Source organism: Nicotiana tabacum, chromosome 13 (assembly GCF_000715075.1).
Source record: "Nicotiana tabacum cultivar K326 chromosome 13, ASM71507v2, whole genome shotgun sequence".
Taxonomy (NCBI): Eukaryota; Viridiplantae; Streptophyta; class Magnoliopsida; order Solanales; family Solanaceae; genus Nicotiana; species Nicotiana tabacum.
This window is the reverse complement of record NC_134092.1, coordinates 33710216-33782304: the sequence shown is the minus strand read 5'-3', so window position 1 is coordinate 33782304 and position 72089 is coordinate 33710216. Positions and strand designations below refer to the sequence as shown.

The window sequence follows — 72089 nt, the reverse complement described above, 5'->3', positions numbered from 1 at the left end:
AGTGGAGCATGTCTTATATAGCGACCCGCTGGCCTCGCCAACAGGCGCTATGCATATAGAAAACTGTCAGCTTAATCAATCAGAGCGCCCTATACAAATTGAGTCATCGGCTTTGCCAATCAAAGCCATGTATATAGAAAACTATGTGTTTTTCCAACGGGAGCATTTCGCACAGTTACTCCACCACATCAGAGATTACCAATATATAGCTGCAAACCTTGTCACCAACGTTCTGCCGATTGATGACCGTAATTAATTTCGCAATCAAGAGTATCTCTTGGGCATGCCCCTTATTTCTTTATTGTATCTCGAATGTTTTGACGTTTTGCTTATTTAGCTTACATGCATGGTTACATTTTCAAGTCAGAAACTCCCATCACGTGGAGATACTTTACATTACAATACAACTACTCCCATCACGCGGAGATACATTCTACATTACAAGTCAACTACTCCCATCGCGCAGAGACACTCCCAACCTGAAGAGGCCTAATGCTCCGATAGTTGCGGAACGGTACATAGCCCGGCTAATAATTGAGTCAAATTCAAGTATCCCGCCGTCCCAATCCCAAATAACGACTAGCCAATAACCATGCATCATCATTCATGAATCATTTACATTGCATCTTAACATATCTGCATTATGATATATGGATATGTGTGTATTTCGTTTTTGTAGGATCAATCATCGCGACATGGAACTTACTCTAAGAAGCAAACCAAGGTACAATGCTATGAGGGACAACAAACTCATATGCGGGCCAAGGCTCCGAGCTCAAACTCGAAATACGATCAATGGAACTCTAATTCTTCAAATCTTTCAAATCAAGCCGCAATTCAGAGTTATCGTGGGTACCAAACCTTCCATCTCGCATTATCATCATAATACGATACTGAGGCATTTTCTGCGAGCATCGCCTCATCTTAATCAACATTTGAGAACTACATGAGGCCTAATCCTCGTTAAGCCCAAGGTATGTAAGCAATTCAAAGCTAGAATTCGGCCCCAACTCCCCAAAATTATAGCAGAATCTTCCTTAACTCCTAATTCTACAACTCATAATCTTCCTTAAATCTATATATTTTTTATGCAATGCATACCTGAGATCGGGACAAAATTGGCCTTGGTTCAATTTCTTTGCCCGAAAACTCTTTCATCGTCTCCGGTCAAAGAGGGGCAGCTGTTGACGACTAATTTTGACCCTCCCTCTAAATTAATTTATTTTTACTTAATTATTTTCAATAAATGTGTTGTAAAATATTTTCTAATCAATAATACCTATTTTTATAAGAATTAGTAATTAATAGTATTGAAATTAATAATTTAGTATTATATAATTACAAGATATATCATACTTACTGTTTTGAGACTATTAATATAACCTTTATATATATTACATAGGTTTTATAATTAATTTAATAAGTTATTCCTTAATTTTTAGTTAATGAGCCTACTATTTCAATAATTTAAAATTAATGTCATGATTGGGAAAATAAAGTATTTTTATAGATAATTAATTAATTGCAGTAATTAATAGTGTATTGATGATTATAATTTCTATTAAATTTTATCGAAATCATTTAAGTTCATTTAAATTATTTATAAAAGGGTTAAAACCAAAAAGGCTACAGTTGCAAATACCTAGTTAAATACAAAAGGGCTATATTTTAAATTATTTTTAGCCCAATACCCAAGCCTAAACGGATCTGACGCAATCTAAACAACACCATCTTATCCACCTTGGCAATCTACCTCTATCCCCACGAACCAATCAGAGCTTGCCATGTCGCCCGTTTCATTCCCTCACAAAGCAAACACAGCCCATCCTTGTTGTTGATTAATATCACCAACGGATCTGGGTTAATCTCGTTTTTCCATTTAGTTTAAAATCCCGTCTTGTTCTATCTCCGCCGTTGGATCACAATAATCCAACGGCCATCGATATTTCTCCATAAAATTATTTTGAAATGCCTAACTCTCAAAATAATCGGAGCTATTGATCAAATGATCCAATGGCTCCCATTCTGTCTCCCACTTTTATTCCTAGAGACGACCAACCCCTCCCTCAAACCCTAATTCATTTCTCCTTTGACCCAGCCTCCGCCCTTTCCCATTTCCTCTCTTTTCTCTCCACTCCCATCACCATGACTATCACAAGAACCTTGCACGAATTCATGAAGGGTCTCAAATCACCTACAGAATCATGCCTTCTATCTTTCAAACCCACGATCCCCGCTGAACTCTTTCCCATTTCTGTCTTTAGGATTCAAACGCTCAAATCCAAAAAACCCTAGCTTAACCATAAAATATCAAATCCCCGTATTTCTCTGATGTTATGCTAAATCGAAGCATGCATGGTTTCTTCTCAGTCTCATAATGAAGATTCTATACCCAGAGGTCAAACGTAGTGACCTCTGGGTTATCGAGCTTTGTCCGCTAATTTAGCCTTCAACGGTCAGGCTTCCCCACTCAGGTAAATCTTCTTATGATTTTCCCCAGTGATTTCTTTGATCTTCACTCGTTTGCTTGCATCATCTGAGCTTCGTCACTCTCCACTATTATTTTTGAATCCATTGAATTCATAAGGCATTGAATGCCACTATAAATTAGAGCTTTCAATGCTCTCACCTAACATAAGAGAAATACACCAAAAAATAATATTACACACAACTATTAGTTTACAATTTCAAAGGTCTAGTTTTTAATCAATTTCTTATCCCTCCCCTTTCCGGTTCTGAGTTTGACTACTGTTCAAGCTTGAATTCAGATTCTTAATGGCTAAAAACAAGAAGTTTTGTTTGGTTTGCTGCCCAAAAGAAGGTCATAGAACCTCAATCTTTCTTCTCTTTTGAATGCTTAATTGGAAGCATGTTTGTTCTGTTATCTTTTGTTAAATAGCTTTATCTCTAATATTGTTGGTCATCTCTATGTGTTTGTTGTTAATCAGTAACTAATCACTAAACTCTAGAATTATAAGTTCCTTAATATTCTGAAATTAGAGCCATGTGCTAGTTAGTTATTCTGATAATCCTAATGGACATGTCTTTTGGTGACTTGTATAGCTTTTGAGAATAATAAAGAACTTCCAAACGACCTTAATAGTTGTCTTAATCTTCTGATGTTTTGTTGTAGCTCTCATATGTGCTATGTTAGTTTGTCTTAGTATTGTTGGTATGATTCACTTGATATCTAACCTAAGTGGATATGAATACATGATGTTAAGTATAGGGTTGTCACTTAATCTAAGTATGGTAGTTTACAATGTTTGAGCTGTCTAATTCTTCAATGTGTTCTTATGTGGATCTGTGACTTTAGAAAATCAGTGTAAGAACCTTCTGTCAACTCCCATAACTGTTTTATCACACCTGTGAACTTCACTTTATGAGACAATGTCTCAAAATAATCGAATTAAGCTATAATGAACCTCTGCACTTAGTTTGTCTGTTGCTATCTACTTAGTTCAAGTCATGCCTAGAAATCTGATTGAAATTTTTACCTACTATAGTTGAATACCATCTGATGGAACCATGTGTTGCAGAACTTCATTATGACAGACTAATCTACTTAGCTTACAACTGAAAGATGCTTGCCTAGTATAAACATTCACTATTCAGGACCATTATAATAACAATGTTAGTCTAATTCCATGTGTTTGGTAACCAATCATGTTGTAATTTGGTTAGAATATAATATGTACATGTTTAAATTCCATCTATTGGGAGTTATTTACTCATCCCTGTCTTAGAAGGGAAATGTTGCTTGTATATCATGTTTGTGACTGGATTTTCATATCATTGAAACCTACTGAGTTCACTGCAGTTTATCCATGGGATTAGGAGATCCTCTTAATATTTATCTGCCATGTTTGAATGTGGGATTGTATATCTAACTCTTAACCAACCTAGATGTAATGAAAATCTCTTTAGAGGTCACTAGTTGATGTAATTGCCTACCCTTGCCTTTTAAAGAACTTTGAAGTGGATTGTTAACTCTCATACTTAGTGAGGAGTGAAGTATTATAAGAGTTCCTCTAATTATATACATAACTAAGTACATGATCACGGTAAATGATTTCATAAGCATGAACCTAGTAGTAGGATTATTGAGGTTGACACACCTGATACCTTCTATACTCCTTTGAACTACATGACTTACTTATTTTGAGTTCTTATATTAATGTGTTGTATGCTACCATTTCTTGCCAGCACCTATGTTGATCCAATTGCGTACTCGTAGGCCTGATTAAAGTATAAACAATGTATGCTTGTGTGCAAACTATGATAGATTTGATGATGTTTTGGTGTTATGAGCAGTTATTCGTAAGGAATATACCTCTCCTTGTGTATAGTCACCACTGTGGTGTTGGGGTTACATTGAGGAATAAGAATTTAAATATGCAGAGAAGAATAAGTGTGAGTAGTTAGGGGTATTTGGGAACATAATTTAGTTCTTGGTTGAGTTGCTCTCCCTGACACAAGCACTGCTCGGGGTCCTTAAGACCCTTGTGAACTTTGAAGTGCTAGGGATCCCAAGGGTATCTTGGCTATGAACGGAATTTTACCCTTAGCCTTTAATCTATTGACATTTGTTAATCTCTTTATGTTTAGTGTTCAATGAAAATAAAGGTTTTCACTGTAAATTACTTTACTATATGTGGCTTCATATTAATTTTGCATTCTTTATAATTGTCGATCATTATAATTTATCTTGGGCCTATATTGGTGTTACTCATGTTTGAATAGTATATTGGGCATCATATCTAATGTCTTTCTCTTTCTTTTTGCACATGCGTTTAAATTGGGTCTGCCGAGTTCTCAAGGAACTCAGGCCCAAATTCTTTGCCTGAACCTTGGAGTCATCGGAGCTTCTGTTGTTTGTCTTCGCTATCTGCTGGGCCTAATTTTCTTCAGGCCCAAACCAAGAGTCCATCTCTTTTCTCTATTGCTTTTAATAATTTTTTGTTGTTTGTGGTGTATACAACACCGATGATATTGATTGAATGCTTTTATTTCAAATCTTAGAGTTATATTCACAACGTAGGCAAGCCTTACAGAACATAGTTGGAAAATGAAGAATAGTACCGCAACTTAGTAATAATTAATTCCAATTGTTAATCATTTCTATGATTTAACTTCCGTTATTATTTTCACTAATGATTTTTATGAAATTTTGGAACTAAGACAGATTTGGAAAGTCAACAGCCTTTTCTTTTTAAAACAAGCAAAAACCGAAACGAACCAAAAATGATTTCCAAAAGCTAGCTATTTCTGCAAATCAAACACTGCTGCAATTAAGGACTTTTTAAATGGTTTGAATTCGAGTATAAAATTTGAGAATCAATCTTCAAGGTATACCTAAAGCCTACTTCTTTAAACAACCTTTACTTTACTAAAGCTATACAAGTAGCCATACTCTTTTTAAAGATAAAGTACTTAAACCTAGCCATATTTTACAAAGCTAAACGGATAGATATACTTCCAAAATTCTTTCAATTATGTAGAATTTTCTCAAAGGCTTTTATAAGTGAAACCTACGCCCTCTTTTAAAAGTACATATATTATTTTTTTTCAAAACGACAAGCTCAAAACAAGACATAGAGTAAGCTATAAAACCTTTAAGCTCTAACTAAGTAGAATATAGATATCTAATTCTTTAAACCTAGTCTAAGTCATATGGAGCTGCCTTAGGTAGATTCTAGGGGGTGCCTAAGACCTTCCCTTTAGAAGAACTAGAAACCTTACCCTAATCTCACAAGTTAGCAGACTAATAAGGTAATGATCTTAGTAATTAAATAGGTACTCTAATATACCTTTAAATATTAGGTGGCGACTCTTTTATTATCAATAGGGAAACCACTAGTTGAATATTATTTTGACTCATGCAAAACAGGGTGCAACAATCAAAATGCCATTAGGGTCAACAGGGGGTACGCTGTTGCTGGCACGTTGTTGCTTTCACCGTGGTGGCCTGATTCGGCATCAACACTTAAGCGAGCAGATTGGGAGTTTGATATATTAAATAATTCTGAAATCAAACTTCAAAGAACAAGTGTAAAATAGAGTGTGTTATAAAGATTCATATTAAATCACCACTACTATCCTTAGCCCCACAGTGAGCACCAAACAGTTTACCCTTAAAAAGAATAACAATTAAATTTGTACGCATTTTAAAGGATACGTAGTTTAATTTAACACGAATTATCAAAGAACAGTAGGTAATTGTATTAAAAGGAGACAAAAAAATCAAACAAAATGTGACAAAATAATTAAACATAGTGTTAGATTCGAATGCTAAGGACCGGTCGCAATCGAGCCCTCGGAATGAAGCTTGGTTGCAACTAGATATGCATCCCAACGGTGACCCAAAAAATGAAAATGTTATCCTATTTATATAGTAGGGGAGTTTTAACCACAATACAAGTCTAAATAAGGTAAAAATACTTTTCTTCTTTTTCTCTCATGAAAACACGATCTATAGCCAATATCGAGCGTGATTCGCGCCGTAATATCTGGTTGATGGCGGATATTTCGGCTCATCATTTGTCTTCTTTAACCATTTCTTCCTTTACCCTTGGTTCTTCTTATTGCTCGAGCTGGTATCTCTTCGGGTACGGCCATGATCGATTCCCGATGTATCATCTGTTCGCTCCTGCTTCTGATCTGCAGGCACTTTTGGCCTTACTCGAGCTAGTAACAAGTAACGTTGTTCCTTGCTTCTCAACAGGAAATCGGGGGTAACTTTTATCCCCAATTTTATCCGTACACAAAAAGCAATAGCAAAGAGGAAATAAAGAGTTTTAATTGAGAGCGAAAGTAAAATATGGCATGTGTTTATACAAGAATTTCGTGTATTACAATGGCTGTTGATCCTACTATTTATAGCCATACCTACGGAAACAAGATCCTAAGATCAAGCCCCACTTAAATGATAATAAATGAGTCATTGATGATATGTAACAGCAGGCTATGAATGCAAATATTCTTTGCAAAGGTTGCCCATTTAATGTTAGAGAATATTCTTAATTGAATGTTATCCGATGGCAAATACTCGGTCTACTCCCTTTGACCACGCTCCTCGGGATTTAACCGATATCAATTGCAGATGTTTTTCCCGATACCGATTGTTACTTGATACAACTTTTACCGGTCTTCGGTTCCACATTTCATGCTATCATTCGATCATTTATTATAAACCAATTTTACCCTATACAGATAGTCCCCCTACTTTCCGGTGACATATCTTTGTATTACCAGAAAGTTGGAGAAGATCCCTTTCTTGGCTGAAAATCTCCTAAACAGTCTCTGACGCTTGATAGGACACACGTCTTCTTGCATTTAATATCCCGAACACGTGTTTCCCCACGATTCAACAAATATTTTCGCCCATTTTTGAGGTAATCAAGACCATGATTATTTTCTTCTATAACTTCACCTCTACTCATCATTTTACTTCCAAAATGTTCATAAGTCCTTCTTCTCTGCACTCTTCTGCTTAGAAAATTTTCCATCTCTTCCAATTTCCTCAGCAAAAGTTTTACTAACCCTATACTATCATGGCTTCTTACCCTGCAACCTTGGAAATTCTAGCCTTCTCTTCGGTGGAGGCTCAAGGAAAAACAAGGACGCTGATGTTGATTCTAAACCTCCCATTGTAAACACCATTAAACAAAAAACCTCAGCATTGTTAATGACTTCCAAGAGAAGGCCTTTTCTACGTGTTCACAAACTTGGGTTGTTAGTAGGTATTCCTTCTCTATTTAGGCTTCTAGTATCCCCACCATAAAGGAGGACTGCAACTGCCCCAACGTTGACATCCTTGCTCCGGATATGATAGAGCAGGTCACCTTCACCCAGGATAGTTTTACGTATTTTTATACGTATCCCTTTACCTTGGGTTCTTTTTCTTTGGGGTCGAGTTCAGGGCTCAACCCCGTAATATTGGAGTTTTGCCACTGGTACCGGGTCTTCTTAGCACAAGTAGGCCCATCTATATGGCGAATGGTAGCTTGCCTTCGCCAACTGTGCATGGGGACTGGGAAACTCCTAACCTTTACACACATGATAAATCTCTACTCCCCCAAAAGTTTTTGTGAGGGAGTAATAAACTTCAACAAACGTGGCGAACACGCTCTTCTCACCAGCGTAGATGATGCCAATGATAGTTGGTGGATGGAGCGGTTTCTCATCATGGCTACCAGGAACATCATCTCAGCCATAGCTCCATCTTTTCATGAATCATGGAACTGCTTTCGTAAGTTTACAATTTATTCATTTCCTTCCTTTGTGAAAAGACTAGTTTCCGTTATTGTTGACCTCCTTGTTTTATTTATTCCAGATACCTGGTGGGAACCACCACGGGGTAAGGCCTAAACCACTGGGTTCAGAAGATTCTGAAAATCACAACACCAGAATTCTGCGGATGGAAGGAATTGGCCCTCAAATATGGGTGGAAGGCCAAGAACCATGGTAAATTAAGTTATTTTTCCTTTTATCTTTGAATGAAGATAGGTAACTTTGCTAACTCCATTTTTTGGTTGATTCAGGACTTCTGCAGGGCTCTGTCACCTGCCCCATGATTGACGTTTTGGCTGACCCCGAGGAAGACAACGACTGTACATGACACAATGGTTGTTGTAGATGAAGGGAATTTCAGTGATGAAGCGGCTCCCCTTCAAAGGAGAAAAATATCTTCATCAGCTCAATCAGAAGCTCAGTTGGGAGAACTTCAAAATCCAACTATAGAAGAGGTCCAAGTACTATGGGGTGAGATGGATATAGTAGATAACGCTGATTCTTACTTTCCTGCCCATGTTGTTTTCTCCGATCTAAGGAGTTCGGACCCTGGGCCTCTTTTGCCTTCGACAACTGAGCAAGAAATAATCAACATCGCCTCTGCTACAGCTACTTCTCATCCTTCAACACCAATAACTTCATGCCCATCGTCACTAGTCGCTCCTTCGCTGCCAGCACCAACTGTATCTCCTCTACCAGTAACAGATGACAGAGAAATAGATGCTTCTCCTCCGCGGTCTCCTGACCATTGGAATTTGGGGAACAATTACTCAACCCCTTTCTCAGATCCTCGAGTGAGGAGAAGCACCACTCTCTCAGTTTTGAAAGGGCGTCATCTTTTGTCTAAGTCGGCGTAGCTTGCGAACTATCTGAAGCCTTTGGCTTAGGAGAAAGATTGGAAGAAAATGCACTCCCTTTCCGGGGAATGCTTGTTAAATAATGCTATGGGAATGCTCGAGTGAGGAGAAGCACCACTCTCTTTTCCATTTATCTACTGCAATGGGAATTCTAACCTTGATGTGCTTCTTGTTTTTATAGTCCAAGTTTCTCACTTCCGAAGGCCTGCAGAGATTGATCGTTGATAAGCAAGGACTCGCTTCTGAGGGGGATCAACTGTTGGTTGAACGGAACAAACTTGCTGCGCACCTCCCGGTTCTAGAGGCAAAAGCTGCTGAGATGGATGAGCTCGAGGTTCAGTTGTAGCAGAGTGACTAAGATAAAATGGCCCACAGTCAAGAAGCTGCTCAATTGCACAAAAATCTTCAAGAGGCTAAGGCTTAGTGGGCCGAGCTCTATGATACTGTGCTTGCGGCTGCCCAGCGTGAGTCTACCTTCGAGGAATAAATGAATAATTTGAAGGCAGGCTTAAGCTCCAATACTAAAGAGGCTAATGATGTCGAGGAGACGAGGGCCGGATTGGAGGAGAGGCTAAAGGGGTCGATGGACCAAAAACAGCTTCATTCGGCTACGAATGTTGAGCTTGATGCTTACCTCGGTACCCTAAGATTCGATAGGGATGACCTCCAGTCCAAAGTTGATAGACTTAAGGCAAAGCTCTAGGACCAAGAATATTCCCTCATATTTGAGAAGAGTTATGAAATATACCATATGAGGAGGAAGACCTTGGAAGAGGCCAAAGTGGGCATTCCTAACATAGATAATTTCATTGCCCAGGCCCGAGAACTGGAGTTTTCTGCTCAAGAACGCCTTCCCGCTCGACCCGCTACAACTGACTCCTCGAGTAACGGTTCTAAGTACTCAGGAACCGAAGGATAGATTGAAGAAGATGAGGATGAAGGCCAAGAATTGGCGGCTGATCTGCCTTTCTCCACCAGGGGAGACGCAGATCCCTCTCTCCCTTCAGTCTCCAGTGGCAACGATGCTTAGTTTCTTTTTTTTCTTCTTTTTGTACTTTGTAATTATGTCAAACTTTTTACCGAGTTTGACACTTTTGATGAATAAAGAATATTTTTGCTTAAGTGTTGTGAAAAATATATTCCTTTTGCGTTGGATTAGATAAATCTTCGGGTATGGTTTCATTCGATAGCTTTTGATTCTGGTAATAAATTCTTCCGAAATCAACCCTTAACTTTGAGAGTTTCATAAGAGAGGTCTCTTTTATGTTTACAGTACTCTTGAAGAGGACGTCTCATGTTCATTCTGGCAAAAGAATTTGAAGTTTTTGTTAACTTTCAAACGATAAAATTAACTCATCATTTAGACAAGAAATAAGATAAAAATAAATGGACTTTATTTTATTCCTTCTATCTTTAAGAGTACACAAGTATTCAATTGCTAAGGTAAACAAAAAATGTCAATACATGTGGCTAACTTGTACAACTTATTTCTACAAGGCTGGTCATGTAGTCCCCGGTTCTTATGAGACATTATTGTTCCCGGTTCTAGCAGTCCCCTATTTCTGTGGCATTCTTAGTGTCGTATCTTACAATATCCTCCCCCTAGTGTTCGAATGCGAAATATACGAATTGGAACAAGGGATGTCTTTCTTCATTGGTGGAAACAACTCGTGAATGGTTAAATAGTCGTTGGTTCGATGGCAAGCTTTTTTTCCATCAACGGTTTGCCATCTATCCAAAGACTATTTAACCATCCCATAGTGGTTTATCTTGGACGTGAATATTTCAATGCCTTGTCATTTAAAGGTCTTATTCTTACCGATGATGCTCCCTTCCTAGTATGCTATCCGTTGTTGCCTCCTTAAAAACCTTGCCAGAAAAATCCAATTGGGACAAAAACTAGTCGAAGGAAAAAAGGGTGCAGCACATACTTTCAATGTTAATAGGATCCGTCAACAGTATTACTTTTTGAGGTGAGTCACGTTCCAATTACTGGGCAAGTTGACTCCATCTTGATTCTACAATTCATACGATCCTTTTTAACAGCTAAGACCCGGTAAGTATCTTCCCATGTGGGACCCAGCTTCCCGACGTTGACTTCCCGAGTGCTTTGAGTCACCTTTCTCAAAAATCAAGTTTCCTACTTTGAAGTAGCGGAGATTGGCCCTCCGATTATAATATCTTTCCATCCTTTGCTTTTGGGCCACAATCCTCATGTACGCCAAGTCCCTGTATTCGTCTAGCAAGTCCAGTCTCATTAACAATGCTTCATTCTTTGCTTCTTAGTTTGATCTGAAAAGCCTTAGAGTTGGTTCCCCTACTTCCACCGATATCAGTGTTTCCGTACCGTACACAAGGAAGAAAGGTGTTTCTCCCGTGCTCGACTTCGCCGTTGTCCAGTATGCCCATAGTACACCCAGTAGCTCTTCGGGCCACTTTCCTTTAGCAACTTCTAGATTCTTCTTAAGGTTCAGGATAATCACCTTATTTGTTGATTCCGCTTGTCCGTTAGCACTTGGGTGATATGCTGAAGATGTAATTCTCTTGATTTTCAAATCTTCCAAAACTTTTGTGACATTTGAACCTATGGACTGTGGCCCGTTGTCACAAGTAATTTCCTTTGATATTTTGAATCGCTAGATTATGTGGTCCCATATGAAGTCCATCACTTTTCATTCACCGATCTTTTGGTAAGGACCTACTTCGACCCATTTAGAGAAGTAATCAGTTAAAACTAACAGAAATCTTACCTTTTTGGGGCCCGGTGGCAAAGGACCGACTATGTCTATTCCACATTTCATGAATGGCTACGAAGACAACACCAAATGCAAGAGTTCTTCCGATTGGTGCACCAACTCCACATGGTGTTGACATTTGTCGTAATGCCTTTGTGTCCTGCTCCATCCGAGGCCAATAGTAACCTGCCCTAACCAGCTTTAGAACTAACGAATCTGTACTAAAATGGTTCCCACAGATCCCTTTGTGGACTTCTGTCATCACGTAGTTCGAGGCTCCCAAAAATTGAGCCTATGTCCCTAGGTATGGTCTTCTATATAATTGCCCATCCACGAGGCAGTAGGGGGCTGCTTTGGTTCATAGTGCCTGTGATGCCTTTGAGTTTTCGGGAAATTAGCCATGCCGAAGATATTCGACGAACTCGTTCCTCTAGTCCCAGATGAAGTTTGTTGAGTTAACCTCACAGTAACCGTCCACGTCCAATACCGAGTGCAGAAGTTGTACTACTGTACCGGAATCAGAACCTTTCATCTCTATTGATGACCCCAAATTAGCCAATGCATTTGCTTCCACATTTTCTTCCCTCAGAATGTGGATGATTGACCATTCTCTGAATTGAGCAAGTAATGCTTGAACCTTGTTCAAGTACTGTTGCATACGTCCTCCCTTTGTGTCGAAAATCTCGTACACTTGGTTTACTACCAGCTGGGAATCATATTTGATTTCAATGACCTCAGAGCCAAGTCCCTAGGCAGTTCAAGTCCTGTAACCAAAGCCTCATACTCGGCTTCATTGTTAATTAATGGAACAGTCTTAATGGCCTGCCTCAAGGTTTCTCCTAAGGGTGTGACTAGAACTATCCCGAGACCTTACCCTTTTACATCGGAAGCTCAATCTGTAAAAAAAGGTCCAAATTCCCTATGTCATTTTTGACACCAACACTGCTTCCTTAGCATCCAAGGGCAATAACCCGGGATTGAACTCGGCCACAAAGTCGGCCAAAACTTATGACTTAATCGCAATCCTGGGATTGGACTTAATGTCGAATTTGCTAATTTTGACTGCCCATTTAGCATATTGGCCTCACAACTCAGGCTTGTGAAGGACATTCCTTAAGGGAAAGGTTGTCACAATGGCTATCGGGTGGCACTGAAAATAAGGCCTAGGCTTTCGAGAGGTGACTACGATAGCTAAGGCCTATTTTTCGAGATGTGGATAGCGAGTCTCCGCTCCCGATAATATTTTACTAACATAAGAAATAAGAAATTGCGTACCTTCTTCCTCTAGGACAAAAACGGCACTTACCGCTACCTCCGAGACCGCTAGATATATTAGCAATTGTTCGCCTTCCCCCAGTTTTGACAGTAACAGGTGGATCAATAAGTATCTTTTTAGGTATTTCAATGCTTGTTGGCATTCTAGGGTCCACTAGCAATTTTTCTTCTTTTTGATAAGTGAGAAGAAGTGATGACATTTTTAGAGGATCTTGCAATGAACCTGCTTAAAGCAATCAAACTTTCGGTTAACCTCTGTACCTCCTTTATGCTTGTTAGCTGGTCTGGGATGTCTTAGATAGCTTTGATTTTATCTATATTTACCTCAATCCCTCTTTGCGAGACCAAGAACATCAAGAACTTACCAGAACCAACTCCGAACACACATTTTTCTAGGTTAAGCATCATGTTGAATTTCCTCAGAATGTCAAAGGTCTCTTGGATGTGCTTCAAATGATCTCCTAAATTCAAAGACTTCACTAACATGTCATGGGTATATGCTTCCATATTTTTGCCTATTTGCTTCTCAAACATTTTATTAACGAGACTTTGATAAGTAACTCTGGCGTTCTAAAGCCCAAATGGCATCACATTGTAACAGTATGTGCCAAAATTCATTATGAAAGAAGTTTTTTCATGATCCTTCAGGTTCATTTTGATTTGATTGTATCCGGAGTAAGCATCAAGGAAACTCATTAACCCCTGCCCGTCCGTAGCATCAATCATTTGTTCAATGTTTGGCAATGGGAATGAGTCTTTAGGGAACGCCTTATTTAAATCCTTATAATCTACAAATATTATAAACTTATTATTCTTCTTTGGAACTACAACTACATTAGCTAACCATTCTGGATTATTTACCTTCCAAACCGATGTCGAGTAGTCGAGTTACATCTTCTTTAACAAATATATTTCTGACATTGTCTATTGGGCATTTATTTTGCCTTACTAGTGGGAAGTTCGGATCCAGGCTTAGCTTGTGCACGGCCACCTCTGATGGTATACCTATCATATCTAAGTGTGACTATGCAAAACAGTCGACATTAGATTTAAGGAAATTTATGAATCTTGACCTGAACTCGGGATTTAACCCTATTCCCAAATGGAACTTCCTTTCTAGAAATTACTCAAACAAAGCCACATGCTCGAGTTCTTCTGCGGTTGACTTAGTTGCATCTGTCTCCTCCAGTACCTAAAAGTATCTCAGAACCAAATAGACTTCAGATGACTCCTCACTCTTATCGTCTTCATTCGAAGAGGGAGAAGGCACTAACTCCTATAATTGCTATTTGTTGGACACTTTTCCCTTGCTGCTGGAAACAGTTATTGCGTTCATCTCTCTTATCACCAGTTAGTCTCATCTTATCTATTTAATTCCTTCTAGTTTAGGAATTTCAATAGTTGATGATATGTTGAGGGCACATCCTTCATCTCATGTATCCACGACCTCCCGAGGATTACATTGTATCCCATGTTGACATCTACCACTTCGAATAAAGTGGTCATGGTTACCCCCTCAGCGTTCGTAGGTAGAAGGATCTCACCTCGGGTTGTCACACTTGTCAAGTTGAACCCAGCTAAGAGTTTTGTCGTCGGTATGATGCTTCCGATCAGCTTTGCTTGCTACAACACTCTCATTGGATGATGTTGGATGAGCTTCCTAGGTCAACCAAAACATGCTTAATTTTGAAATCTAAAACATTAAAAGAAATTACCAGAGCGTCATTATGTTGAAGAATGAGTCCATCAATGTTTTCATCCGTGAAGGTGATTTTTATCTCGGTCCCGTACCTTGGTTGATGTCAGGAACCCGAGTTAATCGTCTTCTATTCTTATTTTTGAATCATAACGGTTATAGACATCTGCCCATGTGGTTTCTTGGAATTAGAGTAGGCTTTCCTTCAACTTTTGGGAGGCATCAGAGCTTTGCGGATTCAAATCCTTTGTGAACGCCTTTGCTGCCCACTCATCTGGTATAGCCGGCAGCAATATCCTCTCTTTCTAGAACCGGATCATGAATTCTCGCAACAACTCGGACTCACCTTGCACAATCCGGAATATGTTTGCCTTCCTGGCTTGGACCTTTCGTGCCCCGGCATTGGCCTTGAAAAATGAATCTACAAGCATTTTAAAAGAGTCAAGTGAATGATCGGGTAAGAGTGAATACCATGTCAGGTTCCCCTTTGTGAGGGTTTCACCAAACTTCTTCAGTAAGACCGATTCAATCTCATGTTGAGCCAAATCGTTCCCTTTCACAATTGTGGTATAGGTTGTGATGTGCTCTTGTGGATCCGAAGTTCCATCGCATTTAGGTAAGTCCGGCATCTTGAACCTCTTCGAAATTAACTCTAGTGTTGCACTCGGCTTAAATGGAAATTGCGTGTATTTTTTCAAAATCTAGGCCTTTCAAAACTAGTGGTGCGCCCAAAATCTAATCCATTCGGGCATGAAACTCATTTGCATTTTGATCCATCCATTCGCTCATTTCCCTCATAAACATCATGAGCTCGATTTTCGAAGGGGTCACTCTCGTTGCCATTCCCAAATCCGCCACCGGTCCTTCCGACACCATCGAAACCGACCTCCCCCTTGGGGTGTTATTATCACTCTTTGAGCCATTTGATTTGCAGGAGCGCTGGGAGGAAGCAGGCTCCTTTCGTATGCATTAGTTTAAGCACCTAACAACGCTCGCTTTAACTTTGTCATTACTCGATCCTGCCTTAAGAGGTGACTCGTGATTGCCTTCTGTTGTTCTCTTAAGATTTTCACCATTTTCATGGCATGTTCTCCCTCCGCGTCATTAGGAGTTGGCTCTCACACATGTCGGGGTACAGCCCTTCACGAACCGGGTTGCTTCGTCCCCTTCATTACGGATGTCACTGATGGAATCTTCATGTTGAGGCAAATCTTCGTGTCCCTCAACGTTGTACGTGATGTTGACATCATCAACTGCCAGTTCTGATTTCCTGTTAAGGAAAAATCAAATAAGTTAGTAATAAATACAAGGATCAAAGCAATTACGCAATTGTCTAAGCCCCACGGTGGACACTAAATTGTTTATCCGTAAAATGGTACAGTTAAATTTGTTACGTGGTTTACAGACAAGCGAACTGATTTGATCCCAAAATAATAAAGAAATAAGGTAAAGATAAGACTTAGCAATAGAAATTGAAGAAGATGACAAGCCTGTCTCCGAGCGCAATATCTCCGAGGACAGAAATAAAAGCAATGGCAAAGACCAAATAAAGTTGTTTAATTGAGAGCGAAAGTAAAATATGACATGTGTTTCTCCAAGAATTTTATGTATTACGATGGTTGTTGAGCATGATATTTATAGCTATAAAGGAGTCACTGATGAATATGTAACGGCAGGTTATGAATACAAATATTCTTTGCAATGGTTTCCATTTAATGTTGGAGAATATTCTTCATTGAATGCTATCTGACGGCAAATACTTGATTTGCTCCCGTTGACTACGCTCCCTTCGGGATTTATCCGATGTCAATGGCAGTTGTTGTTCCCAGTACTGGTTGTTACTTGATTTGCCTTTTACCTATCTTGGGTTTCACGTGTCATGCTATCATTCGATTATTTATTATAAACCAAGTTTACCCTATACAAATTCTATCGTGAGTATATAATGAAAACAGAAAACTTTAGTTATTACTTTCTGTATGAGGAGCAATCGGGCAAATTTATCCTATAGTCTTGTCTGCTTTTCTTTTTAGCTCTTTATTTTGCATGCAAGGCTTAATATATTATAGTCTCTAAATAGATTAACGACTTAATTGAGAGATCTAAACTAATTTGATCAGCATTATTTGCGCCATACATGAGCCTTGAGAATGCATTTCTACGATTTTGAATCTCTCTTTTATGATGCTTGACAAATTCAAAGGGCGAAATACAAATGTTTATTTTGGAATTGGTGGAGGAATGAAAAAGAAAAGAAAAGAAAAGAAAAGGAGGAACATCAAAGTCTTTAACCAAAAATATTAACACTTGTTTTTCTTACCCCATAAAATACTTAATAAAAGTCGAACGCGCTAGTATGAAGCCCTACACCGTTATCTGATTAATTACTTCATAAAAGGTATAGGAAAATAACGTATGAACTTTTAAGTGACTAAACAAGTATTTTTTTCTCACCTTTAGTCCTAATTTCCTCATGTTGCTATTTTCTATTGACAAGCACTTCTCGTTCTTATTATAGTACTAGTAGAAGTTTGTCTAACCTCTGCCATTTATAAGACGGTTTTCCTTTAAAAAGTAATTCTTTTCAATTTATTTTATGTGATGATATTTGATTATGGACAAAGTGTAAGATATTAATTTCACACACACATACACATATATAATGAAAGAGAATATAAAGTAGAAGCTGAAAGTTAACATCACATCAAAGTTACAATATAAATGATTTAATGAATTTAAAGTTTTGAAAATTGTAAAATATTTTGAAAAATATAATTGCGTCAAACATTTTGGAGCTCAACAAAACGAGAAGATAAAGTGGAGGCGTATTATCTACCATATTTTTCTGGTACTCAGGATTTACCCGAAAAGCGTGTGACACCATAAACATATGCAATCATGCAATTTCCTTACCCCAAGTGTTCAAATTTAATCTTATAGGTTTATATTTTTATTTATTAATTTTTGGGCTCCTATGACTTTTGCCAAGTTGCTGATTAAAATGAACAGCTGGAATGATGTGTTCCAACAATTCCTTTTGAGTCTCTCTTAAGAATAAGTGAGATTTGGAGTGAGATTTGGAATTAGGATATCAAGTTATTTTGTTCTTTCCTTATTTATTTTACAATTATTTTCGTACCTAACTTCGATTTTCTCTGATTTTACATAATTGTCAACTCTTTTATTTTATTTTGGTGGGAAAAGAAAATTGTGATTGATTGAGAAGTGGGAGCAACGTGTTGATATTTCAACTGTCTTCCTGGTAGATCTCTCCAAAATTTGGAATACAAATATAAGAATAAGCCACGGTCCAATATTCAAAGCCCACCCCCCCCCCCCCAATGTGCGTAAATATCATTAATCTTCCGGTCCACAATAAGTGATCATTTTATCTTTGGCACATCCATTAAAGAAATACGAACTCCTAAAAAAAAGAAATATATTCAGTAAATTAACCTTAATTAATTGTTACCTTGATACATTAGAATAAGTAAATCAGGGCAAATTTTAAAAAAATAAAATTAATTTATTATTTATTATGTAAATGAATATTTATTTTGGACTAAAATAAAAAAGTAAAATGATCACTTATTGCGGAGCATAGAGAGTAACCATCACTAAATAAATGGACTGCTTTGGGTATGTCAGCTAACAAACCACTTCTAACCGCAATAAGAATGAAAATAATATTACAACAATAATAACAATAGTACTATTCTTTTTCTCTTTTCTTTTCTTTTTAATTATTGTTATTTCTGTGGCTTTCTGACTTAATATTTGTAACAAGAAATAATGCTGGACGAACCTTCTTAGGATCACCGTTAAGAAAGTCTTAGGAAAATAAGCTTCGTCCAAAATATTGAAGTACACTGGCCAGAATTTTGGGAAGTGGACATGGTAAGCGCCAGTACTCTAAGCACAAATATACCATTTCCTGCAGTGCTTGCTATCTCATTTGTGTCCTAACAAATATGATAATTTATGGCTGACATAAGACGATAAAGAAAAAAGAGAAACAGATGTACCCCTAAATAAGAACACCTTCTTTAATATTAGATAGAAACAACTGTTTCTGCCTTTAAACTAAGCATGAGCCAAGAACAACACAATTGAGACAAGAACAAAAAATTTAAGAACTGATAATGTGCTCCCAACTAAGAAAGTTTAGGCTTCTTATATATCAGCAACGTGGTGATAGTTTCAATTCTATTGAGACAAGAAACAGCAGAATTAACACTGTTTCGCCTAAAATGAAATAGGGGTCGAACTTAAAATTATTAATGGGGAAACGCATCGGATTGGTAATGGTCATGATTTGGGTATTTTTAATTAAATGGGTGAGTTTAATTTTATTGCTGAGAAACACACGTGGCAGACTTATAATGTGCCATGAGGCTATTTTTTAAAGTAGTCAGCTTGGTCCGTTAGAGGTAAGGGTATACTTGAGCCAAAGAAAAACGTTAGGGGCATTTATAGCCCAAAAGGTTAACGAAGGGTATTTTTGAGTCATTTTCAATATGTTAAGGACATTTTTTGGTCCTTTTCCGTTGATATTTTTTACCTCGATAACAAAAAGTGTTGAAAAAGTAGTCGACGCTAGAATTTAAAGCGCGTTCGTCAAGATTTCAGTAACTTATGTTGATCCATTAGAATTTGTGGCAAAATCCTAATCATCACCAGAAATTTCAGCCATAATACTGAAAAAATTTGGATTACCCGAATTTTTAGCATTCTAGCTGAATACTTAAAAACATATGAAATATTGGTCTTATATATGATGTACCGTGTTAAGCGTATGGCATGAGTATAAGCACTACCATGCTGGAAGAAAGAAGAGGAAGAACGAAGTTTACCTGATTGAAGAAGAAAAAATATGGGGTCGTGCCATGGGGCTATTTTTTAAAAGTAATCAGCTTGGTCTGTTAGAGGTAAGGGTATACTTGAGCCAAAGAAATACGTTAGGGGCATTTATAGTCTAAAAGGTTAACAAATGATATTTTTGAGCCATTTTCAATACGTTAGGGACATTTTTGGTCCTTTTTCCGAAAAATCAATTGTTACAAAAAATATCCTATTTGTGGCATTCTCCCCCTATTTGTAATGCGACGATCTTTTATTTGATCATCCACCGACGACGGAAGGTAACTTCTGCATTAAAACAGGTAAGAGCACTTCTTTGCATCGCGCCTTTCATTTAAAGTTATAAATTATGCAAGTATCTTTTACCGTACTTGTAATAACCAATTTGTCCCACTTAAGTTTGAGTTGGCTTAGGAGGTGCAATCTGGTCCTATTACTACTCCGTGAGAATGGGCGTGGGTTCGTATATTTTACTTCAAAATATTATGTTCAAATTTAAGCCGAAAAATAAGTACTCTGAACCTCGTCCCATAAAGTGGAAGGGAGGGGGTAGATTTCAAAATAATTAGCAATAGTTTGAATCGAAAACATCGAATGACCTTGCACCTTCTCTTATAGAAGTATATTCGCGTTTTCCCATAAAACGGTATAGTTGAATTTGTACGTGATTTATAGACAAGTGAATCGATTTAATCCTAAAATAATAAATAAATTAGATAGAAATGTAAGACTTAGCCTTGAAGTTGGGATAAAATAACAGAAATCTTGGTTCCGGGAGCAGAGCTTCCGGGGGCAGTAATAACAATATGAATAAGCAAGAAAGTAAAATATTATTGAGTTTTTGATAGAATATAGTGTATGCTTGTCAAAAAATTCATGTCCTTTACAATGGTTGGGGAGCTCACTATTTATAGCTGCACCTAGGGAACAATGTACTAGGATCAAGCCCCTCTTAAATAACAATTATTAGGACCATTGAAAAATGTGTAACGGTAGGCAGTGAATGCCATATTCTATGTAACAGATCGTGCACTTAATGATATAGAATATTCTTCATTAAATGTTACCGGGTGGCCGCAAGTGTTTAATTCGCCTTTATGAATACCATTCTCTTCGAGATCGTTGTGTTTGGACCCGACTGTCTTCCACGTGTCGTTTTCTCATGTGATCATCAAAAAACGAGCTGAATTTGCTGAAATTCCAGTCTCTATTGCTTTGATACCAAGAGAATTTACAGCGTGTGTGTCGTCCTCAAGCTTCTCACATGGAGGAAGCAAGCTCGCTCAATGAAGGAAACACATGGCTGAAGCAGATAGAGAAAGAATTGAGAGAGAAAATATCTGATTCCATTTCTGCTAAAATGAATACAATACAATGTATATATACACGTGTATTATCTAACTTAGCTCATCTCTAGATATGACAGCTGTAATCTAGTTGTCACATTACATTCCAGTAACTAACTAACTGCACATCCTAACATAATGTCAATTAAATCTTTAGGACAGATGAAAATGTTAATAACTCCCAGCTTGCCAAGCTAAGAACAATGTTACACCTTACCTAAACCTTTTATCAACAAGTCAGCCTGCTGATCTTTAGATGCAATACAGTGTGTAACGATTGCCCCTTCTTGTCTCTCACAAAATGACAATTAATTTCTATATGCTTAGTTCTCTCACTACTAGAAATTCGTTAAAAACCGACCAAAAAAGCCGACCAACGTTGGTCGGTTATGGCAAATTACCAACCAAAACGCGACCATTACGATGTGGATGGTATTTTGATGGTCGAAATGGCTTACCGACCAAAGTAGGTAGGAAATTACCGACTAACTTTGGTCGGTAGATTAAAACGACCATCTGACAAGTTTAATTACTTACCGACCAACTTTGGTCGAAAACATATTTTATTAATTTAATTTTACCGACCAAAGTTGGTCGGTTTAACTAAATTATATATTTTTTTATTAATTATTAAAATTTAAAAAAAATGACCAACTTTGGTCGGTAATTGAAAATATATATTTTTTAAAAATAATTAAAATTAAACATTACCGACCAACTATGGTCGGTAATCTCAATAGTGCAAGCAAAATACCGACCAAAGTTGGTCGGTAATGTTGAATTCTGGGAATTCAATGTTCATTAACCGACTAACTTTGGTCGGTATTTTGGAATAATTTATTTTTTTTATTAAAAACCGACCAACTTTGATCGGTTTTTCTAGGTTTAATTTTGGCATAAAATGCCTGTTTTGGCAGCTACACCACCTGCCAGCATACCAACACAACAACAACAACAACAACACAACAACACAACAACAACAACAACAACAACAACAACACAACAACAACAACAACAACAACAACAACAACAACAACAACAACAACAACAACCAAAACATTCAATAAATACTTTAAAACTAACAAATTAAAGTTCAATTGAACATAAAAATCCAAAACCAAGTTAAAACTAATTACAACTAGTTCAAAACTGGTTCTATTTGTCTAGTTCAAAGTATATAAAAGTCAAGGGGTATTTTCTACAACATCATCATCACCGTCTGATGAACTTTCATTTACAAGACGATATAGAGAACGGTCTTGTGAAGTACGGGAAGCACGATCACGGGGAGGACGGGAGGAACGATCATGAGCTGGACGGGAGGAACGATTACGTGGAGGTCGACCCTCTGGAGATGACTCACGAGATCGGGGCAACGGAAAAGCTCCACTAGATAGGAGAGTTCTGATCTGAGCTTGCATGCCAAGGAATTGAGCATCTCTAAGCCTTTCTCTTTCCTTGGCCACTTTTAGCTCTGATGTGAGCTTTGTCACTGTCTCCCGCATAGCGGAAAGGCTCTCCCTATTAAGTTGCTCGCCTTGCGAGGAAGTCCCTATTCCTCGCATTCCACACTTATAGCGATGGAAGGTTTTAGTAGGAAGCCCGTATACCTTTCCCCATTTTGGACCGCCAACAGACTCCAACCATATTCTTTCAGCATCCTCGTCCGAAGGTTGGGTTGGCTCACCCGATTCACCAGCTGGATGACTACGGATGAATTCCTCCACGTTACTTTGGTAGTGACCCTATATTATTTTAAATTAAATCAGTATTTCAAAATTTTTATAAAAGTAAATTATAATACTTAAAGAAAATTGAAAGCTTACATATGCAGTCGAGGCCCGGTCCTCGACCCACTTATCTTGATCCCCCTCTTTCTTCTTCTTCACAACATGTGTCTCCTTGAATAGCTCATCATGACTCATTGGATGCCCATACTTCTTTTCCTGAAAACAAATTAATTTAGTTAATAAACAGAATAGATATACTTAGAAAAGTAAAATAATTTAAGCAATTACGTACCAATCTTCTTTTTATTGTCCCTAGGCTGATCGCACCTCCAGTGTGCAAGGAGCCTCCCTTCTCGGATGCGCGAGCTTTCTTTCCTTTTTCGCTCCTCTCTAAGAACTCTGCGGTAAGCCATTGCCTTTGCAAATCATTCCACAAATTCTCAAGTAACCAGCCAGGCCTCTTGTTCTTCTTTCTAGCATCCGAGAAAGCATCCGCCAATCTCTTGCGAGCTTTATGATGAAAATTTGTAGCCACTTCCGCGCTATAGCGGTCTTTCCATACACACTTGCTCTGTATTTCAAAAGTTAAATATTAGATGGAAACATCATAAATATAAATTATTAAACTGTTTAAAAGAACATTCATACCTTAAATTGATTGAAAATTTGCTCCTTCAGTGAGAATGGGCAATCAGTCCAAGTCGCATAAGGGTCATCATAAAGCTTTCTGATGGCATTGGTGATTATCCTCGTAGTCTTATTACCCAGCCTGAACCTGTAATTTAATAATAAAAACATATTAATATCTTAGTAAAAATGTTACAAATCAATAGACGCAAAAATAATGAATAACACTTACCCATCACCCTCAGGGACTATCATGATCCTGCCATATCGATCATAATGCACTACCTCGTCATCACCATCCGAAGCATGTGTATCAGAGGCATGTGAAGACGGTGTAGGCGGGTCAGAGCTAATGCCTCGCAGGTGAAGGCCTGCAATAGATGGAGTCGATGATGAAGATGGTTGCGATCCCTGTGACTGCGACATAGCTGGATACGACCCAAGTGGATGTGATACCGATGGCTATGACCCGAGTGGCTGTGACCCGAGTGGCTGTGACATGGATGGATGCGATCCATGTGGCTGTGATATGTAGGGATGTGATCCATGTGGATGTGATGCAGATGGCTGTGAGGCAGCTGGACTGTATGTCGGACGTATAGTCCTATGGCCCTGTAATGGAAGACTGGGTGTCTGAATGAAGGTGTACGGCTCGTGATACTGTGGCAGCTCAGTATAGCCGTATGGTAGAGGATAAGACATAGGCATCTCTGAAAAGGGTGGACAAGAGGGAGTATTATTTTCTACCCTCCTCTTTCCCTTCCTACCCTTTTCTCGACCCCGAGAACTAGTAAGGTCATTGTTACCTTGACCCTTGCCTGCCATCTGCATAATATAATACACATTTAGATTGAAACATATAAGAAACTAGCTATAAAATGAGAGTGCTTTAAAAAACCAACTTTTTAATCCTCATCGACGTATTATTCGTCGTCCGAGAATTCTTCGTCCTCACTTGTTTGAGCTTCATCAATTGATTCTTCGTCCACATTTTCTATAATTGTTACTTCATTTATATCAACTTCTTCCAATATGCGTTCAGGATGTTCCAAATTATTTTCTAACTGATCATCCACTATTTGGTGAACATTGGAGATATCGTTTTGATATGCAACATCTAACACATTCTCGACTTCCACCCTACCTACAGGCTTAGTTTTTATTACAACCCACCAATCGGACTTATTCCGCCGCAATGGATAAGGAGCATAATACACTTGCCTAACGTTATGTGCAATTATGAAAGGATCATAGCGATCATACTCCCTCGTATGATTAACCTCAATTATGTTGTATTGGTTGTGTACTCTTGTACCTCTTGTTGGATTTGGGTCAAACCACTTGCATCTAAAGAGTATCAATTTCTTATATGGCCAACCTGTATATTCTAGTTGTAATATTTCTTTGACCACACCATAATAATCAATATCTCCAACTTGGTTGCCATCACCACCTTGAACCCACACCCCGCTGTTGTTGCTATTTTTATTTTTAGAGCAATCATCTGTATGAAACTTATAACCACTCACTACGTACTTAGACATTGTTGTGACCTGAAGCCCAGGTCCCCAAGATATATCTTTCAAAAATTGATTTACACCATTATTTGGATTATTTACCTACATAGAGTTAAAAAAATTCATAAGTTAGCACAACTTATGAATCAATTTTTATACATTCACTACATATATATATATATATATATATACACTTACAAACTGTTTGAACACACACACTTACAAACTGTTTGAACCACGTATCAAATCTCGTATATACAGCATCATAGCCAAATTGACCCACGAAGTGACTGTGACATATCAAATATTTTTAGTAGTTGCATCAATATGTAGTCACAGTAAATTTTACATTTTGATAACTAATAAATCAATACTTACTTGAGAAATGGTACAACTTCGGGACAATTTAGCAACACATGAAGTGTAGCTGACTTGTACTCCATATCACTCAAACTTCTCTTTCTAACATCCTTAGAACATCGGTCTGGTTGATTGAATATGGACATTGGTGGATATAATGGATCATTCACACATTCGACCGTGTGCCTATTGGGCCTATTCCTAGAACATGGCACGTTACTCTCAAAATAATAAGAACAAAAATGTGCAGTTTTCTTTGCAAGATAGGCTTCACATATAGATCCTTCAATCTTATTCCTCTACTTAACAAATTATTTGCATTTGCCAATTGTCCTACATAATCTCATGTTAGCCAAGAACATTCAAATAAAATAGAATATTACATCAAACTTATAATATTACCTCTCAAAGGGATACATCCATCTGCATTGAACAGGCCCTCCAAGTCGTGCCTCGTGTACAAGGTGTATTGGAAGGTGTTCCATCACATCAAAGAAACCACATGGGAATATTTTTTCCATCTTACTAGAAATTACACGGATGTTCTGGTCCATCCGAAGTAGGTTTTCTTTCCTTAATGTGGTAGAACACAAGTCTTTGAAAAACAAACTAATCTCTGTGATGGGTTTCCAGATTCTTTCAGGCAAACCACAAAATGCAATAGGCACTAAGGTCTCCATGAAAACATGGCAGTCATGACTTTTCAAATGGCTCAACTTCCCTACCTCCATATCTACTTTTTTTCCAAGATTCGACGCATAACCCAATCACAAATTTGTCGTCTTTCCTCCAAAGTGAATGTGTAACTTGCTTTGGGCTTGAACACCTTACCATTGTTTGCTGTCTGCAAGTATAATTCAGGCCGCCTGTAATATTCTTGTAAGTCCATTCTAGCCTTCGGGTTATCTTTTGTCTTACCTTTAACATCCATCACTGTGTTGAACAAATTATCAAAATAATTCTTCTCAATATGTATGACATCAAGGTTGTGTCGGAGAAGATTATCCTTCCAATAAGGCAACTCCCAAAATATACTCTGTTTCGTCCAATTATGATTAACACCATATCCGGGGAATCTATAAGGTGGAGCCTCAGTAACTTTACTGAAGTTCTGGACCCTCTCCCAAATTTCCTCACCTGAAAGTATCGGAGGTGGAGAATCATATTCCACTTTATTCTTTTTGAATGTATTTTTCATCCTTCTAAACTCATGATCATCAGGCAAGAATTGATGATGACAATCAAACCATGATTACTTTCGGCCATGTTTCAAAGTGAACGCTTTACTATTTTCTATGCAGTAAGGACAAGCTAGCTTCCCAGTAGTCATCCACCCAGACAACATTCCATACGCAGGAAAATCATTAATAGTCTACATTAAATTAGCACGCAAATTAAAATTTTGCTTGGTTGATATGTCATATGTTTCAACACCATCATACCACAATTGTTTTAGCTCATCAATCAAAGGTTGCAAATATACATCAATCAAACTTTTCGGATTACGTGGACCGAGGATAATACAATTTAAGAATATATATGGACTAGTCATACACAACTCAGGTGGTAGGTTATAAGGTGTAAGAAAGACAGGCCAACATGAATATGGTGTCTCAAATATAGAAAAAGGCGTGAAGCCATCCGCACACAGACCTAACCGAATGTTCCTTGGTTCACTAGAAAAATCTGGATATGTCGTATCAAAGTGCTTCCAAGCTTCTCCATCTGAAGGATGACATATAACACCAGGTGGTCTTCTATTTTCAAAGTGCCATCTCATATGAGGAGCAGAACTCATCGACGCATATAACCTCTTTAACCTAGGTATAAGAGGTAAATAATGCATCGCCTTGACACCGACCATATTCCCGCTGGAAAGCCTCTTGAAACGAGGCTTTTCGCAAAATTTACAACTGTCTAAAGTTGTATCATCTTTATAATATAACATGCAACCATCTTCACAACAATCAATTCTCATTGACAAAAGTCCTAACTTAGAAACCAATCTCTTCGCCTTATAGAAATCACCAGGTAAGTTGATATTAGGGTCAACTAGTTCACTCATAAGGTCAATGAAAGAGTCCATGGCTGCTTGAGAAATATTCCAATTAGATTTGATACTTATTAATCTAACTGCAACAGACAGCTCAGAGTACGAACTTCCTTCACGTAGTGGACGACTAGCTTCCTCTAACTGTTCATAAAAACGTTTTGCGTCATCATTAGGAGTTTGTTCAATATTTTTATTGGGCTCACCCCCAAAAGCATCCGCAACCATATCCTGAATTCTAGAATCAAGATTTGTATTCTCCACCGACCTACTACTTTCACCAACAACCATGTTATGAAATATCCCACGGCTACCATCGATCTCTCCATGATTAGTCCACATAAAGTAATTCTCTATAAACCCCTTCCTATAAAGATGAAGCTTAACTTCCTCCGATTTTTTAAACTTCATACAATCGCACCTGACACAAGGGCACCTAATTACTCCTTCACTTTGGTATGGTGGAAGTGACATTGCATGTCTAATAAAGTCATCAACCCCTTCTACAAAATCCTCCCGCAATCCCCGTCGATTAGGATACTTTCTATTGTACATCCAAGTATGATGTTTCATCTATACAAATAAAACAAGAACAAATTAATTTATTCTACAATTATAAATTAATTATATCTTTTTTAGTTAATTCAAGATAATTATTTTTTCCTAATTATACCAATTTATATCCTAAAATTTCAATTCATATCCAAAAGGTCCAATTCATATCCTAAAAGTTCAATTCACAAGAACAAATCCTAAAAACTAAAATTTCAATTCATATCCTACGAGTTTAAACATAAACTAACTAAACTAAAGAAATTTAACCCATACCCTAAAAGTTCGATTCACAAGAACAAATTAATTTATGCTACAATTATAAATTAATTATATATTTTTTTAGTTAATTCAAGATAATTATTTTTTTCTAATTACACCAATTTATATCCTAAAATTTTAATTCATATCAAAAAGGTCCAATTCATATCTTAAAAGTTCAATTCATATCCTAAAAGTTTAATTCACAAGAACAAATCATAAAAACTAAAATTTCAATTCATATCCTACGAGTTTAAACATAAACTAACTAAACTAAAAAAATTCAACCCATACCCTAAAAGTTCGATTTACAAGAACAAATTAATTTATTCTACAATTATAAATTAATTATATCTTTTTTAGTTAATTCAAGATAATTATTTTTTCCTAATTACACCAATTTATATCCTAAAAGTCCAATTCATATCTTAAAAGTTCAATTCATATCCTAAAAATTCAATTCACAAGAACAAATCCTAAAAACTAAAATTTCAATTCATATCCTACGAGTTTAAACATAAACTAACTAAACTAAAGAAATTCAACCCATACCCTAAAAGTTCGATTCACAAGAACAAATTAATTTATTCTATAATTATAAATTAATTATATCTTTTTTTAGTTAATTCAAGATAATTATTTTTTCCTAATTATACCAATTTATATCCTAAAATTTTAATTCATATCCAAAAGGTCCAATTCATATCTTAAAAGTTCAATTCATATCCTAAAAGTTCAATTCACAAGAACAGATCCTAAAAACTAAAATTTCAATTCATATCCTACGAGTTTAAATATAAACTAACTAAACTAAAAAAATTCAACCCATACCCTAAACTAAACTAATTCATAACTAATTGACTAATTAACAAAATTAATTAGTTAATAAAATTAATTAACAAAACTAATTAAAACAAGACCTAAACCCTAATCCTCAATAAAATGTAATGTTCAAATAATTGAAACACTAATCAATTGAAACTAATTCATAACTAATTAACAAAACCTAGAAATAATAAATAAATGGGTTGTAATTCAAACCTAGAATTTTTAGGAGATGGAGAAGGAGAGGGGCGGCAGTGGCAGTGGTAGCGGCGAGGGCGAGGGCTGGACGGCGAGGGCGAGGGCTGGGAGAAGGAGAGGGGAAAGTTTTGAGTGAAGAGGGAAAAATTTCAGAGAAATGGGGGTTTTTCCCGTTTTTCAATTCTCTGATTTCAGAATTACCGATCAAAGTTGGTCGGTAATTTTGGTCGGTACATTAAGTGTTGACCGTTTGACCAAAAACCGACCAACTTTGGTCGGTTTTTTTAAAAAAAAAATAAATTCTTTTTTTTTTGTGTGTTTTCTTCTTAAAATATTATAAACTATAAAAAAATATTATAAACTACAAGCATTTATTTTATTTAACTATGCAATTATTATAAATAATTATAAACTATAAGCATAATCTTTATAAATAATTATATTAACTATTTAATTTTAATAAATTATAATAGCATCTATCTAAGTAAATTTTCTAAGTTATAATTAAGTATGTGAGTAATTTCTCTCACACACACATACACTATATTGTAATTGATGCTAATAACTTCTTTTTTCATTCGTTCATCACTAATAATGCATGACATAGATTAATCGATATATAGGTCGAAACGTTTTGATGAATCATCGATTAATATTCATCGATACATCTAAGTAAGTTATAAGTCGATGAATCAATTTACAAATAGATATATTTGATGATAAAGTATATATACTAATTAGTATCTTCCCAAGTCTATCCCTAAAAGAACCCGACCCTGTGGTCCTAGCGCTTCGTGTTCTTATATATATATATACACACACAAACACACTTCACTGTAATACTTTAACTATATATATAGCTTGTTATAGTATATGTTAGTGCGTATATATATAGCTTGTTAAAGTTTGACCATGTTTGACCTATTAATTTAACTCGTTTACTTAATACTAATATCTTCTTTCGTTTATTTAATTTGTGATCCATATATATATATATATAATATATATATATATATATATGTCAAAGATGTTTAGTATTAATTCTTTTATTTTTCATTCATTCATCACTAATAATGCATGGCATAGCTAGATTAATCGATATAAGTCGAGATGTTTTATTTTTACTATTAGTCGATATAGGTCAAACGTTTTATTTTTAATATTCATCGATGCATCTAAGTAAGTTATAAGTCGATGAATCAATTTACAAATAGCATGTTATATATAGTATATGTTAGTGTATTCATTATTTGTATTACAAAAGTGTTAACGAATTACATTTATATTATTTAGATAGTAAATATAAAAGTAATTCGAAAGTTTGATCAATGTTGACGTAATAACCGACCAACTTTGGTCGGTTATTTTGCAGAAAATAACAATTACCGACCAAAGTTGGTCGGTAAATGCTTCCCCTACATTAACCGACCAACGTTGGTCGGTAATTTTAAATATAAATTCTTAAATATTATAAAATATTTTAAATAATAAAATAATTATTAAAATTTAAAAAATTGGATCCAGATTACCGACCAACGTTGGTCGGTAATCCAAAATTTTCTTGTCTGACCAGCTGGGTCAATTCGTTGACCAATTTACCGACTAACGTTGGTCGGTATTTAGTTTTAAAAAATATAAAAAAAAAATTCCCCAGTTTCCGTCCAACCTGGACGGTTTTTGGTCGCTTTTTTTGACCGACCAACGTTGGTCGGAAATAGTTGGTCGATTTTTAGCAGATTTTTAGTAGTGTCTCGTGAAATATAGGATTTGTTGCTATCTGTAGTGCTGCTTTACTATCACAAAAAAGTCTACTAGTTGTTTAATTGATACATTTAGTTCTGCAAACAACCCTAGTAGCCATGTTACCTCTGATGTAACTGCTGCCAAGCTTCTGTACTCTGCTTCTGCAAAGCTTCTTGATACAGTTTGTTATTTTTTCGACTTCCAAGATATAAGAGATTCTCCAAATTTTACTATGAAACCAGTCACTGATCTCCTAGTATTGGGGCAAGCTGCCCAGTCTGCATCACAAAAGCATGTCAAACTGTCTGCCTGTTTGCTGCTCATAAGAACTCCCATTCCTGATGCTTGCTTTTGTACTTCACCACTCGAACAGTTGCATCCCAGTGTGACCTCTTTGATGCTTGCATGAATTGACTTAATGTCTGCACTATTTAGCTTAAGTCCTGTCTTGTTATTGTCAAATACAATAGCCTCCCAATTAATCTTTGGTAAGCTGTTATATCATCTAATGCATCATCTCCTATTATTCCTGCATTTGCATCAAATTCCAGAGAAGTGAACTTCTGGTTCAAATCTACTGGTGTTGCAGCTGGTTTGGTACCTCATAATCCAAGATCTGAGATTAGTTGGAGTGCATACTTTCTCTGATTTAATAGGATTCCTTTGTCTGATCTTGCAACTTCTATTCCCAAGAAATATCTTAACTCTCTAAGGTCTTTTACCTTGAACTTCTGATGCAGAACATCTTTTGCTTCTTGTATGAATCTGTTGCTACTTCCTCTAATCAGCAAATCATCCACATAAATTAGAATTGCCACAAAGTCATCTCCACTTCTTTTAGTGAACAATGAATAGTCATATAAACTCTGTTTGTATCCTGCTTCTGTGAGCTTTATGTTCCACTGCCTTGAGGCTTGTTTTAGCCCATATAGTGACTTCATAAGCTTGCAAACCTTGGTATCCCCTTGTCTTCTAAATCCCTGAGGAAGTTCCATGTATACTTCCTCTTCCAAATCCCCTTGTAAGAATGCATTGAATACATCCATCTTATACATAATCCATTCTTTTGTGGCTGCAAATGCAATGACTGCTCTAATAGTTACCATTTTGGATACTGGAGAAAAGGTTTCACGATAGTCCAACCCTTCATTTTGGTTGTAATCTTTGGCCACCAATCTAGCCTTGAACCTTTCTACTTCTTTATTTGCTTTGTATTTGATCTTGTAAACCCACTTTGATCCAACAACATTCCCTTTAGGAAAGTCAACAACCTCTCATGTATGGTTGTATTCTATTTGCTTTAATTTCCTTCTGAATTGCTTCCATCCACTTCCTGTCCTTTGAGGCTTCCTTGAAATTCCGTGGCTCTGTCAGTGCTAAGATTTTGGCTAAGAAGCACCTGTATTTTTGTGTCACATTATCATAACACATGTAATCAACTATAGAGTAAAGTGTTTCTCTATTTGCCTTCTTGATGGTCATGTAATCTTGAAGCCACAATCGTGCTTTAGTAGTTCTTCCTGATTTCCTCAAGGTCTTAGAAATATCAACTGTAGTTGTAGGAGTAAGGCCAACAATTTATGTATCAAGATTATTAAGTTGTAGTGTTGTATCTGCAGCAAGGTCTGATTGTGTCTCCCTTCATCTGATCCCGAGTCTAAAGCAGTTGGAAAACTGTCTTCAAGCTCATCAGAAGAAGAAGAATTGTTCTCTTCTGCATTACCTGTTGTATCATGGTCAGCCAATGTATTTTGAGTGTGCTCATCTAGAGTATCTGTTGAATCATGAGCAGGATCCAAGGGGGTTTGAGTTTGAGCTATTTGAGTTTGCTCATTTTCATGATCATCATAGTGCCCAGCTTCCTCATGATCATCCAGTCACCCCCTATCATGAGGTCTTGTAAATGCAGGCAGTTCAACACTGAATGGAAAAGAGACAGATATGTCCTTCTTGAATGGAAAAATGTGTTCTTTGAACACAACATCCCGACTCACAAGAAGATTTTTGGACTCCAAATCCAGCAACATGTAGCCCTTTTGAGTTGTATAATAGCTAAGGAACACAATAGATGTGGCTCTAAGTGAAAATTTGTCCTGTTTAGGCAAGTTGACTGTATAACACAAGCAGCCAAATACCCTTAAATGTTCCAAGGAAGGTGATCTTCCATACAGCATTTCAAATGGGCATTTCCCATTGAGCACAGTAGTTGGAAGTCTGTTGATGACATAGACAACAACCTCTATACATTATCCCCAGAATCTGGTGGGAGTTCCTGCTTGAAACTTAAGTGCTCTTGCAACATCAAGTATGTGTCTATGTTTACGTTCAACAACTCCATTTTGTTGTGGTGTATAAGCACAACTGCTTTGATGTATGATTCCATAAGAATCTAACAGTTCATTGCACTTGACATTGAGGAACTCAGTACCATTATCACTTCTAATTATCTTTACAATGGCAGAGAACTGTGTTTTAAGCATAGGAAGAAATTTCTTTAGAATAACAATCACATCAGTCTTAAATTGTAGCAAGAATACCCAAGTATATCTTGACATATTATCAACAATGGTTAAGAAATACTGCTTCTTATGATAAGTAGGGATCTTATAAGGTCCCCAAACATCTATATGTAACAGTTTTAGAACATGTGAACTCTTAGAAGTACTGCTAGAAAATGGCAACCTACTCTGCTTAGCTAGTGGGCATATTGCACAATCAGTGATTGAGCTAACATCTGTTATTGTATTTTATAAGAAGTTTATATGCTTCATAGTGCTCACTGAAGGGTGTCCAAGTCTTGCATGCCACAACATTCCATCTGTCTGTTCACTTTGCACAGCTGCAGCCATGACTGATTCTTTTGCCACTTTATTGAGAAAATTCTTTACTATGTACAACCCTCTTTTCTCTCTACCAATCCCCCTCACCCTGCCATTGTAAAAGTCCCGAAAGATGCAAAAGTTAGGAAAGAAATTGACAAAGCAAGAGAGATCCCTGGTCAGTTTTGAGACTGAGAGCAAATTAAATTTGAAATTAGTAACAAACAGTACATTCTGCACACTCATGTTATCCAAAAATTCTGCAACTCCTATATGAGTAATAGTTATTTTCTTACCAGTAGGTAAATTAACTTGTTCTCTATTTTGTGGATTAAGCTTCATATTTGTGTTTAACAGTTCTACACTCGCAATAATATGATGTGAGGCACCTGAGTCAACTATCCACTTACTATATTTTAAATCTGCCATAAGTGTAGTGATTATACCTGTCTTGCTTCCTTGTGAATCATCAGCTCTTTTGTTCAGCATGGTGAGTATCTGATCATACTGATCTTTGGTGAAGAAATATCCATCTCCAGTGTTGTTACCTTCCTTTACGAATGCTTTGTTGTCTAAATCCACATTACTGATTACATTGTTGGCTGAGTACTTCTTTCTTCCTTTAAAATCTGTAGGGTATCCCACCAATTTGTAACAATTCTCCTTCAGGTGCCCTTTCATATTGCAGTATTCATACTGCATAAAAGGTTTCTTTCCTTTATAGGGCTGTCCTCGACTTACTTGCATTTCCAAAGGATCAGACTTCTCAAGACCAGCAGAATTAAACCTTTGGCTTTCATCCTCAACAATCATTGCATAGGCTTGATTTAGGGTTGGTTCAACAGTTTTCATGAGTATTTGTCTCCTTGCCTGATCATAGGAGTCATTAAGTCCACTCAAAAACTGAAGCAACCTCTGCGTATGAAAATGCTCTATGTTTTCCTTTGATTTTGCACAACCACATCCTAGTGAAGGAACCAAGGCATCGTACTCTGCCCACAATTCCTTCAGCTTTGTGAAGTATGTGAAACTGAATCTGTACCTTGAGTTATTGTAGCAATTTTCCTATGCAATTGGAAAATTCTAACTCGATTCACCTTATCAAATCTTTCTCACAAATCCTCCCAGACTAGGTGCGCATTTGACGCATAGACAATACCACTAAGAAGGTCCGGTGACACAATGTTCATGATCCAGGAAAGTACAATAGCATTGCATGTTTCCCAATCTTCATAGAGCTCAGTCTTAAACGAGTCCTTTTTGCATGTGCCTAATACGAACCCTAATTTTTTCTTAGCTTGTAAAGCTATTCGCATCGATCTACGCCAAATACCATAATTCTCTGATCCAGTGAGTTTGACAGGAATCAGAATAGAACCTGGTGTGTCTGAAGGATGTACGAACAGAGGATGAGAGTGATCGATTTTTTCTGCTGCCATTGTTAAGTTTCAGAAATTGAGCTTCGAAGATGACGATCTCTGAATCTACTCAAAAAACGAGCTGAATTTGCTGAAATTCCAGTCTCTATTGCTTTGATACCAAGAGAATTTACAGCGTGTGTGTCGTCCTCAAGCTTCTCACATGGAGGAAGCAAGCTCGCTCAATGAAGGAAACACATGGCTGAAGCAGATAGAGAAAGAATTGAGAGAGAAAATATCTGATTCCATTTCTGCTAAAATGAATACAATACAATGTATATATACACGTGTATTATCTAACTTAGCTCATCTCTAGATATGACAGCTGTAATCTAGTTGTCACATTACATTCCAGTAACTAACTAACTGCACATCCTAACATAATGTCAATTAAATCTTTAGGACAGATGAAAATTGAAATAGCCTGCGTAACGAAGATAGCTTTAACATTTAGAAAACTGAGTCGAAGATAGATATAATCAGTCAAATCCAATTACTTAGAAGTTCAATGCGCTAAAATTTAAATTTACTAACAATATATAGAAAAGGTTATCTATCATTAAAATTTCGTGTGGGACTTGAAAGTCTTATTCATTCTATTTATTTGATGGCCAACTCAAGCTGTTTTATAACGAACCTTGTGCCAACTTGCCGTCACCACATTTTGCAGATCCATGTTTCAAACACTTCTCCTCTTTGCCTTAAATTAGTCTTTCACGCAATCGTGAGGATGAGTTTTGGACAATAATTAGAGACCATATTCAAAGATGTATTATTTATATTTTTAAATAAATAGAAGAAAAAGAATAGCTAGCTAAGACAGATGATAAATCTTTTTTTTTTTAACAAAAAATGAAATAAAATATTGCCGCCTTGTGGCTTTCTTATGGCTTTCTTAAGTTTACAAGACCATTACTATATAAAAGGAACACTTCTGATTCTTGTCTCCGTCATATTCTCGAAGTGTTAACTCATAGAGTTGTGATTTTTCCTGTTTTTGGCAATATATGGCGCCTCATCAGGTTTTCTTGTTTGCATGCGCCATTGCTCTTGTGGCTTCTTTATCAATGGTTTCTTCTGAAGTTATCGAGCATTCTTTTCATGTAACTAATTCTCTTCTCTATTCCCATGCAAACTAGGTTCTCCATTTTTCATGATCATCCTCTGGTATTGAGAAAACAAGCATGAATATTGGACATTGTGTTCACAGAAATTGGCCTTTGTTCTATCTTATATGTCACTCTTTCTGTTTTAAAACGGATGACACTTTTTATATGTGGTAACTTTTTTCAAAATTTATTCTTAATGACATCATACAAATGTCATGCATGTTTAAAATTACATATTTTAAGGGTACCTTTGATATGTGCCTAAAGTATTTTTTCTTTAGTTCTTAAACCCTGTCTCCAATCAAAACTGCCTTCTTCGATCGGCATGTTGGTTTTTTAGCCTTGCACCATACGAAGCATCGATATCTTAGGCATGAAATTGTTGGTTTAATAAGTACATTTCTTTCATAAAGCTTTTTTTTTTCCTTTCTCTTCCACCCTATATAAAAAATTTCTTCATAATACTAATTTGGATGCATGCATCCAGTTTATATATACAATCATTTGTTGTTACATCAATATACATGTCATACTCTTTGCACCTCGTTTAACTGTACAAAGGGCAGCCTGGTGTAATACAATCATTTGTTATTTCCATGGCTTAAATCCATGACCTCCTAGTCATATGGCAGCAACTTTACTAATTACGTCAAGGCTCGTTTAACTGTACAAAGGAAAAGAAAAAATATGGGAACTTTTCCGTTTATTTGGTAAAAATTGTCTGAATGATATGTTTTTGTGTTTCCTTGTTGTAGGTGCAAAACCTTACTGTAAACAGGTTATGCCGTAGACAAGTGATCACTGCAGTAAATGGAAGTCTTCCTGGCCCAACGCTGCGTGTTCGAGAGGGCGACACCCTTGTCGTTCATGTCTTCAATAAATCACCATACGATCTCACCATTCATTGGTTTGTCCTTCACTTTTAACTTAAGAAATTTGTCAAATGTAAATAATTTAACTAGTTGTAATAAGTTACTTGCTACAGTTTAAAACATGTGTCCACAGTAAGGATCTTGACATGTCAAATTTGTTTGTTTTTTCCCCTTCAAATTTCCTTTTCACCATCAGTTTTAATTTTTGGTCTCGTGATGTCTCAATCGTGCAAAGTAGTTGGTTTTTTATACATGTAAAAACAAGGAGAATTTGAACATTTATATTATTAATTACTGATCTTATTCATTGATACACGGTGGATTCACGGAATCAAATCTTGGTGTTGAAATTTAAAAATACCATCTAAGATAACGTCACTCATCAATAATTTACTTTATAGTTAGTTAAAGAAACTATTAAAAAAGAACCAAATTTAAAAGTACTATCTTGTTACATTCATGGACTGACGTAATTTATTTGTATCACTTACTATTTAATTAATTTAATATGTATTAAATGCTTAAAAGATTTTAATAAAACTATATATATTAGTGTTGTGTAACCAATTTTGGTTCTTTTCCTGGTTGTTGATTCAAACATGGTTGTAGTTAATTAACTTTTATGAATAGTAAATAACTTGATAGTAAAAAAAAGAAAACATTTTAACAGCTGTTTTATTTATGTATGTTATACGTATGTAGGCATGGAGTTTTCCAGCTATTGAGTGGGTGGGCAGATGGACCCGAGTTTGCGACCCAGTGCGCGATCCGACCCGGGAAAAGCTACACGTACAGGTTTAACCTAACGGGACAGGAAGGAACTCTGTGGTGGCACGCACACGTGTCATGGCTACGAGCCACGGTTCATGGCGCCCTTATAATTCGCCCCAAATATGGTCGCTCTTTTCCTTTCCCTAAACCTTACAGAGAAGTCCCCATCCTCTTAGGTACTTAACCCTTTTTTTACTCCGATTTTTTTTTTTTAATTAGCTTATATGATGTCGGGTTTAAGTTATATGCACGGGCATTTGAAAGCAACTTTACATCGTAAAAGTTAATTTAGTTAATATATGTTACTTGATTGAATCAGATCCTATAAATTATTTTCTGATAAAAATTATGTATTAAAAATGTGGTTGTAGGAGAATGGTGGAATGCCAATGTTGTGGATGTGGAGAATGAAGGGCTAGCTACTGGAGCTGCACCTAATAACTCAGATGCTTACACCATTAATGGCCAGCCAGGCGATCTTTACCCTTGCTCTTCTAATAGTAAGAAATATATACCATGAATAAATATTTCATTTTCTTTAGAACATAATCTTGTTAGTATTTTTTTTCCAATGTGGCTAACTTGGGTTTTGTTTTCATTTCCATTATTAGAAACATATAAGCTAATAGTGAAACAAGGAAAAACATATCTCCTTCGCGTCATCAATGCTGCACTCAATAACCAGCTCTTTTTCAAGATTGCCAATCATAACATGAAAGTTGTCGCGGTAGATGCTGCTTATACCAACCCATATATCACTGATGTAGTTGTTGTTGCACCTGGCCAAACGACTGATGTCCTCCTAACTGCCAATCAAGCACCTGCATCCTACTACATGGCTGCAAATCCCTATGTTAGCGTCGCCGGGGTACCATTCGACAACCTTACTACCACCGGAATCATTGTCTATGAAGGTATTGATCTAGTCATCTTGATTTAAGTTATATACATTGACAGTATAAATTGTTTTAACTGCTAACGTAATTTAATATGTTATATCATGTAATTGGGGAAAGTATACAAATAGTCATTCTTAGGACTATTTAAGAATTAGCCAGTACTTATTATGTCATGAAAAATTGAAATAAAACTTTTAATTTCAGGACAATTCGGGACACAAATATCTTGAAAATTGAACCGAAAAACTGAAATTCATAACATATTGGTTAATTCCTAATAGCCGCCCATTAGAGAGGCTACTTGGTGTCCTTTTTCAAGTATTATAGAAAGCCTATAATTATCTTCTAATTGACCAGATTTTGTAAATATTTTCTAAACCATCGGTAAATAAATAAATTTTGTCATCTTAGAGTTGTTTTATTAAGATTTGTTTTTTGTATGAAGGTGCAAACCCATCATCAACTCCAAAAATGCCAATCTTGCCAGCCTTCAACGACACACCAACAGCCCATAAATTCTTCACCAATCTGACTGGGCTCGTAAGTGGGCCATTTTGGATTCCTCCCCCTCGCCAAGTAGACGAGCAAATGTTTATCACTATTGGATTGGGCCTCGTTGCTTGTGGAAAAGCAGGAAATGCAACATGTGCAGGCCCAAATGGGCAACGATTAGCTGCAAGCATGAACAATGCATCTTTCCAATTCCCCACTAAAATGTCAATGTTAGAAGCATTTTTCAACAATGTGAATGGAATTTACACTACTGATTTTCCAGACCAACCACCATTGAAGTTTGATTATACAAATCCTAATAATAGCTTTAATCCTGCTATTATAATGACTACAAAGTCCACAAAGGTGAAGAAACTAAAGTTCAATGCCACAGTTGAGATTGTAATGCAAAATACTGCTTTGATTGGTGTAGAAAACCATCCAATTCACTTGCATGGATTCAATTTTCATGTCTTGGCTCAAGGCTTTGGCAACTACAACCCTACAATTGACCGAAAGAAATTTAACCTTTTTAATCCACAAGAGCGCAACACTATAGCTGTCCCCGTTGGAGGATGGGCTGTTGTAAGATTCCGAGCTAACAATCCAGGTAAAATATACACTTCAACATTTACTTGTTTCCGTTTGCAAAAGGGACAATGTAATTATCAAAATACTTTTTAGTCCGTCCAAACAAAAAAAATTATCTTTTTATATTTAGAAACAACTCAAGTGGTGCCAGATACATTGCAGTAGAGGGAGTATTAAATTTTTCTTTGATTGTAAACATTAGATACGAACTAACATAATAAGAATCAGTTGAACTTTATAAAGGGATAAATAACAAGAGTCATGTTGGTCAAGATTGACTTTTTTTAACTTCTTATTTGGCTATTAACAGGAGTATGGTTGATGCATTGTCATTTGGATGTTCATTTGCCTTGGGGTTTAGCAACAGCATTTGTTGTTGAGAATGGACCAACACTATCAACTAGGCTACCTCCACCTCCACCAGATCTACCAAAATGCTCGTCCCCATGATAGTGTTTTACTTTTTCCTTAGTTTATTATTTTATTCAATCTTGTTATTTCCAATTGTACTAAGAGTCGGATCAGCTACCTTTTTCTCATTTCAACATGACAAGGGTTGTACTTGTATGTAGCTATATCATTCTTTAAGATTTTGTTCAATGTACTGAATCTTTCTTATTTCAAGATTGTGAAGCTATACTTCAAAATTATTCTACTTTTTGGCAAAGCAGTAAAAAATAAACCTCGGATGGTAACCACTTAAAATTGTTGTTCATCATTTGATGATCTTCACTCTTCGGCTATTTTTAATCGACTAATCCAAACAAATGCTATAGTAATGAGTCGGCTAACTCGAACAGACTCTATATGTGGTAAAGAGTAACACTCTACTTCTTTGGTGGTTATAGGTGGTTGTATAGCTATATATATATATATATATATATATATTATTACAAATGGTGGAGTTATCATTTTCCTATTAGATTTTTCCAAGTTCGTGGACGAAAGATTGGATACCTTATAAACTATTAGTAAATGCCAATTATAACCGCGCGGGAGTGCAGGAGTGCAATCATGAAACGCACAGAATTTTATACTAGTATATTAGAATGGCTTAATGCGTAAAAAGACCTATGAGATCATTAGATTTCTTTTCAATTTTTGTTAACTCTATTAGCAGAAATAACTAATTATACTTCTTCTACATTAATTGTAGGCAAAATGTGTAAACAATGAACATAGAGGGACCAAAATAGGAATAAGCTATAACTTTAGGACTAAAAAAGAAAGTTTTCTTCTTAATATTCCTTCTCTTTTTTATCTTTTTCCTTTCTTTTTTGTGGGGTAGGTGTGGTATCCAGGTTCTTGAATTGCATATATCTCTAGCTACTAGTAATATATACACTTCATTCAATCATTTAACTTAAACTTTCTGTTTTCCTCTGTCTTCATAATCTTGAACTGCCCATATATGCTAAAGATTGCTCAAAAATGGGTTTCAAAATCTCAACTTTGGCTTTTTTTTTTCCTACTATCATTTAACCTTATTTTCTTGAGTTTACATGCTACTACTCCAGTGAAAGATTTGAACTGCTTACCTTCAGATCTTGTACACCTTGCTTCTGCTTGTTTTCCTTTTGAAGATTCTCACATATTTGCTCAAGACACAAGACTTATGCTGTCAAATTGTCATATTTTTCAACTCTAAGTATAATTTGAAGGACTGTCTTTGCACTGTAGCTACCATAAATAGTAGAATCATTGGCAGGGATAGAATGGTGTCTAAAGTGATTGGGAGATGCACACCAGAGATTACAGATAGTATTCTGTATTCGAAAATATATTCAAAAATTAAAACGATATAAAACCAGAAATGTAGAAGAACAGAATTATTCTGAGCCCACTTAATTCATAGTATTTCCTTAAGGAACTTAATCCCCTCCTAGTACCCGAGATTTAGGATTATTTTCTTCCGGGATAGAACAGATTACCCTCACTGGTATAGCGGTATTTCAAACCTCAGTGACAACGAACGCAAAAAGCAGTAATAAATCACAATTACTGCTTTTTTTTTCTGTTAAAATATTGCAGAAAAAAGAAGGATAAATCAGAATTTTAGTAAGAAAAATATGAGGGAGAGTTCATGTATTTATAGCCAAAAAAACGTTGGGTTATAATGAAGAGTTACAACTCTTTATGTAAGGTTGCAACTTAAAATGGTTGTTTCATAAAACGACCATTTATGCAAACCGCCAAATTCAAATTATAACGAAAAAATTAAAACGGAGAAAAATTGAATTATCGTTATAGAAATGGTCTAATTTGGATTAATTAATATTGCGTTAATATTAACAAATAAATTTGGTCCAAAAAATTAATCAATCAATCATTTGACCAAATCCGAAGCCGAAGCCGAGCGAGCGACGACGACGATGGCGCGAGGCTTGCCTTCTTCTTAACTCTTTAAGAGTTAGAAGAAGAGCAATTGTATATATATACCCATCAAAAGTCTTTTCCTCCTCCAATATGGGACAATGTCCCTTTGTCAAAGAGGAAAAATCAAAATTTTATTTTTCCTCCATTTCCTATTCACTATCTTTTAAGCTCTAAGAAGCTTAAACCCAACAATCCCCCACATGAATGGAAAATGGTTATATCACGGAAATATGCATGAAAACTGTATGATTTACAAGCAAGGATTAATCGCATCTGGATAAGTAGATTTTTCTTTGAACTTTTCGTAGTGAACTTATATCGGATATACTCGATCAATCGGTAGATTTGATATCTTTAAACCGTCGAACTTTGGTGTATACCTAGACAACCATAAGTCACATAACCAACCCTTAACCGTCTTTGGTTCTCATTGTTGTGTTCGTTTCAGCCCTGAACACCGCCTGGTTTCATAAGTGCATAGAGAACTGGCCTTGCAAAATTCTCTTTGAAGTGACTAACACTTCTCACTTACATAGGTAATTCCTAAATGTGCCATCCTGTAGATACACTTTTTTTACATACCCCGTATCAAATTTAGAAACCATTAAAAAGCCTTAATGCTTTATCCTTGGTACTGAACATTGTCTCATCACGAGAATGGACCAAAATTTTAGTTGACAATGTTGAACCGTCATTAATGACTTTGTTTGATCTCCTTGAACCTAGATCTTGGGATCTCTAGTCTTCTAGGTAGAGTTACCGCCACAATGACTTGTCCTCGGCCATAGTCCCATTCCCCTCGATGATCTTTCAACTACCTCTCTAGTTAGGCCTTTTGTAAGTGGATCTGACACATTGTCGCTTGACTTTACATAGTCAATTGTGATGATCCCCCTAGAGAGTAGCTGCCTAACACTTTTATGTCTTCGTCGTATATGATGAGATTTACCGTTATAGATAACGCTCTCAGCTCTTCCAATCGCCGCTTAACTTTCGCAATGTATGCATATTGGTGCCAACGGTTTGGGCAAAAATGGAATATCTTCCAAGAAATTTCGGAGCCATTCAGCTTCTTCACCGACTTTATCTAAGGTAATAAATTCAGCCTCTATTGTAGAGCGGGCAATACACGTTTATTTGGATGACTTCCAAGATACCGCTCCTCCACCAATAGGGAATACATATCCACTTGTGGACTTAGAATCATTTGAACCGGTGATCCAATTTGCATCACAGTATCCCTCAATCACCGCAAGATAATTACTATAGTGCAAAACAAAGTCTTGGGTATGTTTTAAATATCCCAAAGCTCGTTTCATCCCCATCCAATGAGATTGACCTGGATTACTCATGTATCGACTAAATTTACTTATAGCACAAGATATATCTGATCAAGTACAATTCATAATATATATTATACATCCCAGCATACGAGCATAATCCAATTGTGATATGCTTTGGCCTTTGTTATTTGCAAGTGCAAGATTCACGTCAATTGGAGTCTTTGCAACTTTAAAATCTAAGTGCTTGAAGTTTTCAAGTACTGTTTTAATATAATGAGATTACGACGATGTCAGGCCTTGAGGAGTCTTATGGATCTTAATACCCAGAATTAAATCGGCAACTCCTAAGTCTTTCATATCAAACTTGCTAGTTAGCATACGCTTAGTCGCATTTATGTTGGCAATGTCATTACTCATTATCAGCATATCATCAACATATAAGAAAATAATGACTATGTAATTTGTAACATTTTTAATGTACACACATTTATCACATTCATTTATCTTAAAACCATTTGACAATATTATTTGGTTAAATTTCGCATGCCATTATTTGGGTGTTTGTTTTAGTCCGTAAAGTGACTTAACAAGTCTTCATACCTTCTTTTATTTACCTGGAACCACAAACCCTTCAGGTTGTTCCATGTAAATTTCTTCCTCTAAATCTCCATTTAAGAAGGCTGTTTTAACGTCCATTTGATGAATTTCAAGACCATATACTGCAACTAATGCTACTAACGTTCGTACGGACGTAATTCTTGTAACTGGAGAGTATGTATCAAAATAGTCAAGACCTTCTCGTTGTCTATAGCCTTTGACCACAAGTCTTGCCTTATATTTGTCAATAGTACCATCATCTTTCATTTTCCTCTTAAAAATCCATTTAGAACCCAATGGTTTATTGCCTGGAGGAAGATCAACCAATTCCCATGTATGATTGTTCAGTATGGATTCTATTTCACTATTGATTGTCTCTTTCCAAAATAATGATTCGGAAGAAGTCATAGCTTCTTTAAATGTTCGAGGCTCATTTTCCAATAAGAAAGTCACAAAATCTGGTCCAAATGAAGTGGACGTTCTTTGACGTTTACTACATCTTAGATCCTCCTGATTATGCGTACTTTCTTTTGTTTCCTCCCAAAGTCATTTAGATCCTTCACCAATCGATTAAATTCCTTTTTATACGGATATATACTTTCGAAAAATTCAGCATTATCTAATTTTATAACCGTATTATTATGAATGTCGGAATTTTCTGATTTACGAACCAGAAATCGATATGCTTTACTATTTCTTGCATATCCTATGAAAACAAAATCAACAGTTTTTGGTCCTATCTTTACCCTTTTGGGTTCAGGAACTTGCACTTTTGCCAAACGTCCCCACACTTTAAAATAATTCAAGTTGGGCTTCTTTCCTTTTCATTTTTCACATGGAATGGATTGCGTTTTGCTATGGGGTACTCGGTTTAATATCCGGTTAGCCGTAAGAATGGCTTCCCCCTACAAGTTATATGGCAAATCAGAACTTATCAACAAAGCGTTCATCATTTCCTTTAATGATCGATTCTTTCTTTCCGCAATCCCATTGGATTGGGGCGTGTAAGGGGCCGTTGTTTGATGAATAATTCCATATCCTAAACATATTTCATCAAAAGGAGATTCGTATTCAAAACCCCTATCACTTCTTATTATTTTGATTTTCTTGTTAAGTTGCATTTCAACTTTATTTTTGTATTGTTTGAATGCATCTATTGCTTCATCTTTACTATTAAGTAAGTAAACATAGCAATATCGGGTATTGTTGTCAATAAAAGTAATGAAATACTTCTTTTCACCGCGAGATGGTATTGACTTCATGTCGCAAATATCTGTGTGAATTAAGTCTAAAGGGTTTGAATTCCTTTCAACTGACTTATAAGGATGTTTAACATACTTAGATTCCACACATATTTGACATTTTGATTTGTCACATTCAAACTTAGGCAATACTTCTAAATTAATTATTTTTCGCAAGGTTTTATAATTGACATGTTCCAAACGTATATGCCATAAATCATTTGACTCAAATAAGTAAGAAGAAGCTGGAATTTTATTATTGTCAACAACCATTACATTCAGCTTAAAAGGCCCTCAGTAACGTAACATTTTCCTAAGAACATCTCGTTTTTACTTATTACAACTTTGTCTGAAACAAAAACACACTTAAACCCGTTCTTGACGAGAAGTGAAATAGAAACTAAGTTCTTCCATATTTCAGGAACATGACAAACGTTGTTCAGAGTCACCACCTTGCGAGAGGTCATCTTCAGGAATATCTTTCCATAACCTTCAATTTTGGCCGTTGCAGAATTTTCCATAAAAATGGTCTCGTTGGGTCAAGCGGGAGCATATGAAGCAAATGCTTCTCTAACAGCACAAATATGGCGGGTGGCACCAGACTCAATCCACCACTCCTTAGAATTTTCCAGTAAGTTGCATTCAGATAACATAGCGCACAAGTCATCAATATCATCATTTGTTTCAACCATATTTGCTTGACCCTTTTTCTTCTCTTTCTTTGGAGCACGACATTCTGCAGCTTTGTGTCCAAACTTTCCACAGTTGTGGAAATTTTCCTTGAATTATTTCTTGTTGGGATAGTTGTTTGGTCCATAAGACTTCTTCTGCTTCTTTGGATTAGTTGGAGCAGTTTTTTCACGACCCAAACTAACCCCTGTCATGATGACGCCTATCATGGAACTAGGCAAGCCGACTCATTTCCAAAACAAACCGATATTTTTATTTCAAAGATAATTTAAATGGTATTTAACATAAAACCTTCGTAAAGGAGTTCAAATAAAAATAAAAGTGCGGAAGGAAAAGTCCGACATCGGGATGTCACTAGTCATGAGCATCTACTACAATCTATCTAACAATATCAAGGCTAACTCAACCTGGAAAATAGCTAAATACAACTAGAGGAAGACAAGAGGGAGAAGAGCAAGGGCTGCGATTACCAAACAGCTACCTTGCTATCTCCAAGAAAATCTGCAACCAGAACAATCAATAACCGCTACCGTGTCCAGCTACACCTGAATCTGCACACAAGGTGCAGGGAGTAACGTGAGTACGCCAACTCAGTAAGTAACAACAATAAATAAAGACTGAGTAGTAGTGACGAGCAATAAAGCATATAGCATTCATATCATGAAATCTCAGTAAAGTATATCATGCTTTAAAAATCAGTGTTTGAATCAAATCATCTCGTTTAAACCCGGTTCCAGTAAAAATCATTTAAAGATATTTTTCCAACAGTTTTCAAACAATGGCTCAATGCAAAGGTGAGCAAAATGATGAAATTATAAACAGCCCCTCGGGAAAACCTTACAGTCACTCGTGCCACTCGGGCATACCTCACAATCACTCTTTGTCACTCGGGCATACCTCACAATCACTCATGCCTCCCAGTCACTCAGCACTCGGCAATCGCACTCAGTAGGTACATGCGCTCAGTGGGGGTGTGTACAGACTTCGGAGGGGTTCCTTCAGCCCAAGCGCTATAATTTGCCCGGACAACTCACGTGCTGCACGGACAACTCACCTGCTGCACGGATAACTCACGTGCTATAATAATAAAGTATGCTGCAGGCGGGCAGCCCCGATCCACACTCTTCCTCACAAATCAGGCCCTCGGCCTCACTCAGTCATAAACCTCTCGAGCTACTCGGGCATTTCAGTAAAACAGGGCATTCGGCCCAAAATATTTATATGCATCAAAATAGAGTCATAAAACTGGGTTATGCGGTAAACAAGTATAAACATGACTGAGTATAGATTTTCAATCGAAAACAATGAGAGAATGGCAAGAAAAAGCCCCTAAGGGTCCAAACAACACTGGCGCAAGGCCCAAACATGGCATTAAGCCCAATTTACAGAAACTCTTTCTAAAACATATAAGTATCATATAGTTTCAACAAAATATGCAACTTTACAATTGTTACGGGACGGACCAAGTCACAATCCCCAACAGTGCACGCCCGCAAGCCCGTCACCTAGCATGTACGTCACTAAAAATAGTAAAATGATACAAAATCCGGGGTTTCGTACCCTCAGGACTAGATTTACAATCGTTACTTACCTCAAACCGGTCAAATCTCTACCCCGCAATGCTCTTGCCTCTGGACTCGGCCTCCAAATGCTCCAAATCTAACCACAATCAGCACAATTCCATCAATATACGCTAATGGAATGAATTCCACAAGAAAAGCTACAAAATTAGACCAAAACCCAAAATTGGCTCAAACCCGGCCCCCGGGCCCACGTCTCAAAATCTGACAAAATTTACAAAACTAGAAAGCTCATTCACTCACGAGTCTAACCATACCAAATTGATCAAAATCCAACATCGTTTGGTCCTTCAAATCCTTAATTTACTCTCCAAATATTCCAAGCCCTAACCCCTCATTTTCACTAATTACAATGACTAAACAACAAAATTACCATATATACGAGTATTAGGCTCAAGTAACTTACCTCAATGAAATCCCCCTTGATTCCCTCTTCAAAACTCTCCAAAAAGCTCCAAATCCGAATAGAAATCGTGAAGAATGCCCAAAAATTCGCGAAGTGTGCAATATGTACCCTCTACCCATTTTCTGGCACCCGTGCGACCGCACCTGCGGTCCAAGGAGCTTCACCTGCGCAACTCACTTACACGCCCATACTCCGCATCTGCGGCAAACCCGTTGCACCTGCGAAGGCGCATCTGCACGTTTCCTCCGCTTCTGCGAAGCCTGCCCGGCATTGCACTTTCCGCATCTGCGCCCCAGGTTTTGCACCTGCGGGCTCGCAGATGCGACCTCCAACTTGCACCTGCGCAACCTGTCTAGCCCAGCATCGCCCGCACCTGCGCACTCCCCACGCGCACCAGCGGCCTCGCACCTGCGAGTCTTTCTTCCACAGGTGCAAAAATAGCAGTAGCAGCAGCATTTTCCAACTTTGACAAATCCGTTAACCACCCGGAATCACCCCCAGGCCCTCGGGACCTCAACCAAAAATGCCAAGAAGTGATATTTCAACATACCAACTTAGTCGAACCTTCGAATCACTCAAAACAACATCAAATCATCAAATTACCCTCGGATTCAAGCCTAAGAACTTTTAAATTTCCAAATTCGGCAACCGATGCCGAAACCGACCAAACCACATCCGAATGACCTCAAATTTTTCACACACATCACAAATGACACTACAAACCTACTCCAACTTCTAGAAGTCCATTCCGACCCCGATATCAAAATTTTCACTGCCGACCGAAATCGCCAAATTTCCAATTTTGCGAATTCAAGTCTAATTCTACGACGGATCTCCAAATCACATTTCGGACGCACTCCTAAGTCCAAAATCACCTAACGGAGCTAAAGGAACCATCAAAATTTAAATCCGAGATCGTTTACACATAGGTCAACATCCGGTTGACGTTTTCCAACTTAAGTTTCTACTTAAGAGACTAAGTGTCTCAATTCACTATGAAACCACTACGGTCCCGAACCAACTAACCCGATATAACATAATATAGCTGAATAATACAAAACGAAGTAGAAATTGGGAAATAGGGCTATAACTCTCGAAATGACCGACCGGGTCGTTACATCCTCCCCTCTTAAATATTCGTTCATCCTCGAACGGGTCTAGAAACATACCTGGAGTCTCGAATATGCATGGATATCTGCTCCGCATCTCCCGCTCGGTCTCCCAGGTGGCCTCCTCCACAGGCTGACCTCTCCATTGCACCTTCACTGAAGCTATATCCTTTGACCTCAACCTTCGAACCTGCCGATCCAAAATAATCACCGGCTCCACATCATAAGTCATATCACCCTCCAACTGAATTGTGCTGAGATCCAAAACATGGGACGAATCTCCATTATACTTCCGGGGCATGGAAACATGAAACATTGGATGCACACTCGATAAGCTGGGTGGAAAGGCAAGCTTATAAGCCACCTCTCCTACCCTCTGAAGCACCTCAAAAGGCCCAATAAACCGGGGGCTCAACTTGCCCCTCTTCCCAAACCTCATAACACCCTTCATGGGTAATACCTTCAGCAAGACCTTCTCCCCAACCATAAAAGACACATCACAGACCTTCCTATCCGCGTAGCTCTTCTGCCTAGACTGCACCGTGCGAAGCCACTCCTGAATCAATTTCACCTTATCTAATGCGTCCTGGACCAAATCTGTATCTAAGAGCCTAGCCTCACCCGGCTCAAACCATCCAACCAGAGATCTACACCTCCTCCCATATAAATCCTCGTACGGAGCCATCTGAATACTCGACTGATAACTGTTATTATATGCAAACTCCGCGAGTGGCAGAAACTAGTCTCATGAACCCCCAAAGTCAATGACACAAGCATGCAACATGTCCTCCAATATCTGAATAGTGCGCTCGGACTGCCCATCCGTCTGAGGGTGAAAAGCTGTGCTCAACTCAACCTGAGTACCCAACTCTCGCTGCACGGCATTCCAAAACTGCGATGTGAACTGAGTACCCCTATCTGAAATGATGGAAACTGGGACACCATGCAGGCTAACGATCTCTCGGATGTAAATCTCAGCCAACTGCTCTGAAGAGTAAGTAGTACCAACTGGAATGAAGTGCGCGAACTTGGTCAGCCGATCCATAATAACCCAAATAGTGTCGAACTTCCTCGAAGTCCGTGGGAGCCCAACTACAAAGTCCATGGTGATCCGCTCCCACTTCCACTCTGGGATCTCAAATCTCTGAAGCAAGCCACCCGGTCTCTGATGCTCATACTTAACCTGCTGACAGTTGAGACACCAAGCCACAAACCCAACTATATCCTTCTTTATCCGCCTCCACCAATAGTGCTGCCTCAAATCCTGGTACATCTTTGTGGCACCCGGATGGATGGAATACCGCGAGCTGTGGGCCTCCTCAAGAATCAACTCTCGAAGCCCATCTATATTAGGCACACATATCTGGCTCTGCATTCTCAGTACGCCGTCATAACCAATAGTCACATCCCTAGCATCACCTCTCCGAACCCCTATCCTGAAGAACGAGCAAGTGGGGGTCATCATACTGACGCTCCCTGATATGGTCATAAAGAGAAGACCTGGAGACCACACAAGCCAATACCCGACTAGGCTTCGAAATATCCAATCTGACAAGCTGGCCCGCTAAGGCCTGAACATCCAATGCCAAAGGTCTCTCTGCTGCTGGAAGATATGCTAAACTCCCCAAACTCTCTGCCCAGCGACTCAAAGCATCGGCCACCACATTGGCCTTCCCCGGATGGTACAAAATAGTGATATCATAGTCCTTAAGAAGCTCCAACCATCTCCGCTGACGCAAATTAAGATCCTTCTGCTTTAACAGATACTACAGACTTCGGTGATCAGTATAGATCTCACAATGAACCCCATACAAATAATGACGCCAAATCTTCAAGGCATGAACAATGGCTGCTAACTCAAGATCATGGACAAGATAGTTCTTCTCATGGGTCTTCAACTGGCGCGAGGCATAGGCGATTACCCTACCCTCCTGCATCAAAACACAACCAATGCCTATCCTCGAGGCATCACAATACACGGTTTAAGAACCTGAAGCTGATGGAAGAACTAACAGTAGAGCTATGGTCAAAGTAGTCTTGAGCTTCTGAAAGCTCTCCTTACACTCATCCGACCACCTGAATGGAGCCCCTTTTTGGGTCAATTTGGTTAAGGGTGATGCAATAGATGAAAATCCCTCCACAAAGCGACGGTAGTAACCCGCCAAACCAAGAAAACTCCTAATCTTTATGGCTAAGGATGGTCTGGGCCAACTCTGCACCGCCTCTATCTTCTTCGGGTCCACCCTAAATACCCTCACTGGACACCACGTGCCCCAAGAATGCTACTGAACTGAGCCAAAACTCACATTTGGAGAACTTTGCATAAAGCTTCTCCTCCCTCAATCTCTGTAATACAATCTTCAAATGCTGAGCGTGCTCCTCCTGGCTACGAGAGTACACCAGGATGTCATCAATGAATACAACAACGAATGAGTCCAAATAGGGCTGGAATACACTGTTCATCAAATGCATGAACACTGCTGGGGCATTGGTCAGCCCAAAAGACATCACCAAGAACTCATAATGGCCATATCGGGTCCTGAAAGTTGTCTCAAGAATGTCTGAATCCCGAATCTTTAGCTGATGATAATCGGACCTCAAATCAATCTTGGAGAACACCCTCGCTCCCTGAAGCTGGTCGAATAAATCATCAATACGAGGCAAAGGATACTTGTTATTGACTGTGACCTTGTTCAACTGCCTGTAATCGATACACATTCTTATGGAACCATCCTTCTTTTTCACAAATAGAATCGGTGCACCCCAAGGTGACACACTAGGCCGAATAAACCCCTTATCAAGGAGTTTCTAAAGCTGTTCTTTCAATTCCTTCAACTCCGCTGGTGCCATACGATACGGTGGAATAGAAATGGGCTGAGTGCCCGGCACCAAATCAATACCAAAGTCAATATCCCTATCAGACGGCATGCCCGACAGGTCTGCAGGAAACACATCCGGAAAATCATGTACCACCGGAACAGAATCAATGACAGGAGTCTCTGCACTAACATCGCTCACAAAAGCCAAATAAGATAGGCAACCCTTCTCAACCATGCGCTGAGCCCTCAAATATGAAATCGCCCTACTTGGTACATAATCTACAGAACCGCTCCACTCAACCCTCGGAATTCCTGGCATAGCCAACGTCATCGTCTTAGCATGACAATATAGAACATCATGACATGGATATAACCAATCCATACCCAATAACACATTAAAGTCAACCATATTAAGCAATAATAGATTCGCTCGGGTCTCCAGACCCCCAATAGTCACCACACATGACCGATATATGCGGTCTATAATAATAGTATCACCCACAGGAGTAGATACATGCACAGATGAAACTAAAGACTCATGGGGCATATCCAGAAAATAGGCAAAATACGAGGAAACATATGAATACGTGAAACCAGGGTCAAATAATACAGAGGCATCTCTGTGATAAACTGAGACAATACCTGTAATCACAACATCTGAAGCAATAACATCTGGTCTGGCAGGGAGAGCATAGAAACGGTCTTGACCACCCCATGATCTGCCTCCCCTCTAGGGCGACCCCTAGTTGACTGACCTCCACCCCGAGCTGACTAGGCGGGTGGTGAGGTAACTGGTGTTGTAGTCGGAGGCTGACTCCTCTGCTGAGATAGACCTCCATGAAGACGAGGACACTGCCTCCACATATGCCAAAGCTCCCCACACTCAAAACAACTCCCTGGTGCGGGTGACGGGAACTGAAGGTAACCCCTAGCACCGGGATGACTAGTAGAAGAACCTGGCATGGAAGAGCCCTAAACAGGTAGAGCACGGGGCGAACTCTGAGCTGGAAGGGCACTAAGTGATGAGTGGCCCTGCTAAGAACTGTGAGAACCATGGCCAGATGATGCACCTCGATGAAATGGCCGAGCTGACTAAGCCTGTCTGAAATGATGACCTCTACCGTGCTGGAACTGACCCACAAAAGGAGCACCGCTGAATCCACCCTGACCACGAGGCCTCTTGGCCTCCCTCTCAGCCCTCTCCTGATCGCGAACCATCTCAATCTGCCGAGCAATGTTGACAACCTCATCAAAAGTAGCACCCGAAACCCTCTCTCTGGTCATGGGCAACTGTAGCTGATAAGTGAGACCATCAATAAACCTCATGATCCTTTCTCTGTCCGTGGGAACCAACCAGATCGCATGACGGGCCAACTCAGAGAACCACATCTCATACTGTGTCACAGACATATCACCCTGGCGAAGCCACTCAAACTGTCTGTGCAGCTCCTCTCTGTGGGATCGAGGCTCGAACATCTCCAAAAAGACCACAGAGAACTGCTGCCAAGTAAGGGGTGTTGTGCCAACAGGCCTACGCCTCTCGTAAGTCTCCCACCATTTGAATGCAGCCCTAGAAAACTGAAAGGTAGTGAATGAGACCCCACAAGTCTCCAGAATACCAGCAGTACGGAGTATCCTCTAACACTTGTCCAAAAGGTCCTGAGTATCCTCTCTCTCTGTGCCACTGAACGGTGGTGGCTGGAGTCTCCCAAACCTCTCCAACCTACGCTGATCATCCTCAGGCATAGCAGGAACCACATAATCCTGAGCAACTGCAACTGGCTGGGCTGGTGGTGCCTCTAGTGTCTGAAGTCCCTGAATAATCTGCTCGGGTGTGCGAGCGATGGGAGTCAGAGTGCCTCCCCTAGCCTGAGAAGTGGCTGTGGCCGTCAAAATAGAGACCGCCTGAGCAAGGCCAGTACACGTTGTCAGAATCTGAGCTAGGGCCTCCTGAAGGCCTGGAATCACAATAGGCACAGGTGGTGCCTGAGCTGGTGCATCAACAACTGGAACCTGGTCCTGATCTGGGACAACCGGTGGATCTGCAGGTACTGCCCCATCTACTGTACGGGTTGTACCTCTATCCCTACCATGGCCTCTACCACGACCTCGGCCTCTCACGGCCCTGGCTGGTGGTACTGGTGGCTGACCCTCCTGTCCGGTAGCACGAGTCCTCACCATCTATGAGAGAATGAAACAACAGATGTTTAGTTACTAGAATCAACAGATTCACACAACAAGAATTCAAGAATGTGGAGTTTCCTAAAGGTTCTGCAGCCTCTCGAAGATAAGTACAGACGTCTTCGTATCGATCCGCAAGACTCTACTAAACTCGCTCAAGACTCGTGAGACATATGTAACCTAGGCTCTAATACCAATATTTCATGACCCAAACTAACCCCTGTCGTGATGGCGCCTATCGTGGAACTAGGCAAGCCGACTCATTTCCAAAACAAACTGATATTTTCATTTCAAAGATAATTTCTTTAACATAAAAACCTTCGTAAAGGAGTTCAAATAAAAATAAAAGTGCAGAAGGAAAAGCCCGACATCGGGGTGTCACTAGTCATGAGCATCTACTACAATCTGTCTAACAATATCAAGGCTAACTCAACCTGGAAAATAGCTAAATACAACTAGAGGAAGACAAGAGGGAGAAGAGCAGGGGCTGCGATCGCCAAACAGCTACCTTGCTATCTCCAAGAAAATCTGCAACCATAACAATCAATAATCGCTACCGTGTCCAGCTACACCTGAATCTGCACATAAGGTGCAGGGAGTAACGTGAGTATGCCAACTCAGTAAGTAACAACAATAAATAAAGGCTGAGCAGTAGTGACGAGCAATAAAGCATATAACGTTCATATCATGAAATCTCAGTAAAGTATATCATGCTTTAAAAATCAGTGTTTGAATCAAATCATCTCGTTTAAACCCGGTTCCTGTAAAAATCATTTAAAGATATTTTCCAACAGTTTTTCAAACAAAGGCTCAATGCAAAGGTGAGCAAAATGATGAAATCATAAACAGCCCCTCAAGCAAACCTCACAATCACTCTTTGCCACTCGGGCATACCTCACAATCACTCTTTACCACTCGGGCATACCTCACAATCACTCATGTCTCCCAATCACTCAGCACTCGGCACTCGCACTTAGTAGGTACCTATGCTCACTGGGGGTGTGTACAGACTCCGGAGGGGCTCCTTCAGCCCAAGCGCTATAATCTGCACGGACAACTCACGTGCTATAATAATAAAGTAGGTTGTAGGCGGGCAGCCCCGATCCACACTCATCCTCACAAATCAAGCCCTCTGCCTCACTCAGTCATAAACCTCTCAAGCCACTCAGGCATTTTAGTAAAACAGGGCATTCGGCCCAAAACAATTATATGCATTAAAATAGAGTCATAAAACTGAGTTATGCAGTAAACAAGTATAAACATAACTGAGTATAGATTTTCAATCGAAAACAATGAGAGAATGGCAAGAAAAATCCCGTAAGGGTCCAAACAGCACTGGCGCAAGGCCCAAACATGGCATTCAGCCCCATTTACAGAAACTCTTTCTAAAACATATAAGTATCAGATAGTTTCAAAGAAATATGCAACTTTACAGTTGCTATGGGACGGACCAAGTTACAATCCCCAACAGTGCATGCCCACACGCCCGTCACCTAGCATGTACGTAACTAAAAATAGTAAAATGATACAAAATCCGGGGTTTCGTACCCTTAGGACTATTTTTACAATCGTTACTTACCTCAAACCGGTCAAACCTCTACCCCGCAATGCTCTTGCCTTTGGACTCAGCCTCCAAATGCTCCAAATCTAACCACAATCAGTACAATTCCATCAATATATGCTAATGGAATGAATTCCACAAGAAAAGCTACAAAATTAGACCAAAACCCAAAATTGGCTCAAACCCGGCCCCCGGGTCCACATCTCGAAATCTGAAAAAATTTATAAAATTAGAAAGCTCATTTACTCACGAGTCTAACCATACCAAATTGATCAAAATCTGACATCGTTTGGTCCTTCAAATCCTTAAATTACTCTCCAAATATTCCAAGCCCTAACCCCTCATTTTCATTAATTACAATGATTAAACAACGGAAAAATCACCATATATACGAGTATTAGGCTCAAGTAACTTATCTCAATGAAAACCCCCTTGATTCCCTCTTCAAAACTCTCCAAAAAGCTCCAAATCCGAATAGAAATCGTGAAGAATGCCCAAAAATTCGCGAAGTGTGCAATATGTACCCTCTGCCCAGGCTTCTCACACCTGCGGCCATTTTCTCGCACTCGCGCGACCGCACCTGCGGTCCAAGGAGCCATACCTGTGCAACTCACTTACGCGCCCAGACTCCGCATCTGCAGAAAACCCGTCGCACCTGCGAAGGCGTATCTGTGTGTTTCCTCTGCTTCTGCGAAGCCTGCCCAGCATTGCCCTTTCCGCATCTGCGCCCCAGGTTTCGCACATGCGGGCTCACAGATGCGACCTCCAACTCACACCTGCGCAACCTGTCTAGCCCAGCATCGCCCGCACCTGTGCACTCCCCACGCTCACCAGCGGCCTCGCACCTGCGCGACTTTCTTCTGCAGGTGCGAAAATAGCAGTAGCAGCAACTTCAGCTGCATTTTCCGATTTCGACAAATCCGTTAACCACCCGGAATCACCCCCAGGTCCTCGGGACCTCAACCAAAAATGCCAAAAAGTCATATTTCAACATACCAACTTATTGAAGAGGGCGTCGTTCATTCTTTCACTTGCATTTGAAGTTTAAGTAACATTCAAATGAAAGAAAATCCATGTCATTCGGACAAGAAATAAGATATAAAAATAAAAGCACTCTTACTTATTCCTTCTATTTTCAAAAGTACATTTACATAAACCAAAAGGATGTATACATTAGCTTAAGTAAATAAAACTGCATACATCCAGCCGCTAATTTGTACTTAGACATACAGTCCCTCGTCCTGACTCGAGGTCTTTCATAACAACTAAACTTTCATGTTCAAGAAATATTCTTGGTTCTAGCAGTCCCCGGTATCATTTTTACATTTTCTTTTTTAGGCTAGCATTGACACTTTAAGTGCTCTGATATACAGTATTTCATAGTCTTTCCCTTTCCGTGTTCGGATGCACAGTATGATAATTTGCAACACTAGAGTTCTTGTTACTATCAACAATCCTTCTTCAGAGTATACTTTACGTTGCTACCTCAATAAATACCTAGACAGAAAAACTCATTTGAAACAAAAACTGGATGAAGAAAAAAAGAGTGCAGCGCGTACTTTCAATATAATCAAGGATCTTCAACAGTAGTACCTTTTGAGGAGAGTCACGTTCTAATTGCTTGGTAATTTACTCTATCTTGATTTTCCAGTTGATATAAATCTTTATCGGTTATAGCTAAAATTCGGTAAGGTACTTCCTAGGTCGGTCCCAACTTCCCAGCATTGGCTTCCCAAATATTACAAGTTACCTTCCGTAAGACCAAGTCTCTGACTTTAAAATAATGGAGATTTGCTCTACGATTGTAGTATCTTTCCATCCTTTTTATTTTGTGCCACCATTCTTACATAAGCCAAGTTTCGATGCTCCTCAAGCAAATCTAACTTAATCATCATTCTCCCATTCGTTTATCCAGGAATACCTCATGGTCGGTTCACCTATCTCCATCTGAATCAAATATTTCGCACCGTACACAAGGGGAAAAGGCATTTCTCCTATGTATAACTTTATCGTTGTTCGATATACCTACAATACTACAAGTAACTCTTTAGGCCACCTACCTTTTGCATGCTTTAATTTCTTTTTGAGGTTTTGCATTATCACCTTGTTAGTCGGCTCTGCTTGACCGTTAGCACTTGGATAGTATGGGGAGGACGTGATCCTTTTAATCTTCAATTCCTCTAAGAATTTTATAAGCTTGGAGCCTATAAATTGTGACCCATTGTCACAAGCAATTTCTTTCGGCACTCCAAACCAGCAAATAATATGATATCAGATTAAACCAATCACTTCTCGTTCTCCAACCTTCTTGAAAGCACCTGCTTCAACCCATTTAGTAAAATAATCACTCAAAACAAAAATAAATTTTACCTGTCCGGGTCCTTGTGGAAAAGGACCAACTATATCGATCCCCTATTTCTTGAACGGCCACGGTGACACCACTGAATGCAATAGTTTTGCCGGTTGATGTACTAGTTGAGCATAACATTGGTATTTATCACATTTTTGCATAAACGCCTTTGCATCTTGCTCTATATGCGACCAATAATGATCGGCTCTAATTAATTTGAGCACCGATGAGTCTGCATTAGAGTGATTGCTACAAACTCTTTCATAAACTTCCCTAATCACATAATTAGCTTATGTTTGTCCTAAGCATTGAGCCAAACGGGAAACTTTTTTTCGCAATGCCCGAGAGGGTTTAGAGTCATCAAGCAGTTTACCATGCCGTAAATAATCTATAAACTTATTTCCCTAATCCCAGACTAAGTTTGTTGAGTAAACTTTGCAATAGCCATCCACGACTAGGACCGAATGCAACAACTGAACAACTACACCGTAATCTGCGCCTTTTATCTCTGCAAACAAACCTAAATTAGCCAACACATCTTCTTCCACGTTTTACTCTCTTGGAATGTGGATCACTGACCACTCCCTCCACTGGCAAAGCAAAATTTGAACTTTATTTAAGTACTGTTGTATGCGCTCTTCTTTGGCATCAAAGATCCCATATATCTAATTTACCACCAGTTGGGAATTGCACTTTACTTCAATTGCCTCAGAGCCAAGTCCCCGAGCTAATTAAAGTCCTGCAATCATAGCCTCATACTCGGCTTCATTGTTAGTCAATGGAACAGTTTGAATGGCCAATCTCAAATTTCTCCTGAATGAGTGATTAATACTATTCCAAGACCGAAACCTTTTATATTGGATGTGCCATCCGTAAATAAGGTCCACATACTGAAAACAGTCCCAAATATCAGAACTGCTTCTTTTGCACCTAAAGGCAACATCCCCGGTCTAAAATCAGCCACAAAATCGGCCAAAACTTGTGACTTAATCGCAGTCTGTGGTTTATACTCAATATCAAATTCACTAATTTCAACAACCCATTTAGCCAATCGACCCGATAACTCAGGTTTATGAAGGATGTTCCTCAAGGGAAAAGTTATCACAACGACTATTGGGTGACACTGAAAATATGGTCTAAGCTTTCGAGATGCGACTACAAGAGCTCGAGCCAACTTTTCCAGGTGCAGGTATCGTATTTCCGCACCTGACAGTATTTTACTAACATAATATATAGGGAATTGTGTACCTTTTTGCTACTGAACTAGAACTGCACTCACTGCAACTTTTGATACCGCCTGATAGATTAACAACTTCTCTCCATCCTTTGGTTTAGACATTAATAAAGGACTAGACAAATATCTCCTCAAGTCTTTTAATGCTTAATGACACTCCGGTGTTCACGAGAAGTGATTCTTCTTCTTTAATAGTGAAAAGAACCGGTGACATTTCTTCGATGGCCTTGATATGAATCTGCTAAGGGCCACCAACCTGCCAGTCAACCTTTCCACCTCTTTACACTTTTCAGTTGGTCGGGAATATCTTCTATGGCTATAATCTTGTCAGAATTTACTTTAATTCCTCTTTGGAAAACCAAGAAGCCAAGAAATTTCATGGATCCAACTCCAAAGGCGTATTTCTACTGGTTAAGCTTCATGTTGTACTTCCTTAAGCTATCGAATGTTTCTTGAAGATGGGTCAAATGAATCCCTGCACCGAGAGACTTAACCAACATGTCATCAATATAGACCTCCATGGTTTTACTAATTTGGCATTAAAACATCTTATTAATAAGTCTCTAATAAGTGAAGGCATTTATAAGCCCAAAAGGCATCACATCATAACAATATGTACTAAAACTTGTAATAAATGAAGTATTTTCTTAATCCTCTGGGTTCATCCTAATTTTATTATACCCGGAGAATGCATCAAGGAAACTCATCAACTCATGTTGAGTCATGGCATCGATCATTTGGTCGATGTTCGGCAATGAGAAAGAATCCTTAAGGCAAACCTTATTTAAATCCTTATAATATATACACAATCTAAATTTAATATTCTTTTTGGGTATGAATAGCACGTTATCTAATAAATCAGGATAATCTACTTCACGTATTAAACGTATATTTAGCAACCTGGTTACCTCCTCTTTGACAAACCTATTTCTGAACTCGAATATCGGCTGCTTCTTTCACTTTATCGAAGGGAAATTAGAGTCCAAACATAGCTTGTGGACAACCCCTTCTTGTAGAATACATGTCATATCTGAATGAGACCATGCAAAAGAGTCAGTGTTAGTTTTAATAAATTCAACAATTTTAAGCCTGAGTTCGGGCTCAACCACATTCCCAAGTAAACCTTTTTTTTCGGGAATTCCATGAACAAAGAAATTTGTTCAAGATCTTTTGCAGTCGACTTTGTTGCATCCGTTTCTTCCGGTACCTGGAATGATCTAGGCACCTGGTAAATATCCGATGTCTCCTCCTAATTATCATCTTCCACTGGGACTGAAACAGAAACAGACGTTGACACTGGTTCCTGTAATTGATATTTAATGATTCCTTCCGCCTTACTACTAGACAAAGTGGCATCATTCATTTCCCTTTTAGCAGGTTGATCACCTCTAATCTACTGAATTCTATCTGGTGTCAGGAATTTTAATAATTGATGATAAGTAAATGGCACATCCTTCATTTCGTGGATCCATGGTCTACCAAGAATCACATTGTAACCCATATCTCCATCCACAACTTCAAACAAAGTGGATTCTGTCACCCCTTCAGCATAGGTAGGAAACATGATCTCTCCTCGAGTCGTTACGCTTGTTAGGTTGAACCCAACCAAAAATCTTTGTCGCCGCAATTATGTTTTCGGTCAGTTATTCTTGTTACAAGACCATTAATTGGGTAATATTGGTTGAAGTACCTAGATCAACCAATAGACACTTAATTATAAAATCTAAAACATTTAAAAATATTACTAGAGTATCATTGTGCGGTAAAATAAGGCCATCTACATCTTCTTCCATGAAGGTGATTTCATCATCTTCTCACGCTTCCCAAATTCTCTTGCCATGAATAAATTATATCTTTGTCTTTTGTGCTGCCGAAAATATCACCCCATTTACTTCAACCCCACCAAAAATCATGTTTATTGTTAGGCGGGGAGACCCTGTGGTTGGTTTTTCTAGTTCCGTTGCATCCCGACTCCAACCGTAGTTGCTCTTAGCCCGGTCACTTAAAAGTTCTCTAAGATGACCATTTTTCAAAAGCATCGCTACCTCTTCATGAAGTTTCTGACAGTCCCCAGTCCTATGCCCATGAGTACCATGGAACTCACACCACAAATTAGGATCTTTTTTACTAGGGTCTGATCGAATTGGTTTTTGAAACCCCGCTACCTTAATTTTTCTCATAGATGAAACCAACTCCAACAAACTGATATTAAAATTATAATCCGATAACCGGAGATATCCTAATTCCGGGGACCCCGATGATTCTTTATCTTGCAAGGTTCTATTACTTCATCCGCAATTTCTCCTTCTGTCCGGTCCAAGTCTTTTAGACAACTGAAAACCTCTAACTCCATACCCTTAACTTGATCGAGCGTCCGGCCTATTGTTTGACACATAAGGTTGAAAACGACTCCTGGATAATCTCCTGTCCGTATCAAGATCACTCTTGAATTTTTCATGAAATCGATCACGATTTCGACTGTTGAAAGACACCGAAAAACCAACTGGATCATCTTCAATCCTAATCTTTGAATCATAGCAATTATGGACATCAGCCTAAGTAGTTGCTTGAAATTGCAATAGACATTCCTTTAACATCCTCGACGCATCGAAACTTAAGGGATTAAAACCTTTTGGTGAATGGTTCTTGTAACGACCCGGTCGGTCGCTTTGAGTATTACAACCTCGTTTCCCCTATTTACTGCTAAATTTATACTTTACAGTTGTTATGTGACTTTCCGGGGTGATTGGTTTGGGTCCGGTGAGGTTTTTGGAATGAATTAAAACACTTAGTTTCAAGGTTTAAAGCTAAAGTTAAAATAGTGACCGGATGTCGACTTATGTGCAAAGGACCCCAGAATAAAGTTTTGATAATTTCAATAGCTCTGTATGGTGATTTTGAACTTAGGAGCGTATCCGAAATTTTTTTTGGAAGCCCGTAGCTAAATTAGGTTTGAAATGGCTAAAATAGAAATTTAAGTTTGGAAGTTTGACCGAGGAGTTGGCTTTTTGATATCGGAGTCGGAATCCACTTCTGAAAATTTCATAACTCTGTTATGTCATTTATGACTTGTGTGCAAAATTTGAGGTCAATCGGAATTGATTTGATAGGTTTCGGTATCGAATGTAGAAGTTGGAAGTTCTTAAGTTCTTAAGCGTGAATTGGGGTATAATTCGTGGTTTTAGCTTTGTTTTATATGATTTGAGGGTTTGACTAAGTTCGTATGATATTTTAGGACTTGTTAGTGTATTTGGTTGAGGTCCCGAGGGCCTCGATTGAGTTTCAGATGGTTAACGGATCGAAATTTGGACTTAAACAGCTGCTGAGTTTTTCTGCTGGAAATCGGGGGCAGAAATCGAGGAAGCGATCGAGGAAGCGATGGAGGCAGCGATCGAGGGCAGCGATGGAGGCCGCGATCGGGGGCAGCGATCGAGGCATTGATCAGGGAAAGCGATCGAGGGCAGCGATCTGGGGAAGCAATCGAGGTCAGCGCCTGGACAGAAACTTTACGTTATAAAAAGGGGACTTCATCCCATTTTCCATTTCTAACAAATTGGATCTTGGGGAGAGGCGAATATTTAGAGATTTGCAAGGAAAAATATTAGGGTAAGTGATTCTAACTCGGATTTGGTCAATATACGTGAGTATATCATTGTTTTCATCATTTAATTAGTGTTTTGAGATGGAAATTTGGGGAAACTGTAGAAATCTCATAAAATGAATTATTCAGATTTTGATGTCGATTCGGAGTCGGATTTGAGTGAAACTAGTATGGTTGGACTGACAATTGAATGGGTTATCCGATTTTGTGAGTTTTGTCGGGTTCCGAGACGTGGGCCCCACAGGCAATTTTTGGGTGAAATTTTGGATTTTTATGGAAAATTTATATTTTCATATGTAATTAATTTCTATAATTTTTATTGACTGAACCGGATTATTTGTGGCTAGATTCGAGGCGTTTGGAGGCCGATTCGCGAGGCAAAGGCATTGCAGAATAAAGAATTACACGATTTGAGGTAAGTAACTGTTCTAAATTTGGTCCTGAGGGTCTGAAACCCTGAATTATGTGTTATGTGGTTGGTTTTGAGGTGACGCACATGCTAGGTGACGGGCATGTGGGCGTTCACCATAGGAATTGTGACTTGGTCAATTTCGTGGAACTGTGTAGTCGAATAATCTGTTGATATTCATACATTTTTCCATGTTTTAGAGAAAACGAACTATAAATCATGTTTAAACCATGTGTTTACATTGTTGGGACACACAGAGGTCGTGTACTTATGGAATTATTTGCTAAATTTCTCTTTTGCACTCAGTCATAATTTTATTTGCATATTTTATCTCAGTCTCTATTGTTCATTGTTGATGCATCATATCATTGATGTTTGGGCTGCTTATCATGATTTCTGAGAGCCGAAGAGACTGGAGAGTTTGATGACTGAGTGAGGCCGAGGGACTAATTGTGAGAATATTTATGGGATCGGGTTGCACGCAGCAGTATGTTTCATTGATTTACGCCATTATTGGCTTGTTATAGCGCATGGGTTGAAGGAGCCCCTACGGAGTCTGTACACACCCCAAGCAAGCGCAGGTACCTACGGAGTGTGAGTTCCGAGTGCCGAGTGATTGAGAGGAATGAGTGAATGTGAGGAAAGAGTGACTGTGAGGTTGGAGTGAATGGGAGGACTGAGTCTGTTACTCTGAGAGGATGCATTGATTCCATTATTGCTGCATTTCAGCTGTCATATATCACTGTTTTGGAAAACTCTGAAAGACATTTATTTTTGTTTCAGTCAAATTTGATATGAAATTATTGTGGAGTTTTAAATGTTGAACTTGAAAGCATGCCTACCTTTTCATGTTAGAAATTACTGTATTTGAACTTAGCTGTGAAGCTCGTCACTACTTTCAGTTCTTTATTTATTATTGTTACTTACTGAGTTGGTTGTACTCATACTATACCCTGTATTTCGTGTGCAGATCTAGGTGATCCCGGACACAACGGGTGTTGATTCTTTCGCACAGTTGATTTTTCGGAGATTTCAAGGTAGCTGCAGTGTTTCGCAGACCTTGTCTCTCCGTCCCTATCTCCTTGTTTACTGTATTTAGTCTCAGACTATTATAGACCGGGTTTTCCAGACTTGTAATGTGTATATGCTCGTGTACTCAGTGACATCGGGTTTTGGGAGTGTATTTATACCTATTATTTGTGGGGTTTTCTCTTAAACTTAAATTATTATGTTTTTCCGTACTTAAAGGAAATCGTGGGTTATTGATGTTGTCGGTTTGCCTAGTACTGAGATAGGCACCATCACGACGGTTAGGATTTTGGGTCATGACAAGTTGGTATCAGAGCCTAGGTTACATAGGTCTCACGAGTCATGAGCAGGTTTAGTAGAGTCTTGCGGATCGGTACAGAGACGTCTGTACTTACGGTCGAGAGGCTGCCGAACCCCTAGGAAAATTTCACTTTCTTGTATTTTATCGTGCGGATTTGTTGATTCCATAAACTAAAAATTCTGTTATTATATTCTCTCACAGATGGTGAAGACACGTACTACCAGATCGGACGGTCAGCCACCAGTGCCACCAGTTAGGGCCGTGAGAGCCCGGGGTCGTGGTAGAGGCTGGGGCCGAGGCTGAGGTCGAGGTGTAGCTCGTACAACATTTAGAGCAGCACCTGTAGCACCACCAGTTGCTCCATCTTAGGAGCAGATTCCAAATATAGTTGAGCCGGCGGGACCAGCTTAGGCACCAACTGTGCCTATTGTGACTCTAGGACTTCAGGAGGCTCTATCACAGATATTGACTGTTTGCACAGGACTTGCTCAGGTGGTTTCGGCTCAGGCTGCACCAGCCACTTCTCAGGTCGGGGGAGGTACTCATACCCCTGTTGCCCGTACTCCAGAGAAGGTAGTGCATGGACTTCAGATACCGGGGGCACTGCCAGTATAGCCAGTTGCAGCTGCTCAGGCCCCGGTAGTCCCTGTTATGGCAGATGATGAGCAGAGGAGACTTGAGAGATTTGGGAGGCTTCCACCTCCATCATTTAGTGGTGCTGAGTCAGAGGATGCTCAGGGTTTTCTAGACAAGTGCCAGTGGATACTTCGGACAGCGGGTATTCTGGAGACTAGTGCAGTCTCGTTCACTACTTTTTAATTTTCTGGGACTGCCTTCAGATGGTGGGAGGCTTATAAGAAACGCAAGTCGATCGGTGCGGCACGACTTACATGGCAGGAGTTCTCTTTTTTCTTTTCGGAGAAGTTTGTGTCGCTGTCTCGTAGAGAGGAGCTCCGCAGACAGTTTGAGCAGCTTTGGCAGGATGGCATGTCTGTGACCCAGTACGAGATAAGGTTTTCTGAGTTGGCTCGTCATGCAGTCTGGTTGGTTCCCACTGATAGGGAGAGGATTAGGAGGTTCATTGATGGCCTCACATATCAGCTTCAGTTACTTATGACTCGGGAGAGGGTATCTGGTGCTACTTTTGATGAGGTAGTTGACATTTCTCGGCAATAGAGATAGTCCAGAGTCAGGAGCGTGGTGAGAGGGAGGCCAAGAGGCCTCATGGACCAGGTGATTTCAGCGGTGTTCCTTCAGGGGGTCAGGTTTACAACAGCAGGGGTCGTCCTTACAGGCACGCTTAGACGGGTCATCCAGTTCACCGTGGTGCATCATCCAGCCATGGTTCATACAGTTATTATCTGGGTCAGTCATCTCTTAGTGCCCTTCTAGCCTAGAGTTCGTCCCGTGCTCCTTTAGTTCAGGGTTCATTTGCACCGGGTGCTTCTAGCAGTTATTCAGGTTTGCGGGGCTCGATTCATTCTGTACCACCATCAGTACCGGGGAGTTGGTTAGAGTGTGGGGAGTTTGGGCATATGTGGAGGCAGTGTCCTCGTCGCCCGGGAGGTCTAGTGCAGCAGAGGAATCAGACTACGACTTCAGCACCAGTTACTTCTCCACCCGCCCAGCCAGCTCGGGTGGGGGTCTGTCAGCTAGGGGTCACCCAAGAGGGGGAGGCTGATCAGGTAGCGGTCAAGCCCGATTCTATGCTTTTCCTTCCATGACAGATGTTGTTACTTCAGATGCAGTGATCACATGTACTGTTTTAGTCTGCCACAAGGAGGCTTCTATATTATTTGGCCATGGTTCCACTTATCTATATGTATCATCGTATTTTGCTCATTATCTGAATACGCCCCGTGAGTCCTTAGTTTCATATGTTCGTGTATCTACACCGGTGGGCGATACTATTACTGTGGACCGTGTGTATCGATCGTGTGTGGTAACTATTGGAGGACTGGAGACTAGAGTCGATCTTTTACTTCTCAGTATGGTTGATTTCGATGTAATTCTAGGTATGGATTGGTTGTCTCCATGTTATGCTATTCTGGACTGTCACGCAAAAATTGTGACATTAGCAATGCCAGGGTTGCCGAAGGTCGAATGGAGAGGTTAGCTAGATTATGTTCCCAGCAGGGTAATTTCCTATTTGAAGGCCCAACGTATGGTTGAGAAAGGGTGTTTGTCATATTTGGCCTTTGTGAGAGATGTTGGTGCAGATACTCCTACTATTGATTCAGTTCCTGTCATGCGAGACTTTTCAGATGTATTTTTTGCATACCTGCCAGGTATGCAACCCGACAAGGATATTGATTTTGGTATTGACTTGGTGCAGGGCACTCAGCCCATTTCTATTCCTCCGTATCGTATGGCACCAGCTGAATTAAAAGAATTAAAAGAGCAACTTCAGGAACTTCTCGATAAAGGGGTTTATTAGGCCTAGTGTGTTACCTTGGGGTGCATCGGTTCTGTTTGTGAAAAAGAAAGATGGTACTATGCGGATGTGCATCGATTACACGCAGTTGAACAAAGTTACAATCAAGAATAAGTATCCTTTGCCGCGTATTGATGATTTATTTGACCAATTTCAGAGAATGAGGGTATTCTCCAAAATTGATTTGGGATCGGGGTATCACTAGTTAAAAATTCGGGATTCGGATATTCTAAAGACTTAATTCAGGACTCATTATGGTCACTATGAATTTCTTGTGATGTCATTTGGGCTAACCAATGCCCCAGCAGCATTTATGCACTTGATGAATAGCGTATTCCAGCCGTATCTTGACATATTTGTCGTGGTATTTATTGATGATATACTGGTATACTCACGTAGCCAGGAGGAGCATGCACAATACTTGGGTATTGTATTGTAGAGGCTGGGAGAGGAGAAACTATTTGCCAAATTCTCTAAGTGTGAATTCTGGCTTAGTTCGGTGGCATTCTTGGGACACATAGTGTCTAGTGAAGGAATTGAGGTGGATCCGAAGAAGATAGAGGCATTCTAGAGTTGGCCCAAGCCATCCACAGCTATTGAATTTCGGAGTTTTCTCGGCTTGGCCAATTATTATCGATGCTTTGTGGAGGGTTTATCGTCTATTTCATCGTCTATGACTAAATTGACCCAGAAAGGTGCTCCATTCAGGTGGTCGGATGAGTGTGAAGAGAGCTTTCAGAAGTTCAAGACAGCTTTGACTACAGCCCCAGTATTTGGTATTGCCTATAGGTTTAGAGTCTTATACCGTGTATTGTGGCGCATCGCATATTGGTCCCGGCGTAGTGTTGATGCAAGAAGATAGGGTGATTGCCTATGCATCCAGACAGTTAAAGGTACATGAGAAGAATTATCCGGTCTACGACCTTGAGTCAGCAACTATTGTTCATGCCTTGAAGATTTGGCGGCATTATTTGTATGGTGTCCATTGTGAGGTTTATACCGATCACCGGAGCCTACAACATCTGTTTAAATAGAAGGATCTTAATTTGCGGCAGCGGAGGTAGTTGGAATTTCTTAAGGATTATGACATCGCCATTCTGTATCACCCCGGAAAGGCCAATGTGGTGGCCGATGTCTTGAGTCGTAAGGCGGAGAGTTTGGGCAGCTTAGTATACTTACCGGTAGCAGAGAGGCCTTTAGCCTTGGATGTTCAGGCCTTGGCCAACCAATTTGTTAGACTGGATGTTTTCGAGCCGAGTCGAGTTTTGGCTTGCGTGGTTTCTCAGTCTTCTCTTTATGATCATATCAGAGAACGTCAGTATGATGACCCCCATCTGCTTGTCCTTAAGGACACGGTTCAGCACGGTGATGCCAAGAAAGTCACTATTGGGGATGACGGTGTATTACGGATGCAGGGCAGGCTATGTGTGCCTAATATAGATGATTTGCATGATTTGATTCTTCAGGAGGCTCACAGTTCGCGGTACTCCATTCATCTAGGTGTTGCGAAGATGTATCAAGATTTAAGGCAACACGATTGGTGGAGGCAAATGAAGAAAGATATAGTTGGATTTGTAGCTCGATGTTTAAATTATCAACGGGAGAAATACGAGCATCTGAGACCGGGCGGATTGCTTCAGAAACTTGAACTTTCGGAGTGGAAGTGGGAGCGTATTACCATGGACTTCGTAGTTGGACTTCCACGGACTTTGAGAAAGTTTGATGTTGTTTGGGTGATTGTAGATTAGTTGACCAAGTCCGTTCATTTCATTCCAGTTGGTACTACTTATTTTTTGGAGCGGTTGGCTGAGATTTATATCCATGAGATTGTTCGCCTATACGGGGTGCCAGTGTCCATCATTTAGGACCGGGGCACGCAGTTTACATCACAGTTTTAGAGAGCAGTGCAGTGAGAATTGGCACACAGGTTCAGTTGAGTACATCATTTCACCCTCAGACGGACGGACAGTCCGAGCGCACTATTCAGACATTGGAGGATATGTTACGCGCTTGTGTCATTGATTTTGGGGGTTCTTGGGATCAATTTCTGCTACTGACAGAGTTTTCTTACAATAACAGCTACCAATCGAGCATTCAGATGGCTCTGTATGAGGCTTTATATGGAAGAAGGTGTCGATTTTCGGTGGGTTGGTTTGAGCCGGGTGAGACTAGGCTATTGGGTACTGATTTGGTTCAGGATACTTTGGAGAAGGTTAAATTGATTCAGGAGCTACTTCGCACGGCGCAGTCTAGACAGAAGAGTTATGCCGGTTGGAAGGTGCGTGCTGTTGCATACATGGTTGGGGAAAGGTTATGCTCAAGATTTCACCCATAAAGGTGTGTTGAGTTTCGGGAAGAAGGGAAAGTTGAGCCCTCGGTATATTGGGCCTTTTGAGATACTTAGGAAGATTGGAGAAGTGGCTTATGAACTTGCTTAGCCACCTAGTCTATCGAGTATTTCATGTATCTATGCTCCGTAAGTATATCGGGGATCCGTCGCATGTTTTGAATTTTAACACAGTGCAGTTAGATAGTAATTTGACTTATGATGTGGAGCCGGTGGCCATTTTAGACCGGCAGGTTCGAAAGTTGAGATCAAAGAACATAGCTTCAGTGAAAGTACAGTGGAGAGGCCAGCCAGTCGGAGAAGCTACTTCGGAGACTGAGCAGGAGACGCGGAGCAAATACCCACACCTATTTGAGACTCCAGGTATAATTCTAAATCCATTCGAGGATGAAGTTTGTTTAAGAGGGAGAGAATGTAACGACCCAGCCGGTTGCTTTGAGTATTATAACCCTGTTTCTCCCATTTACTGCTCAATTTATACTTTACAGTTGTTATGTGACTTGCCGAGGTGATTGGTTCGGGTCCGGTGAGGTTTTTGGAATGAATTGGAACACTTAGTTCCAAGGTTTAAAGCTTAAGTTAAAATAGTGACCGAATGTCAACTTATGTGTAAACAACCCTGGCATAAAGTTTTGATGATTCCAATAGCTCCGTATGATGATTTTGGACTTAGGATCGTGTCCGGAAAATTTTTTAGAAGCCCGTAGCTAAATTAGGCTTGAAATGGCTAAAATACAAATTTAAGTTAGGACCCTGACAATCAAGATGCACTTCCACTACAAAAAAAATTGTGTTTAGCGACGGCCGTATTCCGTCGCTAAACCACTATTTTTCGTCGCTACAGTTGTTTAGCGACGGATTTAAGTTTGTCTCTAAAATGCTCGTAGCTAGGCTCATAGCATCTAAAAATACCAAACCGTCGCAGAATTAGCGACGGATGAGCGACGGAATATATCTGTAGCAAAGTTTAGCGAGGGAAATAACCGTCGCTATATTGCTTGTTTCTGTCGCTATTTTGACAACTTTTGTCGCTACAATACATAACAAAATTCGCCGTTTGTTCTTATAGCGACGAAATCGTCCATCGCTAGTCGTGTTATAGCTAATTCTCCCTACGTTTTGCAACAAAAACCTTTTGTCGCCAATTCGTCGCAAGATTTAATTTTATACGATAATTTTAGCTACGGAAAGTATCTGTTGCTAATTTACTTTTAATATATTGCTGATTTTTTAAAATTCTTTTTATTTATTATTTTAAATGTATTCTGTTCAAGCATATTTCATAAAAGCTATTAAATACACTTAATAAAAAGTCGTTAATATTAATATAAATTAACAATATATTCAACAAGGTCCAAAATATATAGCATAATGCATATAACGGTATCATTAAGTACAAAAACACCACAAGGACCAAAAATAAAGTCCAAACAAAATAGACTAACTATGCAAGGCTAGAGAGTTACGATCATCATCAGAACCCAATGCATGAACCTCATCAATGTTAGCAGCAGTAGAAGATGTAGGAACTGTAGGTGCCACATCTAATGGGTGGTTGGTAAGATCAGTATTTGGCTGATGCGAGGGTATGGAAACTAATTCGCGTACCCCCTCAACGATTACAGGAACTATATGATCTGTCAGTGCAGGAATCAATCGCATCACTAACTCATCCAGATTTCCTGTCGGTGTTAATTGAGCATTTGGAGGTGTTGCTGACGATGTAGCATCAGATCCAAAAGAGTCATGAAGATTTGGCGCGTAGTAGCATTTTGCTTGAGATCCAAGACCATATACTCTTCTTTTCTTTTCTCCTCCCGTGGCTTGATAATATGCTTTACACAGATCAATATCAGATTGAGTCTGTGTTGTTTGTTGTAATATCTCCTGATATTTTTCCTGTAGAAGAGTTAATAATTAGTGAAATAAAAAGACTAAATAATATTGAGCATTCAATTTACAAAATGAAAAAATATATGAAAGTAAAGTCAATAAAATTATTTATAAAGTTATATTACATGTACGATTCGGAATTTCTCAGCAACAAAAGATTTTTCATCATTACCATGTGTATGGACGTGCAAATGCAACTCACTTGATGTTGGATCTCGACCCTTTTTAACAGCCTATACAAATGTTATTCAATTAAGAAGATAGACCTTAAGACTGTCAAGAATCAAGTTCTGTTTTGCACACACGTCCGAATGACCTCAAATTTTGCACACACGTCACAAATGACACTACAAACCTATTCCAACTTCCGAAAGTCCATTCAGACCCCGATATCGAATTTTCCACTGCCGACCAAAATCGCCAAATTTTCAATTTCGCCAATTCAAGCCTAATTCTACCACAGACCTCCAAATCATATTCCAGACGCACTTCTAAGTCCAAAATCACCTAACGGAGCTAACAGAACTATCAGAATTCAAATTAGAGATCATTTACACCTAGGTCAATATCCGGTTGACCTTTTCCAACTCAAGTTTCTACTTAAGAGACTAAGTATTTCAATTCACTATGAAACCACTCCGGTCCCGAACCAACTAACCCGATATAACATAATATAGCTGAATAATATAAAAAGAAGTAAAAATGGAGAAAATAGGGCTATAACTCTCGAAATGACCGGTTGGGTCGTTACAA

The 72089-nt window shown here is 38.8% G+C and overlaps 2 protein-coding genes across 2 annotated transcripts; one reads left to right on the top strand and one right to left on the bottom strand.

The window, feature by feature from the left end:
* Positions 1-33170: 33170 nt before the first annotated feature.
* LOC142168060 (uncharacterized) lies at positions 33171-35182 on the bottom strand. Its single transcript, XM_075228718.1, has 4 exons — positions 34949-35182; positions 34040-34808; positions 33755-33934; positions 33171-33658 (listed from the first exon to the last, which is right to left on the bottom strand). Exons 1-4 carry the CDS (start codon positions 35180-35182, stop codon positions 33171-33173), a joined length of 1671 nt encoding a protein of 556 aa, XP_075084819.1.
* A 929-nt stretch (positions 35183-36111) lies between these two features.
* On the top strand, positions 36112-40525 carry LOC107785622 (laccase-7-like). The gene is made up of 7 exons (XM_016606963.2): positions 36112-36264; positions 37026-37177; positions 37845-38089; positions 38285-38413; positions 38525-38827; positions 39258-39914; positions 40206-40525. The coding sequence occupies exons 1-7, from the start codon at positions 36169-36171 to the stop codon at positions 40343-40345; spliced, it is 1722 nt and encodes a 573-aa protein (XP_016462449.1). The 5' UTR covers positions 36112-36168; the 3' UTR covers positions 40346-40525.
* The last annotated feature ends 31564 nt before the right edge of the window (positions 40526-72089 follow it).

What these genes read in the sequence shown, in the direction of transcription:
- LOC142168060 (XM_075228718.1), bottom strand. Translation starts at nt 35,182, where the DNA reads ATGGCAGCAGAAAAAATCGATCACTCTCATCCTCTGTTCGTACATCCT. An exon ending in GGGAAACATGCAATGCTATT is followed by an intron (nt 34,809 to 34,948) that starts GTACTTTCCTGG and finishes CCAATTGCATAG; the next exon opens with GAAAATTGCTACAATAACTC. An exon ending in ACAAGTTAATTTACCTACTG is followed by an intron (nt 33,935 to 34,039) that starts GTAAGAAAATAA and finishes ATTTGCTCTCAG; the next exon opens with TCTCAAAACTGACCAGGGAT.
- LOC107785622 (XM_016606963.2), top strand. Translation starts at nt 36,169, where the DNA reads ATGGCGCCTCATCAGGTTTTCTTGTTTGCATGCGCCATTGCTCTTGTG. An exon ending in TTATCGAGCATTCTTTTCAT is followed by an intron (nt 36,265 to 37,025) that starts GTAACTAATTCT and finishes TCCTTGTTGTAG; the next exon opens with GTGCAAAACCTTACTGTAAA. An exon ending in TACGATCTCACCATTCATTG is followed by an intron (nt 37,178 to 37,844) that starts GTTTGTCCTTCA and finishes ATACGTATGTAG; the next exon opens with GCATGGAGTTTTCCAGCTAT.